Consider the following 71,251-nt stretch of genomic DNA (forward strand, 5'->3'; position numbering starts at 1 on the left):
TCATAGCCCTAATTCTTAGCCTAACCCAAATCCTAACCCTATTACTAGTTCTAACCCTAGCCCTTATTCTAGTTATAACCATAACCAAAACCTAACCTTAACCCTGACCATTATTGTGACCCTAATCCTAAACCAAACCCTAACCTAGTCCTACCCATAACCCTATACATAAACCTAACCCTAATACTTGTCCTAGACATAAATCTAATCCTAAACCTAGCCATATCTGTAAATCAGGACCTAAATAAATCCTAGCCCTAGCCCTAATGATTATCCTTAACCTAACCCAAACAAAAAATGTACCTCTAGACCTAACCTAGACTTAATTCTGGGTCTAACCCGAACCCTAACCGTAACTCAAAAACTGACCACGACACTAACAATAACCCTAGATTTATAACTTACCTAACCTGAAACCTAAACATCACACTGAACCTAGCTATAACCCTAACCCTTACATTACCATAGCACTAACACTAGCCCTAAACCTAACACAAAACCTAGCCCTAATCCTAGGCCTAAACCTAGCCCTAAGCATACCCCTAACCTAACCCTCGACATAACGCTAACCCTAAGCCTCGCCTCCAACTTATCCCTAGCTAAAACTCTAACACTAATCCTCGCCTTACACCTAACGCTAGCTAAAACCCTAACCCTAACCCTCAACATAATCCAAGCCCTATCCCCAACCCTAACTCTAACCCTAGCCCTAATCATAACATTTACACTAGCCCTAATACTATCTCTAAAATTACCCATTACCCTAACCCTAAACCTAACCCTAATGATAACCCTAGCTCCAACCCTAACCGTAAATCTAATCCTAGACCTAACCTTAAACTTAACCCCCATCACAGCCCTAACTATAGATCAAACCCTAAACCTTACTCTAACCCTAACCCTAGTCCAAACTCTAACCCTAACCTTAGCCCCAATCCAAGACCAAACCCTAGATTTAACCCTAAACCTAACCCTAACACTAGCCCTAACCTAACCCTAACACTAAACTTAGCCCTAACCCTAGCTCTAACCCTATCGCTTACCCTAAGCTAACCCTAAAACTAGTGCTAACTCTGGCCCTAACCCTAATCTTTAGCCTAACCCAAACCCTAACCCTATTACTACCCTAAACCTAACCCTCATTCTAGCTCCAACCGTAACCTAAACCTAATTCTAACCTTGACACTTATTCTGACCCTAACATTAACCATAGGTATAAACCTGACCCTAATGCTAAATCGAACCCTAACACTAGCACTAGCACTAAACCTATACATAAACCTAACCCTAACACTAAACCTAACCTTAATTTTAAATCTAACCCTAGACATAACACTAAACCTAACCCTCATTCTAGCACTAACCCTAGCTCAAATTCTAACCCATACAGTAAACCTAACCCAAACCTTAACCCTAGCCCTAGCCCTAACCATAAACATAACACTAGCCCTAATCCTAACCAAAACCATAGCCCTAACACTAGCTCTAACACTATCCTTTACCCTAAACATAACCCTAACCCAAATGCTAAACCTAGGCCTAACCCTAACCCTATCACTATCCCTAATACCAACCATTACCCTAATCTGAACCCAAATGTTAAACCTAACCCTAACCCTAACTCTAACCCTAATGCTAATTGGAGCCCTAACCCTAAACCTTATCTTAATCCAAACCCAAAGCCTGACCCTGACCCTAAAAATACATGTAACTCTAATCTTGACCCTTACCCTAAACCTAACCCTTACACTAGACCTAGCTATGAACCTAACCCTACAAGTATCCTTATAAGTAACCCTAAACCTGACATTATCCCTAGCCTTAAAACTTGCCCTAACCCTAAAACAAACCCTAGCCCTCATCCTAGCCCTAAACATATCCTTAATCCTAACCCAAACCTAACCGTAGCCCTAAACCTAATTCTAATCATTGCCCTAGCCCTAACCCTAAACAGCCCTAATCCTGGTCCTAAGCCTAACACTAAGCCTAGACGTATTCCTAGCCCTAATTTAGCCCTAACCCTAACCCTAACACTAGCTCTAAGACTAACTCTAACTCTTGTTCTAGCCCTGTTCCTAGTTCTAACACTATCCCTTACCATAACCCAAACACTAGCCCTAACCATAGCCCTAACCCTATCCATAGTCCTAACTCTAGAATTAACCATAACTGTAAATCTACCCCTAAGCCTAAACTCACCCTAACACTAGCAACGACACTAATGCTAATCATAAAACTACCCTTAACTTTAGCATTAGCCCTAAAACAAAACCGAGCCATAGCACTAACCCTAACCCTTACCCTAAACCAAACCCTAGCCCTATATCTAGCCCTAAGACTACCCCTAATTTTAATCCTATCCCTAACCCTAAATCTAAAGCTGACCTTGACACTGACCCTAACACTAACCCTAGCTCAAAACTTTACACTATACTTAAACCTAACCCTAAATCTAGACTTAGCCCTAACCCTAAAACTAGCCCTAACCATAACCCTAGTTCATATATTAGCCATATCTCTAAAACTAGCCCTAATGTAACCCAAAACCTAGCCCTAATTCAAGACACAACCCTAGCTTTAACCCTAATTCTATCCCTAAACTCAGACCTAACCCTTACCCTAAATATAACCCTAACTTTAATCCTTGCACTAACCCTAAACTAACCTTAAACCTAGCCAAAAACCTAACCATAACCCTAGCCCTAACCCTAGGTCTAACCTTATCCATTACCTTAACCCTAGCCCTAACCCTAGGCCTAACCCCAAAACTAACCCTAATCCTAACCTATCCATCACCCTAAACATAACCTGGATCCTAAACCTAACCATATCCATTACCCTAACTCTAACCCTAAACCTAATGCTAATTCAAAACCTAACTCTAAACCTTAACCTAAACCAAACCCTAAACCTGACCTTGAATCTAATACTGAACCTAATCCTCATTCTAAACCGTACACTATACCTAGCCATAACATTTTCTCTAAAACTATTCCTAAACAAAACCCTAGACCAGACATTAGACCTAGTTCTAATGCTAGCCCTAAACCTAACACAAACCCTAGCCCTAATCCTAGGCCTAACACTAGCCTTAATTCTAACCCTAAACGTATCCCTAGCCCTAACAATAATTTTATCTCTGTCCCTAGCCCTAAACCTAGCGGTAACATCATACCTTACTTTAACATTAACCCTATACCTAATCCTAGACCTAAACTTAGGCCTAACTCTAAAACTAAATCTAGCCCTAATCCTAGCACTAATTTAGCCCTACCCTTAACTGTAACACTAACTCTAGCCCTGAGAATAACTTTAACTCTTACCCTAGCCCTGTTAATTATTCTAAAACTATCCATTACCACAAGGCAAAACCTAGCCCTAAACCTAGCCCAAACCAGATCTGTAAACTTTGCACTAGCCCTAACCCAAGATCTAAATGTAACTCTAAATCTAACCCTAACCCTAAGCCTAAACCTCACCCTAACACTAGCCATAACACTAACGCTAGTCCTAAAACTAGCCATTACCCTAACCCTCGCACTAAAACAAAACCAAACCATAGCCCTAAAGGTAACCCTTAACCTAAACCAAACCCTAATTCTACACCTAACCCTAACCCTAGCCCATCAACTAACTCTGATCCGATCTCAGATCCTAAGACTAGTCCTAGCTCTAAACATAACCCTAACCCTAACCTTAACCCTAAACCTAACCCTACACCTAAACATAACACTAGACCTAGACATAACACTAACCCTAAAACTAGCCCTAATTGTAACCCTAGTTCTTACATTAGCCTTAGCCCTAAGGGTAACACAAAACCTAGCCCTAATCTGAGACCTAACCCTATCTTTAACCCTAACCCTAACCCTAAGCCTAGCCCTAACCCTAGTGCTAATCCTATCCCTTACCCTAAGCCAAACTCTAACTCTAAACCTACACTAGTCCTAAACCTAATCCTTAGCCTTTTCCAAACCCTACATCTATTACTGGTTTTAATCCTAGCCCTCATTCTTGCTCTAAACCAAACTCAAACCCTAACCATAACCCTGACCTGTATTCTGAACCTAACAATAACCATAAGTCTAAACCTGACACTTACCCTAAACCAAAAGCTAACACTAGTGCTACTTGTAACCCTATACCTAAATCTAACCCTAACACTAGACCTAGACCTAAACCTAATAATTAATCTAGCTATAACTCTAGCCATAGCCATATAAAAACCTAGCCCTAGCCCTAATCATAACCCTTAACCTAACCAAAAACACTAACCATACACCTAGACCTATCACTAGTCCTAATCCTGGCCCTAACCATAAACATAACCCTAACCCAAGCACTAAACCTTACCCTAACACAAACCGTTCTTTAAACCTTATCCTAACCAAAAACCTAACCCTAACACTGGGCCAAGCCATAACCCTAACCCTAAAACTAGACATAACCATAGGCCAATCCCTAGCTCTAACTCTATCTATTATGCTAACCCTACCCTAACCCTAATGCTAATCCTAACCCTAAGCCTAACCCTGCTCTAACCTTAAAGCTCACCCTAATTCAAACACTACCTTAAAATTAACCTAACACTAACATAACCGTTGGCCTAAACCAAACCCTAACAATAATTGTAGCCCTAATACTAACCTTAACCCTAGCTGTAACACTAGTTCTAACCCTACTCATTACCCTATCTCAAAATCTATACTTAACCCTAATGATAACCCTAGCCCTAACCCTAAATCTACCCTAACCCTAGACATAACTGTAAACCTAACCCTTGCCATTCCAACCCTAGATCAATCTTAACCATTACCCTAAATCTAACACTAAACCTAATTTTAACCCTAAACATAACTCTAAACCTAAACTTAACACTAACCCTAGCCCTAACCCTAACACTAACTCAACATCTAACCCTATCCAATACCCTAAGCCTAATGATTACCCTAGGCCTAACCCTAACACTAATACTGACACTCACCGTAACTCTAACCTAGACCTAACACTCGCCCTAGTGTTAACCCTAGCTCAAACCCGAAACTGTACCCTAAACCTAACCCTAATCCTATTGCCTAGGCCTAACCCTAAACTTAACCCTAATTCTAGCTTTAATACTAACCATAACCCTAGCCCTAACCCTAAGCACAACCATAACCCTAATGCTAACCCCAGGCCAAACCCTAACCCTATTGCTTACTCTAACCCTATCAATTACCCTAAACCTAACCTGATCCCTAAATCTAACCCTATCATTACCCTATCTCTAAACCTAAAGCTAATTTTAGCCCTAACCCTAAACCTTAACCTTAACCTAAAACAAACCCCAAACCTGACCCTAACCCTAATAATACCCCTAGGTCTAAATCTGACCCTTACCCTAAACCTAACCCTTAGACTAGACCTAGCCATAAACCTAACCCTAAATCTATCCCTAACCATAACCCTAGAACAGACACTAGCCCTAGCCCTTATTCTTGCCATAAACCCTCAAACTAACCCTACCCATAAACCTAGCCATATTACTAACTCAAACCATAACCCTAGTCCTAACCATAATTTTAACCTTAGAATTAGCCCTAAAACTAGCTATAACCCTATTCCTACCCCTAAAACTAACCCTATTCCTAAACTTAAACCTAAGCCTAACACTATGCCTAATTCTAACGCAAACCCTAGACCTAATCCTTGCTGTAATTTAGCACTAAGCCTAACCTAACCCTAGCCATAAGAATAACTATAACCCTCGACCTTGCCCTATTCCTAGTTCTAACCATATCCCTTACCATAACCCTAACACTTGCCCTAACTTTAGCCCTAACCCTAGCCCTAGTCCTAATCCTACATCTAAATCAAATCTAAGTCTAACGCAAACCCTAAACCTCTCATTAACAGAAGCCATAACACTAAGGCTAATCCTTAAACTAACCCAAACCTAGCCCTAGCCCTAAAACAAAATCAAGCCATAACTCTAACCATAAACTTTAGCCTAAACCAAACCCTAACCCTACACCTAGCCCTAAACCTAGCTCTAATTTGAGGCCTAACCCTAACCCTAAATCTAACCCTGAACCTGACTCTGACCCTAACACTAACCCTAGCTCTAAACATACCTGAAACTTAAACCTAACCCTAACACTAGAACTAACCCTAACCCTAGGCCTAAAACTAGCCCTAATCATAACCCTAGTTCTCACATTAGCTTTAGCCTTAACCCTAGCCCTAACCTAACCCCAAAGCCAGCCTTAATCAGAGCCCTAACACTAGATTTAACCCTAAACATAACCCTAATCCTAGCCCTAACTCTTACCCTAAACTTAACCCTGACTCTAACCCTTGCCATAACAGAAAACCTAACTATAACCGTAGCCTTAATCCTAACCATAACCCTAGAACTAACCCTAGCTATAACCCTATCCATTACCCTAACCCTAAGCCTAAACCTGACGCTAACCCTAGGATAACCATAACCCTATTCATATCCCAAACCCTAACTCTACTCTATTACTATTCCAAACCATAGCCCTCATTCTAGCTCTAAATTTAACCCCAAACCTAACCCTAACCCTGACCCTTATTCTGACCCTAACACTAACCCTAGATTTAATGCTGACCCTAACCCTAAACCAAAACCTAACACTAGCCCTACTGGTAACCTTATACCTAAACCTAACACTAACACTAGCACAAGACATAAACCTAATCCTAAATATAGTCATAACCCTAGCCCTAGCCCTAACAATAACCCTTAACCTAAACTAAACACTAAACCTACCCCTTGACATAACTCTAGTCCTAATTTTGGCTCTAACCCTAAACCTAACCCTAACTTGAAACCTAACCCTTACCCTAACACATACACTAAATCTAAGCCTTGTTCTAACCCCAAAGGTAACCCTAACACTAGACTAACCCTAAAACTAGCCATAACCATAACCCTAGTTTTATATTACCCATACACCTAACACTAGCCATAAAACTCACACAAAACCTAGCCCTAATCCTAGCCCTAAACCTAACCCTCTCCTTAGCCCTAACACTAGCTCAACTCAAAGCGTAAACCTTACCTTAAGCGTAAACCTAGCACAACCCTAAACCTCACCCTAAACCTAGCCCTAATTCAAACTGTAACCATAGCACAAAACTTAGCTCTAACTCTATCTATTACTATAACCATAACCCTAAACCTAATGCTAACCCTAGCCCTAAACCTAATCCTAACCCTACAATAGCCTTAATTCTAACCTTAACACTTGCCCTAGTTTATCCTTGGCTCAATCCCTAACCCTTATCATTAACCTAACCCTAACACTAACCCAAAGCCTAACCCTAACCCTTACCTAAACCCTAGCCCTAATCCTAACCATAACTCTATCCCTAACCTTAGCTAAAACTGTATCCATTACCCTAACAATAACCCTTACCCTAATTCTAACCCTAGGTCTAAACCTAACTCAAGACCTAATCCTAAACACAACTCTAGCCCTAAACTTAACTCTAAATGTATCCATTACTCTAAACATAAACCTTTCCCTGAGGCTAACCCTAGGCCTAACCCTAACCTTATTTCTAACCCCAACCCTATCAATTACCCTTAACCTAACATGAACCATAAACTTAACCCTATCATTACCCTAACCCTAACCCTAACTCTAATGCTAATTCACTCCCTAACCATATACTCAAACCTAAACCAAATCTTAACCCTGACCCTTACCCTAATAATTCCCCTACCTCTAAACCTGACTCTTACCCTAAACCTAAAACTTACACTAGACCTAGCCAAAAACCTAACCCTAATACTCTCCCTTACCATAACCCTAGACATGTGATAAGCCTAGCCATAATCTTAGCTTAATCCTAACACAAACCCTAACTCTTATTTAGCCCAAAACATAGCCTTAATCATAACCCTAACCCTAGGCCTACCCTAACACTAACCCTAGTCCTAATTTAGCCCTATCCCTTATCCAAACCCTAATATAGCCCTATGACTAAGTCTAAATCTCACCCTAGCCCTAAACCTAGTTCTAAACCTATCCCTAACTAGAACTGTAATCCTAGCCCTAACAATAGGCCTAGCCCTTTCCTTAGTCCTAGCCCTAATCCTAGATCTAACCCTAACCCTAACCCTAACACTAGGCCTAAGCCTAGCCCTTTCCTTAATCCTAGCCCTAACCCTAACCCTAACCCTAAAACTAAACCTAAAACTAGCCCTAACCCTAACCCTAACTCTACAACTAAATCTAGCCCTAGACCCAAAACTGAGCCTTAGGCCTAACCCTTAACCTTAACCTAAACCAAAACCTAACCCTATATTTAGCCCTAAACCTAGCCCTAATTCGAGGTTAAGCCAAACCCTAAAACAATCCCTGAACCTAACTCTGACCATAATACTAAACCTAGCTTTAAACATCACAATAACCCTAAACCTAAACCTAACAGTAGACATAGCCCTAACCCTATCCCTAAAACTAGCCCTAATTGTAACCCTAGTACTTACTTCAGATATAAGCCCAACCGTAGCCCTAACTTAGCCCAAAACCTAGCCCTAATCCAAGTCCTAACCCGAGAATTACCCTAACCCAAACCTTAACCCTAACATTAGCACTAATAATAACCATAACCCTAGCCCTAACCCTAGCTCTAACCCTATCCATTACCCTAAACATTAATCTGAAACATAAATCTAACCCTATAATTACCCTAACACTAACTATCCCTAACTTAACTTTACACACTTAATCAGGTCTCATAATGCATTGTATTGTTTCTTTCTTGTTGAAGTAGCCCCAAGATGAAGCATGCAAAAACAAATTTTTCCAAGAGAACAATATTAAAAAAACAATAAATACACATTTACTGAAATATCTAACCAAATTAATTAGTCAGATATCTTTGATACTGCACAGAATTCATCTGTTTGCTGTCCCCACTATGCTGCACAATTTTGGTACTCCTAGGATCAATTGTTCTCTAAATAGTTTAGGGATAAGGTTAGGTTTAGTGTTTGGGTTAGAGTTAGGGTTAGAGTTAGTTTTGGGCCAATTTCTTTGATAGTGGGCATGATTCATCTTTTACGTAGCCTAACTATGCTCCCCAAGTTTGGAACTTATAAGTACAAGTGTTCACTATAGGGATAGTTTGTATTTTCAGGTATCACTGCATTTTGACATATATGGGTGAATGGAAATCTAGGTGAAAATCAAATAGAGTTTTTGCTAGAAACTTCACACACTCAATCATTTCTCCATGAGCATTGTCTGGTTTATTTCTTGTAGAAGAATCCCCAAACTGAAGCACAAGAAAACAAGTTGATCAAAGAGCACTCTATAAGTAAACAGGGAAATACCCAGTTACTGAAATTCCTCACCCAATTGTTTGGTAAGATTTTTTTTTTGATAAAACACAGGAAATCATCTGTTTGTTAGCCCACTAGGCTCCCCACGTTTTGGACTCCAAGTACCAATGGCTCTCTAAGCAGGTTAGTGTAAGGGTTAGAGTTTGTTTCTCAGTTTTAGGGTTAGGGTTACGGTTAGAATTAGTGTTAAGGTTAGACTAAGTGGTACAGTTAGGGTAAGGGTTAGGTTAGTGATAGGATAGGTTTAGGGTTAGGTTTAGGGTAAGAGTTAGGGTTAGTGTTATAGTTAGGGTAAGAGGTAGGGTTGGGTTAGGGTTAGTGTTACCATTAGGGTTAGGGTTAGGGTTAGCGTTAGGGTTAGTGTTAGGGTTAATGTTAGGGTTAGGTTTAGGGTTAGTGTTACCATTACGGTTAGGGTTAGGGTTAGCATTAGGGTTAGTGTTAGGCTCAGAGTTAGGGTTAGGGTTAGGGTTAGTGTTAGGTTTAGGGATAGAGTTAGAGTTGGGGTTAGTGTTAGGATTAGGATTAGTGTTATGGTTAATGTTAGGGTAAGGGTTAGGTTTAGTGATAGGGATAGAGTTAGGGATGGTGTTAGGGTTAGTATTACTCTTAGGGTTATGTTTAGTGTTAGGGTTAGGGTTATGGTTAGGGTAGGGTTAGTTTTGGGGTAAGTGTTAGGGTTAGGGTTAGTGTTAGGGTTAGGGTTAGTGGTAGGGTTAGGATTGGGGATAGGTTTAAAGTACGTGTTAGGGTTAGTGATAGGGTAAGGGTTAGTGTTAGTGTTAGGGTTACAAATAGGTTTAGCGTTAGGGTAAGGTTAGAGTTAGGCTTAGGGTTAGGGTTAGTGTTAGAATTAGGGTTAGGGTTAAGTTTGGGGTTAGATTTAGCATTAGTGTTAGGGTTAGGGTTACGTTTAAAAGTAGTGATAGTGTTAGGGTTACATTAGGGTTAGCCTTAGAATTTGTGTTAGGGTTAGGGTTAGTGTTAGTGTTAGTGTTAGGGTTAGGGTAAGGTTTATGGTTACGGTTAGTGTTGGGGTTAGGGTTAAGTTTAGGGTTTGGGTTAATGTTATTTTTATGGTTAGTGTTATGGTTAGGATTATGGTTAGGGCTAGGGTTAGTGTTAGTTTAGGATTAGGGTTAGGGTTAGGGTTAGGCTTGGTGTTATTGTTAGCATTAGGGTTTGGGTTAAAGTTAGGGTTAGTGTTAGGTTTAAGTATAGAGTAAGGTTTAGGGGTAGAGATAGTTTTAGGGTTAGGGTTAGAATTAGTTTTAGGGTTAGGGTTAATGTTAGGTTTAGAGTTAGGGTTAGTATTTGGGTTAGGTTCATGGTTAGGGTTAGTTTGGGGGTTAGGTTTAAGTTTAGGGTTAGGGTTAGGTTTAGTGTTAGGATTAGGGTTAGGTTTAGTGTTAGTTTTAGGGTTAGGATTAAGCTTGGGGTTATTGTTAGCATTAGAATTTGGGTTAAGTTTAGGGTTAGTGTTAGGGTTAAGTTTACGGTTAGATTTAGGGGTAGAGATAGTGTTACGGTTAGGGTTATAATCAGTGTTAGGTTTAGGATTAGTGTTAGGGTTAGGGTTAGTGTTAGGTTTTGGGTTAGGGTTAGGGTTAGGTTTATGGTTAGGGTTTGTGTTGGGGTTTGGGTTAAAGTTATGGTTAGCGTTAGGGTCAGTTTTAGGGTTAGGTTTAGGGTTAGTGTTAGGTTTAGAGTTAGGGTTAGGTTGAGAGTAAGTGTTTGGGTTAAGTTTAGGGTTTATATTAGGGTTAGGGTTAGGGTTAGATTTGTTGTTAGGGGAAGTGTTAGGGTCAGGGTTAGTATTAGGGTGAGGGTTAGAATTAGGCTTAGTGTTAGGGTTAGTGTTAGTGTTAGAGTTAGTGCTAAGGTTAGGGTTAGGTTAGTGTTATATATTTTGTTAGAGTTAGGTTTGGGGTTAGGTTTGTGGATAAAATTTTGTTTAGGGTTAGCCTAAGGGTTAGAGTTAGGATTAGTGTTTGTGTTAGGGTTAGGGATAGGGTTAGGTTTAGGTTTAGGTTTAGGGTTAGGATTTGGTTTACAGTTAGGGTTAGATTTAGGGTTAGGTTTTAGGTTACTGTTTGGGTTAATGTTAGGGTAAGTGTTAGGTTAGTGTTAGGGTGAGGGTTAGGTTTAGTGTTAGGTTTAGGGTTTGTGTTAGGGTTAGTGTTATATTTAGGATATGTTTTAGAGTTAGGGTTATGTTTACAGTTAGTGTTAGGGTTAGGGTTAAAGTTCGAGTTAGTTTTTAGGTTAGTATTAGGGTTAGGGTTAATGTTAGTTTTAGAATTCGGGTGTGGGTTACTGTTAGGGTTAGGGTTAGGTTTAGGGTTAGTTTTAGGGTTAGTGTTAGGGTGTTAGGATTAGGATTAGGGTTAGTGTTAGTCTTCAGGATATAGGGTTAGGGTTAGTGTTAGATTTTGGGTTATTTCATGGTTAGGGTTAGGGTTAGAGTTAGGTTTAGGGTTAGGATTAGGATTAGTATCAGGGTTAGGGTTAGGATTAGGGTTTATGTTACAGTTAGGTTTAGGATTAGGTTTAGGGTTAGAATTTGTGTTAGGAGGAGTGTTAGGGTCAGGGTTAATATTAGGGTTAGTGTTAGGATTAGGTTTAGTCTTAGGGTTAAAGTTAGTGTTAGGGTTAAGGTTAAGTTTAAAATTAGTGCTAGGGTTAGTGTTAGTGTTAGGTTTAGGTTTTTTGGTTAGGGTTAGGTTAGGCTTAGGGTTTTTGTTAGGGTTAGATTTAGGGTTAGGGTTGCGGATAGGATTAGGTATAGGCTTAGTCTTACGGTTAGGGATAGGTTTAGGGTTAGTGTTAGTGTTATATTTAGGTATAGGTTTAGGCTTAGATTTTGGGTTAGTGTTAGGGTTAGGGTAAGGGTTAGTGTTAGGTTTATGTTAGGGTTAGGGTTAGGTTAGGTTTAGTGTTTGTGTTATGGTTAGTGTTAGGATTAGTTTTAGGGTTAGGATTAAGGTTAGGGTTAGATTTAGGGTTCCGTTTCATGTTAAGGTTAGGGTTAGGGTTATGTTTAGGGTTTGTGTTAGTATTAGGTTTAGGTTTAGGGTTAGATTTAGGGTAAGTGTTAGTTTTAGTGTCAGGTTATGGTTAGGTTTAGTGTTAGGGTTAAGGTTTTGGTTATGTTTATGGATAGGGTTAGTTTTAATGTTAGGGTTAGGGTTAGGGTTTGGGTTAGTGTTAGTGTTAGGGTTAGGGTTAATGTTAAGTTTACTGTTAGTCAATGGTTGGGTTAGGGTTATGGTTAAGGTTAGGTTTAGGTATAGGGTTAGTTTTAAGTTTAGTGTTAGTGTTAGGGTTAGGGTTAGTGTTGGATTAGGTTTAGGGTTTATGTTCGGGTTAGGAATAAGCTTGTGTAAATTTTAGGGTTAGGGTTAGGGTTGGTTTAGTTTTATGGTTAGGGTTAGGGTTAGAGTTCAGGATTGGGTCAGTGTTAGGGTTCAGGGTAGGTTTAGGGTTAGTGTTAGTGTTAGGGTTAGGGTTAGGTTAAGTGTTAGCATTAGGGTTAGGTTTAGGATTGGGTTAGTGTTAGCGTTAGGCTAAAAATAGGGTTAGGGTTAGGGTTAGGGTTAGTGTTAAGGTTAGTTATAGGGTTAAAGTTAGCTTTATGGTTAGGTTTAGTGTTAGGTTTCGGTTTATGGTTAGGGTAGGGTGAGTGTTAGAGTTAAAGTTATTATTAGTGTTAGGGTAAGTGTTTGTTTTAGGGTCAGGGTTAGGTTTAATGTTAGTGTTATAGATGGTTTTAGGGTTAGGGTTAGAGATTGGGTTAGTTTTAGGGTTAGACTTAGGGTTAGGGTTAGTGTTAGGGTTAAGGTCAATGTTTAGTTTTAGGTTTAGGATTATGGTTACAGTTATTATTAATGTTAGGGTTTGAATAAAGTTTATGTTTCAGGTTGGGGTTGGTGTTAGTGTTAGGGTTAGTGTTAGTATTTGAATTAGGGTAATTGGATGGTTAGGGTTGCGGTTAGTGTTAGGGTTATTGTTAGAGTTAGGTTTAGTTTTAGGGTTAGTTTGAGAGTTAGTGTTAACTATGCGGTTTGTGTTAGGGTTAGGGATAGGTTGAGGGTTTATATTAGGTTTAGGTTTATGGTTAGGTTTAAGCTTAGGGTTAGTGTTAGTTTTAGGGTTAGGGTTAGAATGAGGGTTAGGGTAGTTTTTGGATTAGGGTTAGGGTTATCTTTAGTGTTGCGGTTAGGATGGGTTATAGTTAGGTCAGGGATAGTGTTAAGATTAGGGTTAGGTTTAGAGTTTATGTTACGGTAAGGGTTAGGTTCAGGTTAGTATTTGGGTTAGATATAGGGTAAGTGTTAGGTTTAGAGTTAGGCTTAGTGATAGTGTTAAGATTAGGGTTAGAGTTAGGTTTACTTTTAGGGTTTGTGTTAGGGTTTTAGTTTATATTAGGGTTAGGTTAGTGTTAGGATATATGTTAGGGTTTTGGTTAGGTTTGCGGATAGCATTAGGGTTAGGGGTAGGATTAGTTTACAGTTAGCTTAGGGTTAGAAATAGGGTTAGTCTTATGGTTAGGGTTAGGGTTAGGTTTACTGTCAGTATGAGGGTTAGTGTTAGGTTTAGGATTAGGGTTAGTGTAATGGTTAGTTTAGGGTTAGGGTTAATGATAGTGTTACGGTTAAGGTTATGGTTACACTTATGGTTAGGTTTAGTGTTAATGTTATGTTTAGGTTTATGGTTTGGTTTAATGTTAGGATTAGGGTTAGGATTAGTGTTATGGTTACAGTTAGTGATAGGTTTAGGGTTAGGGTTACGTTTAGGATTAGTGTTAGGTTTAGAGTTAGGATTAGGGTTAGGGTTGTGGATAGGATTACGTGTATGATTAGGCTTACGGTTAGTGTTTTGTTTAGGCATAGAGTTAGTATTAGGGTTAGTCATAATTTTAGTGTTGGTTAGTGTTGGGGTTAGGGTTACGTTTAGGTATAGGGTTAGTTTTAAGTTTAGTGTTAGTGTTAGGTTAGGGTTAGTGTTGGATTAGGTTTAGGGTTTATGTTCGGGTTAGGAATAAGCTTCATTTTCAGGATATGATTAGGGTTAGAGTTAGGCTTAGGGTTAGAGTTAGGTTTAGGGTTAGGGTTAGGGTTAGTGTTAAAGTTAGTCTTAGGGATAAGGATAAGATTATGGTTAGGGTTAGGTTTAGTGTTAGTGTTACGGTTAGGTTGGGGGTTACTTTTAGTGTAAGGGTTAGTTTTAGGGTACTGTTAGGGTTAGGTTTAGTGTTTTGGTTAAGGTTATGATTATAGTTAGGGTTAGGGTTAGTGTTAAACTTAGTGTTAGTGTTCAGGTTTGTTTATTTGTTAAGAGTGTGGTTAGGGTTAGGGTTAGGGTTAGGGTTATGGTTATGGATAGATTTAGGGTTAGAGTTATGGTTAATTTTAGGGTTAGGTTTACGGTTAGGGTTTGTGTTATTGTTAGTGTTAGGGTTATTTTTAGGTTTAGGGTTATGGTGAGGGTTACAGAAAGGGTTATCGTTAAGTTTAGGGTTAAGTTTAAGTTTTGTGTCCTCGTTAGGGTTAGGGTTAGGGTTGCAGAGAGTATTAGGGTTATGGTTAGGCTTGGGTTTAGGGTTAGGGTTAGGGTTAGGGTTAGAATTAGGGTTAGTGTTATGGGTAGGGTTAGGATAAAGGTAAGAGTTATGTTTAGGTTTAGGGTTATGGTTAGGTTTACAGTTAGGTTTAATGTTAGGGATAGGCTTAGTATAGGGTTAGGATTAGGTTTAGGTTAGTGTTAGGATAATGGTTTGATATAGCGTTAGGTTTATGGTTAGGGTTAACGTTAGTGTTAATGTTAGGGTTAGCATCAGGGTTTAGGTTAGTGTTATGTTTAGGTTCAATGTTAGGGTTAGTGTGAGCATTAGCGTAAGCATTAGGGTCAGGGTTAGGGTTAGGATTAGTGTTAGTGTTATGTTTATAGTTAGGATTAGTGTTTGGTTTAGGTTTAGATTTAGGTTCAGGGTTAGTGTTAGTTTTAGGGTTAGTGTTCGGATTCCGGTAAGGGTTAGTTTTAGGCTTAAGGTAGTGTTATGGTTATTTTAAGGGTTAAGGTTATCATTCAGTTTAGGGTTAGGGTTAGGGTTTGTGTTAAACTTAGTGTTAGGTTTAGGATATGGGTTAGTGTTAAAGATAGGGTTAGGGTTAGGTTTAAGTTTACGTTTAGGGACAGGTTTAGGATTAGGGTTAAGATTAGGTTTAGTGTTAGGTTTAGGGTTAGTTTTCTGGATAGTGTTTGGTTTAGGGTTAGGGTTAGGGTTAGGGTTATGGTTATGGTTAGAGTTTGGGTTAGGTTTAATTTTAGTGAAAGTGTTAGGATTAGGGTTAGTGTTAGGGTTATGTTTAGCATTAGGCTTAGTGTTAGGTTTAGCTTTAATATTAGAGATATGGTTAGGGTTAGCATTATGGTTAGTGTTAGTGTTAAGGTTAGCTTTAAGGTAGTGTTAGGTTTAGTGTTAGTGTTGGTGTTAGGATTAGGTTAGTGTTAGTGTTTGTGTTAGGGTTATGGTTAGGGTTAGGGTTGCAAATAGAATTAGGTTTAGTGTTAGAATTAGGTTTAGGGTTAGGCTTAGCTTTAGGGTTAGGGTTATTGTTACTGTTAGGGTTAGGGATATTGTTAGGGTTAGGTTTAGGCCTAGTGGTAGTTTTATTGTTAGGTTTAGTGTTAAGGTTAGTGTTAGTGTTAGGGTTAGGGTTAGCATTAGTGTTTGTTTTAGTGTTATTGTTAGGTTTAGGGTTAGGTTTAGGATTAGGTTTAGGGAAAATTTTAGTTTTAGGGTTGGGTTCATGTTAGGTTTAGTGTTAGGCTCAAGGTTATGGTTATTGTTAGGGATAGGGTTAGTGCTAAAATTAGGGTTAGACTTAGGGTTTGGGTTAGTATTAGTGTTAGGGTTATGGTAAGTATTAATGTTACAGTTAATGATAGGATTAGTGTTAGGGCTATGGTTAGATTTAGTGGTAGGTTAAGGGTTAGGGTTAGGGTTAGGTTTAGTGTTAGGGTGAGGGTTACGTTGAGGGTTATGGTAAGGGTTAGTTTTACTATTAGGGTTACCATTAGGGTTAGTGTTAGTGTTAGGGTTAGGGTTATGATTAAGGTTAGTGTTAGGATTACGGTTAGGGATTGTGTTAGTGTTAGGGTTAGGTATAGGGTTAGGGTTAGTGTTAAGTTTAGGATTAGGTATAGGGATTTGGTCAGGATTAGGGTTAGGTTTAGTGTTAGTGTTTCGGTTAGGTTAAGGTTTAGGGTGAGATTCAGTGTAATGGTTTGTTTTAGGGTAGGGTTATCTTTAAGTTTAATGTTAGGGTTAAGGTTATGGTTATGGTTAGAAATAGGTTTTGTGTTAAATTTAGGCTTAGGGTTAGGTTTTGGGTTAGTGTTAGTGTTGGGGTTAGGGTTAGGATTATTGTTAAGGTTACAGTATGCATAGAGTTAGGGTTAGCCTTATGGTTAGGTTTAGTGTTAGATTAAGGGTTAGGGTTTGGGTTAGGGTAAGTGTTAATTTTAAGTTTAGGGTGAGGTTTAGAGTGTGTTTTAAGTTTAGAGGTAGGTTTGCAGATAGGATTAGGGTCAGGGTTATGCTTGGGTTTAGTGTTAGGGTTAATTATTTGGTTTGGGTTAGGGTTAATGTTAAGGGTAGGGTTAGGGTAAAGGTAAGGGTTAGGGTTAGGCTTAGGGTAATGGTTAGGTTTAGGGTTCTGATTAATTTATGGGTTGAATTTAGGGTAGGGTTACAATTAGGATCAGGGTTTGGGATAGGGTTAGGGTAAGTGTTAGGGTTAGATTTAGGGTTATGGTTATGGTTAGTGTTAAGATTACGGTTAGTATTAAAGTTAGGGTTAGGACTTGGGTCAGTGTTAAGTTTAGGGTTAATGTAAGAGTTAGTGTGAGAGTTAGCATAACTTTTATGGTTAGGGTTAGGGTTATGTTTAGTGTTAGGGTAGGGTTAGGATTTGGGTAAGGGTTAGTTTTAGGGTTAGGATTAGGATTAGGGTTAGTTGTAGGGTTATGGTTATGGTTATGGTTAGAATTAGGGTTAGTGTTAAATTTAGATTTAGGATGAGGGTTTGGGTTAGTGTTAGGGTTAGGGTTAATGTTGCAGTTAGTGTGAGCGTAAGATTTAGTGTTAGTGTTAGGGTTAGTTTTAGAGTTAGGGTTAGATTTAGTGTTAGGTTTAGGGTTAGATTCAGGGTTAGGGTTAGGTTTAGGGTAGGGTTTGTTTTAGGGTTAGGGTTGGGGTCTCATTTAGGATTAGAATTAGGTTTAGAGTTAGTGTTAGGTTTACAGTTAGGGTTAGTGTTAGCGTTAGGGTTAGGTTTAGTGTTAGGTTGAGGATTAGGGTTAGGGTTAAGGTTAGGGTTAGTGTTAGTTTTAAAGTTAGGGTTAGGTTTTGGGTTAGGCTTAGTGTTAGCGTTAGCGTTAGGTTTAGGGTTAGGTTTAGGGTTAGTGTTAGTATTAGAATTAGGGTTAGGATGAGGATTAGGTTTAGGGTTAAGGTTAGGGTTAATGTTAGAGTTAGGTTTAGTGTTAGTGTTAAGATTATTGTTCGGGTTAGGGTTAGGGTTAGGGTTAGGGTTAAGGTTAGGGATAGTGTTAGGTTTAGTGTTTGGGTTAAAAATAGTTTTAGGGTAAATGTTAGGATTAAGGTTTGCACTAGGGTTAGTGGATTAGGTTTAGTGTTAGGGTTAGGGTTAGTGTTAGGGTAAGGGTTAGACTTTGTGTTAGGTTAAGGGATAGGGTCAGATTTAATTTTTGGGTTTGGTATAGACTTAGTGTTAGTGTTAGGGTTAGTGCTCGAATTAGGATTAGGGTTAGCATTAGGTTTAGGGTTAGTGTTAGAGTTATTGTTAGGGTAAGTTTTAGGGTTATGTTTAGGTTAGGGTTAGGGTTTTTGTTAGGATTAGGTTTAGGGCTAGGCTTAGGTTTCAGGTTAGGGTTCAGGTTAGTTTTAGTGTTAGCATTAGGGTTAGGGTTAGAGTTATGTTTAGCGTTTTGTTTGGGTTAGGTTTATTGTAGTGTAAGGGTTAGGGTTAATGTTAGGCTTAGACTTAAGGTTATGTTTAGGTTAGGGTTAGGTATTGTGTTAGAGTTAGGATTAGGGTTAGGATTGCATATAGGATTAGGGTTAGGGTTAAGGTTAAATGTTAGGTTTTGGGTTAGGGTTAGTGTTAGTGTTAGTGTTAGGGTTAGACATAGGGTGAGGGTTAGGTTTAGGGTTAGTATGAGGGTTAGGGTTAGGGTAGTGTAAAGGTTAGGATTAGGGTTAGGGTTAGGGTTTGAGTTAGGGTAGTGTAAGGATTAGGTTTAGGGTTAGGGTTAGGGTTATTGTTAGGTTTAGTGTTAAAATTAGGTTTAGGGTTAGGGTTAAGTTTAGGGTTCGTGTTAGGGTTTGTGTTAGTGTTTGGGATAGGGTTAGATTTAGAGTAAGGGTAGGGTTAAGTTTTGTGTTAGCGTTAGGGTTAGTGTTAGGGTTGCATATAGGATTAGTTAGGATTAGGCTTAGGCTTAGAGTTAGTGTTATCTATAGGAATATGGTTAGGTTTATGGTAGGGTTACTGTTAGGTTCATGGTTAGGGTTAGTGTTATTATTAGTGTTAGTGTAAGAGTTAGGGTTAGGGTAGGTTAGGTTTTGGTTTAGGGTTAGGGTTAGGTTGGGGTTAGGGTTTTTGTTAGGGTTAGGTTTAATATTAGGGTTGCGTATAGGATTAGAGTTAGCGATAGGCTTAGGGTTATGTTTAGGGTTAGATTTAGTGTTAAGGTTTGGGTTATAGTTAGGGTTAGGATTATGGTTACAGTTACGGTTAGTGTTAGGGTTAGGGTTAGAGTTAGGGTTATGTTTGGTTTAAAGGTAGGTTTAGCATTAGGTTTAGTGTTAGTGTTAGGGTGAGCGTTACACTTAGGTTTAGTGTTAGTATTAGTGTTATGTTTATGGTTATATTTAGTGTTAGGTTTAGGCTTTTGGTTAGGGTAAAGGTTAGCGTTAGGATTAGGTTTAGGTTTAGGTTAAGATTAGCATTAGTTTAGGTATAGGGTTAGAGTTATTTTTAGGGTTATGCTTAGTTTTATTGTTATGTTTATGGTTAAGTTAGGGTTAGAATTCAGGTAACAATTACGGTAATCTTTAGGGTAAGGTTTAGGTTTAGGGTTAGGGTTAGTGTTAGGGTGTGGCTTAGTGATAGTGTTAGTTAGAATTAGGGCTAGTTTTAGTATTACGGTCAGCATTAGTGTTTTGGTTTTTGGTACGGTTAGTGTTAGGGTCAGGGTTAGGGTTAGATTTTGTTTTAAGTTTAGAATTAGGGTTAGGGTTAGTGTGAGAGTTAAGATTACATTTAGGGTTAGGGTTATGTTTAGGGTTAGTGTTAGGTTTATGCTTAGGGTTAGGGTTATTGTTAGGGTCAAATTTAGAATTAGTGTTATGGTTAGGGTTAGGATTTAGTTCAGTGTTAGGTTAGGATTAGGATTAGTGTTAGGTTTAGGGTTATGTTTAGGGTTAGTGATAGGGTTAGGGTTTGGGTTAGGGTTAGGTTTAGTGTTTGGGTTAGGTTTTAGTTTAGGGTTAGGTTTTGTTTTAGGGTTAAAATTAGGGTTATGTTTGGGGTTAAGTTAAAGTTAGGGTTTCCATTAGAGTTAGGTTTATGTTTAGAGTTATGGATAGGATTGGGCTTTCGGTTAATTATATGTATAGTATTAGGTTTAGGCCTGTATTTAATATTAGAGTTAGGGTTAATGTGAGTGTTAGTGTCTTAGGGTTAGAGTTAGGATTAGGGTTATGGTTAATGTTAGTGTTAGTGTTAGGGTTATTGTTAGCGTTACGTTTAGGATTAGAGTTATTTTTCGTGTTAGGTTTATTTTAAGTTTAGAATTAAGTATAGAGTTCGTGTTATCTGTAGTGTTAGGGTTAGATTTAGGGTAAGGGTTATTGTAAATTTAGGGTAAGGTTTAGGGTTAGTGTTATGTTTAGGGTTAAGAATATGGTTGCTGTTATACTTAGTTTTAGGTTTAGGTTTTGGGTTAGTGGTAGGTTTAAGGTAAGTGTTAGAAATAATGTTACAGTTAGGATTAGAATTACGTTCAGTATTAGGTTAGGATTAGAGTAGGTTTAGGTATAGGGTTAGTGTTAGGATTTGGTTAGGGTTAGGTTTAGGGTTAGAGTTAGTGTTAGGGTTAGGGTTAATGTTAGGGTTAGGGTTAGTGTTAATGTTAGTTCTGTGTTTTAATTAGGTTAGAGTTAGGGTTTATGTTAGGGTTATGGTTAGATTTACGGTTCTAGACCCCTACAACTGGGGTGTCAGAGGGAGCTCTCAATGCACCAAGGGTAGAAAAGACTCCCCCCTCAAGGGGTGAAATCCTTCCAACCAGGGTGTCTTGAGGAGCCCTAAATGCAATCTGGGTGGAGGGAACTCCCCACCCGAGGGGCGAGACTCCTGCAACCTGGGTGTTTGGGGAGCCCCCAACACTACCTGCGTCGAGTGGAACCCCCTTGAGGGGTGAGACCCGTCCAACTAGTGTGTTGGGGGAACACCCACCACACACCGGGTAGAGGGGACTCCGCTGAGAGGGGTGCAACTCCTCTAACCAAGGTGTCTGGAGGAGCTCCCACCAAACCCCGGGTAGAGGGTCCACCCGCTCCAGGGTCAAGAACCCTCCAATCAGAGTGTGGGGGGAGCTTCCACTGCACCCTGGGTCGAGGGGACACACCCTGAGGGGTGAGACATCTCCAACTGGGGTGTCAGGAGGAGCTCACACCACACCGCACCCCGGGTTGAGAGTACTCCATGCCTGAGTGGGGAGAGCTATCCAAACAGGGTGTCAGGAGAGCTCCCAAAGCACCCTGAGTCATGGGGACTCCCCCCTAGGGGGGAGAGCCCTCCAACTGGGATGTTGGGGGGAGCACCTAACACACCCCAGGTCAAGGGTACCCCCCCACTGAGGGCCGAGACACCTTCTACAGGGGTGTCTGGGGGAGTTCCCACCACAACACCGTTCGAGGGGACTCCCCCACTGAGGGGTGAGAAAACTCCCAATGGGGTGTCGGTGGGAGCTCCCACAGCACCCCGTGTCCAGTGGACTTTCCCCATGAGAGGTGAGAGTCCTCTAACTGGGCTTTCGGGGGAAGCACCCACTGCATCCAGGGTCGAGGGAACTCCTTGCCTGAGTGGGGAGAGCTATACAAATGGGATGTAGGGGGAGCACCTACTGTACCCCAAGTTAGGGACTCCCCACCCAAGGAGCATGACCCCTCCAAAGGGGTGTCAGGGGGAGTTCCCACTGCACCCCGCGTAGAGGGGACATGCCTCCAATGGGCGAGAGCCCTCCAACTGGTGTGTTGGGGGTAGTTCCAATAGCACCTCTCATTGAGGGTATTCTTCCCCTGATTGGCGAGAGCCCTCCAGGTCGGGTGTCAGCAGGAGCTCCCGACTCTCACTGAGTTGAGGAGACTCCCCCACGAGGTGCGAGACACCTCCATCGGGGTGTTGGGGGGAACTCCCATTGCACACCGGGTCGAGGGGAATCCCCCCTGAGGGGCAAGAGCCCTCCAACAGGGGTGTCGAGGGGAGCACCCACCACACCCCGGTTCAAGGTGAATCCACCCATTAGGGGCAAGAACCCTCTAATGGGGGTTTCGGGGGGAGCACCCATCCACCCCGGGTCTAGGGTATTCCCCAACCGAGTGGGGAGAGCTATCCAAACGGGATGTTGAGGAAGTTCGCAACACACCCTGAGTCATGGGGACTCCCCCCGTAGGGGTTAGAGCCCTCAAACAGGGATGTTGGAGGGAGCTCCCACCACACCAGGTCGAAGGTTTTCCCCCCACATTTGGGGAGAGCCAACCCGGTGTTGGGGGAGCACCCAACGCACCATGGGTGAGGGGACTTCCCATTCAAGGGGGGAGACCCCTCCAACCAGGGTGTTGGGGGGAGCTTCCACCACACACCGGGATGAGGTGACCCCCCCCATCAAGAGGGGAGAGCCCTCCAACTGGGGTGTTGAATGGAGCAACCAATGCATCTCGGGTCAAGGGGACTCTCCCCTTGAGCGGTGAGACATCTCCAACCAGGGTGTCGAGAGGACCTCTCAATGCACCCTAGGTATAGGGGACACCTCGTTGAGGGGAGAGACCCTGCAACTGGTGTGTCATGGGGGCTCCCAACACACCCCAGATAGAGGGGACACCACCCCAAGGGGCAAGAGCACTCCATTCAGGGTGTCAGCGGAGCCTCCAATGCACACCGGGTCTAGGGAACTACCCCCTCAAGGTGCGAGTCCCCTCTAACCGGGGTGCCCCAGGGAGCTCCTACCCCACCCCGGTTTGAAGGGACTCCATCCCTGAGGGGCGAGAGCCCTCAAACCAGGGTGTCGGGGGGAGCATCCATAGCCCCCTGGGTCAAGGGGACACCCTCCCTGAGGGGTGAGACCCCTCCAACTGGGGTGTCGGTGGGAGCTCCACCACACCCCAGATAGAGGTGACACCCACCCAAGAGGCAAAAGCCCTCCAACTGGAGTGTTGGGGGAGTTCCCATTGCACCCCGGGTGGAGGGGACTCCCAACCTGAGGGGCAAGACACCTCCAACCAGGGTGTCGGACGGAGATCCCATCACATCCCGGGTCGAGGGACTCCCCCCAGGAAGGAGGAGAGCCCTCCAACCTCGATGATCTGGGGAGCTCCCACTGCACTCCATGTGAGGGGACTTGCAGTCAGAGGAGGGCTACCCCTCCAACCTGGGTGTCGTTTGGAGCTCCAACCACTCAATGGGACAAAGGGACCCCCCATCCAGGGGGGAGAGCCCTCTAACTGGGGTGTCTTGGGGAGCTCCCACGGCATCCTGGGTCAAGGGGACTCCCCCCTGGAGGAGGGAAATCCCTCCAACCAGGGTGTCCGATGGAGCACCCAATGCACCCGGGTCGAGGAGACTCCCCCCTTGTGGAGCAAGACCCCTTTTAACTGGGGTGCCGGAGGAAGCTCCCACCACACCCTGCATCTTGGGGACTCCCCCCACGAGTGGCAAAAACCCTTTTACTAGGGTTTTTGGGGAGCACCCACTGCACTCCTGGTCAATGGGACTCCTCACCTGAGTGGGGAGAGCTATCCAAACGGGGTGTGTGGGGAGCTCCCAAAACACCTCGGGTCATGGGTTTTCCCCAACCTAGGGGCGAGAGCCCTCCAACTGGGGTGTGGGAGGGGGAGCTCACAATACACTGCTGGTCGAGGGGACTTCCCCCTGGAGGGGTGAGACCCCCTCCAACCAGGTTGTCGGTGGGAGCTCCCAACGCAACCAGGTCGAGAAGACTCTCCCCTAGAGGGGTGAGACGCCTCCAACCAGGGTGTCAGGAGGAGCTCTCAATGCACCCTGTGTCAAGGGGACACCTCCATTGAGGGGCAAGACCCCTAGAACCGGGATGATGGGGGGAGTTCAGAACGCACCTCAGGTTGAGGGTTCTCCTCACCTGAGGGGTGAGACCTCTCCAACCGGGGTGTCAAAAGGAGCTCCCACTGCACTCTGTGTAGAGGGGACACCCCATCGAGGAGTGAGATCCCACCAACCCGGGTGTGGGGGGAGCTCCAATTGCACAGCAGGTCTATGGAACTCCCCTCTTGAGGTGCAAGTCCCCTTCAACTGGAGTGTCAGGGGGAGCTCCCACCAACCCTGGGTAGAGGGGACACCCTTCCCAAAGGGTGAGAGCCCTCCAACTGAGATGTCAGGGGGATCTCCCACTTCACCCTGTTCATGGGTATCCGCCCCCCGAGTGGGGAGAACCCTCCCACTGGGGTGTCGGGGAGCACCCACCACACCCAGGGTCGAGGGGACTACTCCCTCAAGCAGGGAGAGCTCTCCCACCAGGGTGTCTTGGGGAGCTTCCAATGCACCTTGGGTCGAGGGGGCTCCCCCTTTGAGGGGCAAGAACCCTCCAACCAGGGTGTCAGGGGGAGCTCCTAATGCACCCCAGGATGAGGGGAATCCCCTCAAGGGGCAAGACTACTCCAACTGGGGTGTCGGGGGGAGCTCCCACTGCACCCCGTGTAGAGAGGACACCCCCTCGAGGGGCAAGATCCCTCCAACCGAGGTTTCAGGGGGAGGACCCACCGCACTCTGGGTGGAGGGGTCTCCCCCTGAGAGGGAGGAGAGCCCTCCAACTGGGGTGTCGGGAGGAGCTCCCAAGGCATCCTGGGTGAGGGTTGTTGCCATTTGAGGTGAGACTCCTCCAACCAGGATGTCAGGGGGAGCTCACACCACACTCTGGGATGAGGGGACCCCTCATCAAGGGGGGACAGCCCTCCAACAAGGGTGTCGTGGGGATCTCCCAATGCATCCTGGGTCTAGAGGACTCCCCCCTGGAGGGGGGAGAGCCCTCCAACTGGAGTGACAGAAGCAGCAACCAATGCACCCCGGGTCAAGGGGAGTCCCCCCTCAAGGGTCGAGTCCTCTCCAAGTGGGCTGTCACTGTAGCTCCCAATGCACCCTGGTTTGAGGGAACTCCCACTCGAGGGACGAGACCCTTCCAACTGGGCTGTCAGAGGGAGCTCTCACCGCACCCCGGGTCGAGAGGACTCCTCCCTCGAGGGAGGAGAGCCCTCCAATTGAGATGTCGGGGGAAGCTCCCAACACACTCCCGGGTAAGGGGACTTGCGTTCGAGGGTGTAGACCCCTCCAACCGGATGTCAGAGGGAGCTCCCACCAAACATCAGGACAAGGGGACCCCTCATCAAGGGGGGAGAACCCTCCAACTGGATGCCATGGGGAGCTCCCACCATCCTGGGTCGAGGGGATTCCCCCTTGAGGGGGGAGAGTCCTCCAACAGGGGTGTCAGAAGAAGCACCCAAATTACCCTGGGTCTAGGGGATGCCCCCCCGAGGTTCGAGACCCCTCCAACTGGTTTTTCGGGGGGAGCTCCCACCATACCCCGGGTTGAAGGCTCCCCAGTGGTGGGGCAAAACCCCTCCAAATGGTGTTTTTTGTGGAACTCCAACCGCACCCCGGGGCAAGGGAATTCTCCCAAGAGGGGCAAGAGTCCTCTAACTGTGGGCTTGGGGGGAGCACCCACTGCACCCCAGTTCGAGGGACTCCCCACCCAAGTGGGGAGAGCTATCCAAACGGGGAGTTGGGGGAGCTTCCAACGCATCCCTGGTCATGGGGACTCCCCTACCTAGGGGGGAGAGACCTCCAACTAGGAGGTCAGGGGAGCTCCCACCACACCTGGGTCGATTGGACTCTCCCCCCACCATTGGGGAGAGCCCTTTACCAGGGTGTAGGGGAAAGCTCCCACTGCATCCCGGGTTGAGGGGACACCCCCTTTGAGGGACAAGACCCCTAAAAGTGGGGTTTCTGAGGGAGCTCCCAACACACCCTGAGGTGAGGGGACTTCCCCACAAAAGGCAACAGCCCTCCAACCAGGGTGTCAGTGGGAGCTCATACTGCACCCCGGGTTGAGGGGCGAGAGCCCTCTAACAGGAATGTAGGGTGGAGCACCCACCGCAACCCGGGTGGATAGGTTTCCCTACTCAAAGGGTGAGATCCCTCCAACAGGGGTGTGGGGGAGCTCCCAAAGCACAATGGGTCTAGTGGACTCCCCTTCAAGGGGCAAGTCCCCTCCACCTGTGGTATCGGGGAAGGCCCCAATGCACCCAGCTCAAGGGGCGAGACCCTTTCAACCGGGGTGTCGGAGGGAGATCCCACCACACCCACGGTAGAGGGGACTCCCCCCTGAGCAGAGAGCCATCCAACTGGGATGCTGGGGGGAGCTCCCATTGCACCCCAGGTGAGGGGACTTGCTGTTTGATGGGGGAGACCCCTCCAATCAGAGTGTCAGAGGGAGCTCTCACCACACACCGGAACGAGGGGAGCCCCCATGGAGGGGGGAGAGCTCTCCAACCAGGATGTATGTGGGAGCTTCAAACGCAACCAGGGTCGAAAAGACTCCACCCACGAGGGGTCAGACACCTCCAACCTGGGGTGTCAGGAGGAGCTCTCAACGCAAGCCAGGTCAAGGGGACACCCCCTTGAGGGCAAGACCCCTCTAAAGGGGTAATGGGGGGAGATCACAATGCACCCTGGATTGAGAATACTCCCCACCAGAGGGGCGAGACCACTCCACCCGTGTCCTGGGGAGCTCCCAATGCACCCCGTGTAGAGGGGACACCCCCTCAAGGGGTGAGATCCCTCCAACCAGGATGTGGGGGGAGCTCCCATCACACACTGGATCTATGGGACTCCCCTCTCGAGGGTCGAGTCCCTTCAACCGTGCTGTAGTGGAGAGCTCCCAGCGCACTCCAGGTCAAGGGGACTCCCCCCTCGAGGGGCGGGACCCCTCCAACTGGGGTGTCTGAGGGAGCTCCCACTACACCACGGGTCGGGGGGGGACTCCCTCCCTGAGGGAGGAGAGCCCTCCAATCAGAGTGTCTGGGGGAGCTTCTAACACACCCCGGGTGAGGGGACTTGCTTCTCAAGAGGAGAGATCCTTCCAACTGGGGTGTCGGGGGGAGCTCCCACCACACACAGGGATGAGGGGACCCCTGATCAAGGGGGGAGAGCCCTCCTTCCGGGGTGTCTTAGGGTGCTCCCACTGCATCCTATGCGAGGGGACTCCCCCCTCAATGGGGGAGAGCCGTCCAACTGAGGTTTCGGAAGGAGCACCCAATGCACCCCGGATAGAGGGGACTCCCCCCTCAACGGGCAAGACTCCTCCAACTGGGGTGTCAGGGGGAGCGCCACCACACCCCGTGTCAAAGGGGGAGAACACACCTGACAAGCACTACAGATCGAGGGGACTCCCCACCCATGTTGGGAGAGCTATCCAAACGGGGTGTCAGGGGAGCTCCCAACACACCCCGGGTCATGGGGACTCCCAACCTAGGGGGGAGAGACCTGCAACCGAGGTTTCAGGGGGAGCTCCCACCACACACCAGAACAATTGGACTCCCCAGCCAATTGGGGAGAGCCCTCAACCCGGGGTGTCAGGGAAACCTCTCACCACACCCCGGGGTCAAGGTGACACCCCCGTCGAGAGTCAAGACCCTTAAAACCGGGGTGTCTGAGGGAGCTCCCAATGCACCCTGGATTGAGAGGACTCCCCTCCTGAGGGGCGAGAACCCTCCGTCTGGGTTTCAGGGGGAGCTCACAGTCCACCCCTGGTCGAGGGGAGACCCCCTTCGGTGGCAAGACCACTTCAGCTGGGGATTCAGGGGGAGCTCCCAATGCACCAAGGGTAGAGAAGACTCCCTCCTCGAGAAGTGAGACCCCACCAATGGGGTGTTGGGGGGAACTCCCAACGCAACCCAGGTCAGTGGTACTCCCGACCCGAGGGGCAAGACCCCTCCAACTGGGGTGTCGTGGAAAGCTCCCAATGCAACCTGGGTTGAGGGGACTCCCATTTGTGGGGCGAGACCACTCCAACTGGGGTGTCAGGGGAAGCTCCCACTGCACCCCAGGTTGAGGGGACTCCCCCACCAAGTGGTGAGACACTTCCAATGAGGTGCCCGGGGGATTTCCCTCCAAAGCCAGGGTTGAAGGGACTCCCCCCATGAGGGGCAAGAGCCCTTAAACCAGGGTATCAGGGAGAGCTCACACCACACCCTGGGTCGAGAGGACTCTCCCAACATGGGGCGAGAGCCATCTAACAGGGGTGTCAGGGGGAGCACACACCGAACCGCGGGTCGAGGGATCTCCCACCTCGAGGGGCAAGATCCCTTCAACCGGGGTGTTGGGGGGAGCTCCCACTACACACCAGGATGAAAGGACCCCTCATCGAGGGGGATAGCACTCCAACTGGGGTGTTGTGGGGTGCTCCCACTGCATCCTGGGTCAAGGGGACCCCAACCCCTGGAAGGGGGAGAGCTGTACAACCAAGGTGTTGAAAGGAGCACCCAATACACCCCGTGTTGAGGGGACTCCCCCATCTATGGGTGAGACTCCTTTAACTGGTGTGTTGGGGGCAGTGCTCACTGCACCCTGCATTGAGGGGACTCCCCACACAAGGAGCAAGAGCCCTCTAACCAGGGTTCGGTGGGAACACCCACAGAACTCTGGGTCAAGGTTACTCCCCGCCTGAGTGGGGAGAGCTATCCAAATGGGGTATCGGGGAAACCTCCCACCACAACCCAGGTCGAGGTGACACCCCCATCGAGAGTCAAGACCCCTAAAACCGGGTGTCTGGGGGAGCTCCCAATGCACCCCAGATCGAGGGGACTCTCCCCACCGAGGGGCAAGAACCCTCCAACAGGGGTTTTGGGGGGAGCTCCCAATGCACCAAGGGTCGAGAAGACTCCCCCTTGAGGGACAAAATTCCACAAACCGGGGTGTCAGGGGAGCTCCCAAAGCAGCCTGGGTCGGTGATACTCCCCACCCGAGGGGCAAGACCCCTTCAACTCGGGTGTCGTAGATACCTCCCAATGCACCCCGGGTCGAGGGAACTCCCTTTTGTGGGGAAATCCACTCCAACTGGGGTGTCGTGGGAGTTCCCACCACACCTGGGGTAGAGGGAACTCCACCCCAAGCGAGGAGACACTTCTAAAGGGGTGTCGGGGACAGTTACCTCCACACCCCAGGTTGAGAGGACTCCCCCTGTGAGGGGCAAGAGCCCTTTAATCAGGGTATTGGGGAGAGCTCACACTGCATCCAGGGTCGAAGGGATTCCCGTAATGTGGGGTGAGAACCTTCTAACAGGGGTGTGGGGGGGAGCACACACCAAACCGCGGGTTGAGGGGTCTCTCGCCTAGAGGGGTGAGAACCCTCCAACCGGGATGTGGGGGGAGCTCTATTCGCACACCGGGTCTAGGGTACTTCACCCTCAAAGGAAGAGCCCTCTCCAACCAGGGTGTCAGGGGAGCTCCCAATGAACCCTGGTTAAGGGGACTCCCCCCAGAGGGGCAAGACCCCTCCAACCGGGATGTTGGAGGGAGCTCCCACTGCACACCAGGTTGAGGGGACTACCCTCCAAGGGAGGAGAGCCCTCCAAGCAGGATGTCGGAGGGAGCTCCCAACGCAACCCGGGTCAGGTGACTTGCCATTCAAGGGGGTAGACCCCTCTAACTGGGGTGTCAGGGGAAGCTCCCACCACACACCGGGATGAGGGGACCCCCCCATCGAGAGAGGAGAGCCCTCCATCCGGAGTGTCAGTGGGAGCTTGAACCACATCCCGGGTCAAGGGTACTCCCCCCTTGAGGGGGAAGAGCCATCCAACTGGGGTGTCGGAAGAAGCACTCAATGCACCCCGAGTCAAGGGGACTCCCCTGTCGAGGGGTGTGACCTCTCCAACAGGGGTGTCGGGGGGTCCTCCACAACACACAGGGTAGAGAAGATTTTTCCTCTAGGGGCAAGACCCTTCCAACCGAGGTGTCGGGGAAGCTCCCACCACACCCTGGGTAGAGGGGACACCCTTCCCGAGGGGTGAAAGCCCTCCAACCAAGGTGTAGGGGGAAGCTCCCACTGCACCCGGTTCGTGGAGACTCCCCCTGCATAGTTGGGAGAACCCTCCAAAAGGGGTGTTGGGGGAGCTCCCAACACACCGCAGCGGGTCAAGGGGACTCCCCCCCAAGGGGCGAGAGCCCTCGCACTGGGGTGTGGTGGGGAGCACACACCGCACCCCGGGTCAAAGGAACTCCCTTCCCCGAATGGGGAGAGAACTCCAACCGGGGTGTGTGTGTGTGGGGGGGGGAGTTTCCAACACACCTCAGGTCAAAGGCATTCCTCCTTTGAGGGCCAAGACACCTTCAACCGGATTTACATGGGTGCTGTCAATGCACCCAATTCAAGGGGACTCCCCTCCTGAAGGGGCGTGACCCCTCAAACCGGGGTGTTGGGGGTAGCTCCCACCATACCCCAGGTCGAGGTGACTCCCCCCAAGGGGGTAGAGTCCTCCAACCAGGGTGTCCAGGAGAGCTCCCAATGCACCCGGGAGGAGGGGATGACCCCCTTGAGGGGCGAGACTGTTCCAACTGTGGTGGTGGGGAGAGCTCCCATGCACCGTAGGTTGAGGGGTTCTGCCCTCGAGGGTAGAGAGCCTTCCAACCGGGGTGTAGGGGGGAGTTCCCACCACACCACGGGTCCTGGGGACTCCCCATTTGATGGCGGAGAGACCTCCAAACAGGGTGTCAGGGGGAGCTGCCACCACACCCCAGGTCGAGTGGACTCCCCCTATGAGATGGAGAGCCCTCCAACCAGGATGCGGGTGAAGCTTCAAACAAGGTGTTGTGGGGAGCTACTACCGCACCCCGGGTCAAGTGGACTCGCCCCTTGAAAGGAGAGGCCCAGTCAACAGGGGTGTGGGGGGAGTTCCACTTCACCCCAGGTGAGGGGACTTCGAGGGATGAGACCATCGAGGGATGAGATCCCTCCAACTGGATTATTGGGTGGCGCTCCCACCATACAACAGGAGGAAGGGACACCCCATCAAGGGGGGAGAGCCCTCCAAGCGGGGTGTCATGGGGAGCTAACACCACACCCTGGGTTGAGGGAACTCACCCCTCAAGGGGCAGGACCCCTACAATGGGGTGTCGAGGGGAGCTCCCATGGCACACCAGGTCGATAGGACTACCCCACCGAGGGGCAAGACCCCTCCAACCTGGGTGTTGTGGGAGCCAGCAACTTACTCTGGGTCGAGGGTACTCCTCATTCTAGGAGTAAGACCCCTTTAATCAGGGTGTCAGGGGGAGCCCACCATGCACCCCTGGTTGAGGAAACTCCCCCCTCGAGGGTCAAGACCCCTCCAAATGGGGTGTCCCAATGCTTTTCCCAGGGTCGAGAAGACTCCCCCCTTGAGGGGTGAGACCCCTCCAACTGGGGTGTCAGGGGGAGCTCCCACTGAACCCAGGTCAACGGGACTCCCCCCATCATGGGCGAGACACTTCCAACTGGGTTGTGGGGGGGGGGAGTACCCACTGCACCCAGGTCGAGGGGACTACTCCCCTAATAGTGAGTCCACTTCAACCGGGTTGCCAGGGGGAGCTCCCGATGCACCCCAGGTAGAGGGACCCCCCGCCAGGGGTGAGACCCCTCAAACCAGGGTGTCAGGGGGAGCATCCACTGCACTCAAGGTAGAGGGGACTCCCCCATGAGTGGCGAGACACCTTAAACTGGAGTGTTGGTTGGAGCACCCACTGCAACCCGGTCAAGGAAACTACCCCCTGAAGAGCGAGGCCTCTCCAACCGGGGTGTCAGGAGAACCTCCCACCACACCCTGGGTAGAAGGAACTCCAGCCCTGAGGTGTGAGACCCCTCCAACCGGGGTATCGGGGTGAGCATCCACAGCACCTCAGGTCGAAGGGACTTCCCCCCCAGGGGCAAGACACTTCTAACTGAGGTGTCAGTGGAGCTCTCACCACACCCAGGGCCATGGGAACTCCCACCTTGAGGGTCTAGAGCCCTCTAACAGGGGTGTTGGGTGGAGCTCCCACACACCCCGGGTCGAGGCAACTCCCCACTATAGGGGTGACACCACTTCAACTGGGGTGTTTGGGGGAGATCCCAACACAACCTGAGTCAAGGAGACCCCCTCAAGACGTGAGACCCCTCCTACCAGGGTGTCCTGGGGAGCTGCAATGCACCCGGGATTGTGGGGACACCCCCAAAGGGACAAGACCCCTCCAAAGGGGTGTTGGGGGGAGCTCCCATTGCACACAGGGTCTAGGGAACTCCCCCTTCGAGGGGCAATTCCCCTCCAACCAAAGTGTCAGGGGAGCTCCCACCACACACCTGAACGAGGGGACACCCCATGGAAGGGGGAAAACCCTCCAACTGGGGAGTGCGGAGGAACTCCCACCACATCCCGGGTTGAGTGGACTTCCTCCTCAAAGGGATAGACTTTCCAACTGGGGTGTCGTGGGGAGCTCCCACCACAACCCTGGTCAAGAAGACTCCCTGCCAAGGCGTGAGAGCCCTCCATCCAGGAGTTTCGAGAGGAAATCCCACCACACCCTGGGTGTAGAGAACTCCTCCCTCTAGGGGTGAGAACCCTCCAACTGGGTTGTCAGGGGGTGCTCCCACCGCACCACGGGTTGAGGTGACTCCCTCCCCAGGGGGAAGAGCCCTCCAAACGGGGTGTCTGGGAAAGCTCACAATGCACCCAGGGTCCAGGGTACTCGCTCCCTGAGGTAGGAGAGCCCTTCCAGCAAAGTATTGGAAGGAGCACCCAAAGCACTCCGGGTCCATGGGTTTCCCCCGCCAGGTTGGGGGAAACGCACCAGGGTGTCTGAAGGAGCACCCAACACACCCCCCTCGAGGGGCGAAACCCCTCCAACCGTGTTATCAAGGGAGCTGGCAACGCACCCAGATTCAGGGGACTCCCCCTTATAGGGGTGAGACCCCTCCAATCCGGGTGTCGGGGGGCTCACAATGCACCCTGGGACGAGGGTACTCCCCCCTTGAGTGGCGAGAACCCTCTAACCAGGATGTTGGGGGAGCTCCCACTGCACCCCTGGTCTAGGGGGCTCCCCCACCAAGGCACGAGAGCCTTACATCGGGGTGTTGGCGTGAGTTCCAACTGCACCTCGGGTCGAGGGTCACCCCCCCAGGAAGGGAGAGCCCTCCACCTGGGATATCAGGGGGTGTACCCAATGCATCCCTGGTGGAGGGGACTCACCCCTAGAGGGGCGAGACCTCCCCAACCGCGGTGTTGGGGGAGAATGCCAATGCCACCCAGTTGAGGGGACTCCCCCTGGAGGGGTGAGACACCTCCAACCGGGGTGTCGGAGGGAGCTGTCAATGCACCCCTGGTTGAGGGAACTCCATCCCCGAGGTGCGAGAGCCCTCTAACCCGGGTGTCAGGGGAAGCTCCCACCCCGCTTCGAGGAACAAGACCCCTCCAACCGGAGTGTCGGGAGGAGTTCTCAATGCACTCCAGTTCGAGGGTACACTCCCCTTGAACAGCGAGACCCCTCAAACTGGGGTGTTGGGGTAGCTCCCAACACAACCTGGGTCAAGAGATCTCCCCTCCCCGAGGGGGGAGAGCACTACAACCGGGGTGTGGGGGGAGCTCCCGAATCACACCACATCCAGTCGACTCCCCTCTAGAGTGGCGAGTCCCATCCAAATGGGATGTCGTTGGGAGCTCCTAACGCACTTAGGGTAGAGGGAATCCCCCTCCAAGGGGTGAGACCCATCCAACTAGGGTGTCGGGGGGAGATCCCTATGCACCGCGGGTCCAGGAAATCTCCCCCGAGGGGAGAGACCCATCCATCCGTGGTGTCCGAGGGAGCTCCCACAGCACCCTGGGCTGAGGATACACCCAGCCCGAGTGAGGAGACCCCTCTAACCGGGGTGTCAGGGAGAATTCCCTCCTCACCCTGGGTCAAGTGGACTCCCCCGCAAGGGGCCAGAGCCCTCCAACCATGGTGGTGTAGGGGGGAGCATTCACCACATCCCAGGTCCAGGGGACTCCCTCCCCAGAGGCGAGATCGCTCCAACCAAGGTGTCCGGGGTAGCACCCACCACACCCCTGGTCAATGGGACTCCCCCCACGAAGGGCAAGACCCCTCCAACCAGGTTGTCGGCGGGAGCACCTATCACACCCCGAGTCGAGGGAAAACCCTGGGAGGGGTGAGACCCCTCCAACCGGGGTGTCGAGGAGAGCTTCCTCCACACCCCAGGTCAAGAGGACTCCTTCCCTGAGGCACGAGAGTCCTCCAACTGTGGTGTGGGATGAGGTATCAACACCCCTCCCCGTTTGAGGGAACTCCCCCCAGGGGCGAGTTCCCTCCAACCCTGGTGACGGGAGGAGCATCCACCACACCCCGGGTCAAGTGGACTCCCCCACTAGGGGTGAGACCGCTCCAACCGGAGTGTCTAAGGGAGCACCCACCGCACCCCTGGTCAATGGGACCCCCCAGGGGCAAGACCCCTCCAACTGGCATGTCTGGGGGAGCTCCCAATGCACTGCTCCCACTCCAGGGGCTAGAGCCCTCCAACAGGGTGTCAGTGGATGCTCCAACTGCACCGGCGGTCGAGGGGACTCCCCCCTCTAGGGGCGAGATCCCCCTACTTGGGTTTTGGAGGGAGCTACCAATGCACCCCAGGTCAAGGGGACTCACCCTCAAACCATGACAACCCTCCAATGGGGGTATTGGGAGGAGCTCCTAATGCACCCTGGGTCAATTGTATTCCCCCGCTTTAGGAGTGGGAACCCTCCAATAGGGTGTCGGGGGGAGCTCCGACTGCACGCAGCGTGAGGGGACTCCCGGGGTGTGGGGGGAGCTCATATACTATAGCACCCCGTGTCAAGGGGACTTCCCAATAGAGGGTGGAGAGCTGTACTTCTGGGGTGTCGAGGGGAGCTCCCACCTCAACCAGGGTTGAGGGACTCCCCCCTAGAGGGCTGAGAGATCTCCAAATCGGGTGTCGGGGGGAGTTCCCCCTGCACCCACTGTTGAAGTGACACCCCCCTCGAGGTGCAAGACCTCTTCAACCCAGATGTTGGGGAAGCTCCCAATGCAACCAGCATCGAGGGTACTTGCTCCTGAGGGGGGAGTGCCCTCCAACTTTGGTGTCGGGGAGAGCTCCCAATGCACCCTGGGATGAGGGGGCTCCCTCCCCAAATGGGGAGAGCCCTCCAACCAGGGTGTCGGAGGTAGCTCCAAATGCACCCCGTGTTAACGGGACTCGCCACCCGAGGGGGGAGAGCCCTCTGACAGGGGTGTCGGGATGAGCTCCCAATGCATCCTGGGTCTAGGGTACTCCCCCCTCAAGGGGTGAGACCACAAACTGAGGTGTGGGGGGAGCTTCCAATGCACCCCAGGTAGAGGGGACTCCTCCTTGGAGGGACTAGACCCTCCAACGGGTTGTCTAGGGGAGCTCATACTGCACCTTGGGTCGAAGGAACTCCCAGCCTGAGGGGCGAGACCCCTCCAACCAGGGTATTATGGGGAGCTCCCACCGCACCCCTGGCCAAGGGGACTCCCACCTGAGGGGCGAGAACCCTCCAACCGGGGTGTCTATGGAAGCTCCCACCTCACCCCAGGTCTAAGGGGCTCTCCCCCCATGCAAGAGAGCCCTCCAACCGGGTTGTCGGGTGGAGCTCCAACCGCACCCCAGGTGGAAGGGATTCCCCCTCGAGGGGGAAGAGCCCTCTGATGGGGTGTCGGGGGTCTCCCAATGCACCCCAGGTCGAGGGTACTCCCCCCCAAGGGGCGAGACCCCTCCAACCGGGGTATCGGTTAGAGCTCCTACCTCAACCCCGTGTCGAGGGGATTCTCCCATTGAGGGGGGAGAACCCTCCAACTTGGATATCGTAGGGAGTTCGTATAACATGGAACCACTGGTAGAGGGTACTCTCTTCTTGAGGTTTGAGAGCCTTCCAACTGGGGTGTTGGGGGGAGCTCCCAAAGCACCCTGGAACTAGGGGACTCCATTTTGAAGGGGGAGACCCCTCCTACCCATGTGTTGGGGGGAGCTCCCACTGCAACCCGGGTCGAGGGGACTCCCAGACCCAGTGATATGACCCTTTAACTGGGGTATGGGGGGAATTGCACCGGACCCCATGTCAAGGTGACTGCTGCCCAAGAGGCGAGACCCCTCCAACCTTTGTGTTCGGGGTATCTTACACTGCACCCCGGGTGGGAGGCACTCCTCCCGAGGTGCAAGAGCCCTCCAACAGGGGTGTCGGTAGGAGCTCCCAATGCACCCCAGGTCGAAAGGACTCCACTCTTGAGGGGCGAGACCCCTCCTACTTGTGTGTTGGGTGGAGCTCCCAATGCAACTCAGGTCGAGGGGTCTCCCCACTTGAGGCACTAGACCCTTCCAACCAGGGTTTCTGGGTGAGCTCCCAACGCCCTTCAGGTCAGAGACTCCCCACTCGAGGGGCAAGACCCCTCCAACCTGGGTTCCTGGGGGAGCTCCCAACACACCACGGGTCGAGGGGACTCCCTAACCCGAGGGGCACGACTCATCCAACCAAGGTGTTGGAAGGAGCATCCACCGCACCCCGGGTGGAGGTGACTCTTCCACCGATGGGCTATAGCCCTCCATCCAGGGTTGCAGAGGAGCTCACATCACACCACAGGTCGAGGGGACTCTTCACCAAGGGGGGAGAGCCCTCCAAACGGGGTGTTGGTGGGAGCTCCCAGGGCAACCTAGGTCGAGGAGACTCCCCCCTGGAGGGGGGAAAGCCCTCCAATGGGGGTGTTGGTGGGAGCTCACACCTCATCCCGAGTCCAGGAGACACCCCTTGAGGGGGGATACCCCACTAAATGGGGTGTTGGCAGAAGTTCCCACCGCACCCTGGGTTAAGGGGATTTGCCCCTTGAGGGTGGAGAGCCCTCCAACGGGGTGTCAGGAGGAGCTCTATACTATAGCACTCAGGGTCAAGGGGACTCCTCACTTGAGGGTGGAGAGCTGTCCATCCAGGGTGTCAGGGGATGCTCCCACCACACCCCTGGTCGAGGGGACTCCCGCCCAAGGGATGAGACCCCTCCAACCTTGGTGTCGGGGTGAGTTCCCACCTCACCCAAGGTCGGGGGGACTCCCCTCCTGAAGGGTGAGAGCCAGCCAACAAGGGGTCAGAGGGAGCTCCCAATGCACCCCAGGTCAAGAGTACTCCACCCTGGAGGGTTGAGACCCCTCCAATGGGGGTGTTGGGAGGAGCTGCCAATGCAACCCGGATTGAGTTGACTCCCCACTCGAAGGGCGAGACAACTCCAACCAGGGTGTCAGGGGGAGCTGCCAATGCACCCCCGGGTGGGGCGATTCCCCCTTGAGTGATGAGACCCCTGCAACCGGAGTGAAGGAGGGAGCTCCCAAGCACCCGTATTGAGGGGACTACCCCCTCGAGGGGCAAGACCCCTCCAACTGGGGTGTCAGGGGAGCTCCCAACGCACCCTGTCTAGGGGACTTCCCATTCAAGGCAATGAGACCCCTCCAACCAGGGTGTTGTTGGGAGCTTCCACCGCACCTCTGGTCAAGTAGACTTCCCCCAAAGGCCAAGAGCCCTCCAACCGGGGTGTCAGGGGGAGCTCCCACTGCACCCCTCTTCCAGAGGACTCCCCTTGAGAGGTGAGACCCCTGCAACTGACGTATCCTTTTGAGATCCCACCACACCTCTGATCTTGGGGATTCCCCCCTGTGGGGTGAGAGCCTTCCAACGGGGTGTCTGTGGGAGCTCCCACCGCACCCCTGGTCTAGCGGGCTCCCCTCCCAAGGCATGAGAGCCCTCCAACTGAGGTGCTGTAGGAAGCTCCAACTGCACGTCGGGTCGAGTGGACTCCTTACCCGAGAAAAAAGAGCCCTCAAACCAGGGTGTCGGGGCGAGATTCCAACAGACCAGGGGTCTAGGGGACTCCCCCCCCAAGGGAGGAGACCCCTCCAACCGGGTGTCAGGGACAGCACCCAACACACCCCAGGTCGAGGGACTCTTCCCTTGAGGGGTGAGACCACATCAACCGGAGTGTCGGCCGGGGGGGGAGATCCCAATGCACCCCAGGTCGAGGGGACACCCCCCTTGAGGGGAGAGACCCCTCCAATTAGGTGGTGGGGAGCTCAAAACACTCCACAGGTCGAGAGTACTCCCCTGTCGAGTGGTGAGACCCCTCCTCCCAGGTGTTGGGAAGAGCACCCACCACACCCCGGGTGGAGGGGACTCCCCACAAAGTGCAAGGGCCTTCCTACAGGGGAGTAGGGGAGAGCTCCCAATGCACCCCTGGTCGAGGTGACTCCCCAACGAGAGTAGAGAGCCCTCCAACAGGGATGTAGGGGGGAGCCCCAACTGCAACACTGGTTGAGGGGACTCACCCCACTGAGGAGCAAGAGGACTCCAACCAGGGTGTCAAGGGGAGCTTTCATTGTAACCCGGACTAGGGGGCTCCCCTCCAGGGCATGAGAGCCCTTCAACTGGGGTGTCATGGGGAGCTATAACTGCACTCTGGGTTGAGGGGACTCCCCCCTGAAAAGGGAGAGACCTCCAACTGGGTTGTTGGAGTTAGTTACCGATGCACCCTGGGTTGAGGGGACTACCCCCCAAGCGGGATGTCAGGGGGAGCTCCCACTGTACCCCGGTTCTAGGGGGCTGCCCCAAGGCATGAGATCCCTCCAACCAGGGTGAAACAGGTAGCTCCAACCACACCCCAGGTCGAGAGGACTCCCCGCCTGAAAAGGGAGAGACCTTCAAGAGGAGTGTCGGAGTTAGTTACCACTGCACCCTGGGTCGAGGGGACTACCCCCCCCCAAGGAGGAGAGTTCTCCAACTGTGGTGTCGAGGGGAGCTCCCAATGCACCCGGGGTCGAGGGGATGCCCCCTTGAGGGGCGAGACCCCTCCAACCGGGTTGTGGGGGGAAATGGTAGTGCACCATGGGTCAAGGGGACTACACCTTCTAGGGGTGAAACCCATCCAATCGGAGTGTTGTGGGGAGCTCGCAATGCACCCTGGTTGAGGGGACTCCTCCCTAGAGGGGTGAGACCCCTCCAACCAGGGTGTCAGGGGAGTCCCCAATGCATCAAGGGTGGAGAAGACACCGCGCTCAAGGGGCAAGACCCCTCCAACCAGGGTGCTGGGAGGAGCTTCCAATGCACCCAGGTTAGAGGGGACATCTGCCTGAGTGTTAAGTTTCCCCCAACTATGATGTGAGGGAGTTCCCAATGCACCCCGCGTTGAGGGGATTCCCCACATGAGGGGCAAGATCCCTCCATCCAGGGTGTTGGGGGGAGCTCCCAATTCACCTTGGGTGGAGGAGACTCCACCCCCGAGGGGCGAGACCCCTCCAAGTTGAGTGTTAGGGGGAGCACTCACCGGAAACTGGGTTGAGGGGACTCCCTCCCCAGGGGTGAGACCTCCAAACTAGTGTTGGAGGGAGCTCCCACTGCACCCCAGGTCGAGGATGCTCCCCTCCCGAGGGGCTAGAGCTCTCCAACCGGGGTGTCATGTGGAGCTCCCACTGCATCCAGAACCAAGGGGACTCCCCCCTGGAAGAACGAGACCCCTCCAACAGGGGTGTTGGTGGGAGCTCCCAATGCACCACGGGTCGAGGTGACTCCCCCATCGAGTGGCAAGACCCCTCAAACTAGGGTGTTCAGGGGAGCTACCAGTGCACACCAGGTGGAGAAGACTTCCTCATAGAGGTGCGAGAGCCCTCCAACTGGGGCATCGGAGGGAGCTGCAAATGCACCCCTATTCAAGGGGACCCCCTCAGAGGGGGAGACCCTTTCAATCGGGGTGTCATGGGAGCTCCCACCACACCCTGGATCGAGGGGACTCCCAGCCAGAGTGGCGAGACCCCTCCAACAAGAGTGTCAGGGGGAGCTCCCACTGCACGCTGGTTCGAGGTCACCCCCCCTTGAGGGGCAAGCTGCCTCCAACTGGGGTGTCAGGGGGAGCTCCAACCACACCCCAGGTAAAGGGGACACCCACCCAAGGGATGAGAGCCCTCCAACCGGGGTGTCTGGGGGAGCTCCCGCTGCACCACGGGGTGGAGGGGACTCCCCCACTGAGGGGGTAGAGCCCTCCACAGGGGTTTTGGGGGGAGCTCACATCGCACCCAGGGTCAAGGGGACTCCCCACTCGATGGGGGAGAACCCTGCTACAGGGATGTAGGGGAAGGTCCCCCCGCACCCCAGGTCGAGGTTACTCACCCCTCGAGGGGGGAGAACCCTCCAACTGGGGTGTTGGGGGGAGCTCCCACCACAACCCAGGTCAAAGGGACTCCATTCTTGAGGTGGGAGACCGCTCCAACTGGGGTGTTGGGGGGAGCTCCCAAAGTACCCCGGGTTGAGGGGAGACTCCCATCAAGGGGCGAGACCCCTCTATCCTGAGTGTCTGGGGGAGCTCCAATGCACCCTCCGTTGAGGGGACTCCCCCATTGAGAGACGAGACCCCTTAAATCGGGGTGTCAAGGGGATCTCACAAAGCATTCTTGTCGAGGGGACTCCCCTCATGAAGACCCCTCCAACCAGTGTATCAGAGGGAGCTCCCACCTCACACTGGGTCGTGGGGTCCCCCCCAAAGGAGGAGAGCCCCCCAACTGGGGGGTCGGGGGTAGCTTGCACTGCTTCCCAGGTCAAGGGGACTCCCCCTTCGTTGGGGGATAGCCCTTTAACCAGGGTGTCAGGAGCACACAAAGCAATCCGGGTCAGGGGACTCCTTCCTCGAGGTGTTGGGAGGAGCTCTCAATGCACCATGGGTCGAAGGGATTCACCCACCTAGAAGGGAGAGTGCTACAACTGGGATGTCTGGGGGAGCTCCCACCACACCCCAGGTCTAGGGCCTCCCCCCACCAGGGACGAGAGCCCTCTATCCAGGGTGTCTGTGGGAGCACCCACTGCACCCCAGGTCGAGGACACTCCCTACCCGAGGGGCCGAGACCTCCAACCTGGGTGTCGGGGAAAGCTCCCATTGCACCCCTCTCGAGGGGACTCCCCCCACTAGGGGCGAGAGCCCTCCAACCGGGGTGTGTGGGAGCTCCCAAAGCCCACAGGTCTATTAAACTCCCCCCTCGAGGAGGGAGACCCCTCCAACCAGGATGTCGGGCAGAACTCGTATACCATTGCACCGCGGATCGAGGAGACTCCCCCCTCTAGGTTGGAGAGCAGTACAACCGGGTGTCAGGAGTGGTCCCACCACACCCCGTGTCGAGGGGAGTCTCCCGAGGAGGGTGGAGAGCCCTCCAAATGAGGTGTCGGGGGAGCTCCCAATGCACCTTGGGTTGAGGGGACTTCTCCATTGAGGGGCAGGACCCTTCGAACCAGAGTGTCAGGGGGGGCTCCCACCACACTTGGGTTAGAGGACTTGCTCTTTGAGGGGTGAGACACCTCCTTTGGTGTATTGAGGGGAGCTCTCACTGCACCCCAGGTCGAGGGGACTCCCTTCTTGAGGGGCAGAACCCCCCAACCAGGGTGTCGGGGGATGCTCCCACCACACCCCAGGTGGAGGGTACTCCCCCCTCAAGAAGGGAAACCTATCCAAGAGAGGTGTTGGGGGGGCTCCCACCACACCCCGGGTCAAGTGGACTCCACCCTCATAAGGGGAGACCCCTCATTCCCAGGTGTTGGGGGGAGCTCCCACTACACCCCAGGTCGAGAGGACTCGCCCCTCGAGTGGGGAGACCCCTCCAAAAGGGCTGTTGAGGGAAGCTCATATACCACTGTACCCCGTGTTGAGTGGACTCCCCCCTCCAGGGTGGAGAGCCCTACAACTGGGATGTTGGGGGGAGTTCCAACCACATCTCATGTTGATGGGACTCCCCCCTCGTGGGTGGAGAGCCCTCCAACTGTCAGAGAAAGCTCATATACCATTGCACTCTGGGTCGAGGGGACTCCCTCCTCCAGGGTGGAGAGCCCTCCAACCGGGGTATGTGGGGGACTCCCACTGCATCCCAGATTGAGAGGACTCGCCCCTCAAGAGGGGAGACCCCTGCTACCAGTGGGGTTTCAGGGGGAGCTCCCACAGCACACCAGGTCTAGGGGACTCGCCCCTTGAGGGAGGAGTCTTCTTCAACCAGGTTGTTGCTGGAGACTCCCAACACTCCCAAGGTCGAGGGGACTCCCCATTCGGGGGTGAGACCCCTGCATCCGGGGTGTCAGGAAGAGTTCCCACTGCACCGGGATTGAGGGGACTCGCAACTCGAGGGTGGAGACCTCTCCAACAGAAGTGTTGGGGGGAGCTCCCACCACTCCCCGAGTTGAGGAGACTCCCGACTCTAGGGGGGAGACCACTCCAACCGGAGTGTCCTAGGTAGATCCTGCAAATACACTGGGTCAAGGGGATTCACACCTTGAGGTGGAGACCCCTCCAACTGGGGTATTGGAGGAGGTCCCACCGCATCCAGGGTCGAGGGGACTTTCCTCTCAAGGAGGGAGTTACCTCCAACAGGGTTTTCGGGGAAAGCTCCCACTGCACCCGGGGTAGATGGGACTCCTTACTAGAGGGGGGAGACCCCTCCAACTGGGGTGTCATGGGGAGCTCCCACCATACACCGGGTGGAGAGCACTCCCAGCTTGAAGGGGGAGACCCTTCCAACCTTGATTTTGGTGGGAGTTCCCTCCACACCACTGAGTGAGGGGTCTCCCCGGCGAGGGGCGAGACCCCTTCAACTTGGGTGTTGGAGGGAGCTCCCACCGCACCCCAGGTCGATGGAACTCCCATTTAGAGGGCTAGAACCTTCAGCCGGGGTATCAAAGGGGTGCTCACACCACACCCAGGGTAGAGGGGACTCCCCCCTCGACACAGAAAGCCCTCCCAACAGGGTGGTGGGAGGAGCTCACACGGCAACCCTGCTTGAGGGAATTTCCCCTTTTAGGGGAGAGACCCCTGCAACCAGAGTGTCCGGGGGGAGCTCCCACCTCACCTTGGGTCAAGGGGAATCGCCCCCAAGGGCGAGACCCCTCCAACCGGAGTGTTGGGGGAAGCTCCCTTCACACGCTGGTTAGAGGGGACTCCACCCTTGAAGTGAGAGAATACTCCAACCTCAGTGTCGGGAGGATCTCTTATAACATTTGCATCATTTTTCGAGGGCACTCTCCCTCAAGGGTGGAGAGCCTTCCAACCGGGGTGTCAAGGGGAGCTCCACTGCACCCCGGGTGGAGGGAACTCCCCCCTGGAGAGGGGAGAGCCCTCCAACCCGGGTGTCTGGATGAGCTCCTACCACACCATGGGTCGAGGGACCGCCCCCTTCAAGGAGGGAGAGCCCTCCAATCGGGATGTCAGGGAAAGCTCCCACGGCACCCCACCCCAGGTCGAGGGAACTCCCCCACCTTGAGGGTGGAGAGCCCTCCAAAAGGGTTGTCGGGAGAAGCTCCCACCACACCCTGGGTCAAGGGGACCCCCCCTCTAGGGGAAAGAGCCCTCCAACAGGGGTGTAGTGGGGAGCTCCCACTGCACGCAGGGTCAAGGGGATTCCCTCCACTCCACGAGGGCATTCTCCCTGGAGGGAGGGGAGAGCCCTCCAAACGGGGTATTGGGGGGATCTTGTATACCATGGCAACCTGGGTCAAGGGGATTACCTCCTCAACGGTGGAGAGCCATTTAACTGGGCTGTCAGGAATAGCTCCCACCATACCGCGGGTTGAGGGTACTCCCCCTTCAATGGGAAGACCCATCAAACCAGGGTGTCGGGGAAAGCTCCCATCTCACCCCAGGTCGAGGAGTCTCCCCCTTTAATGGGGGAGACCCCTCCATTTGGGATGTTGGAGGGAGCTCCCTCTGCACCATAAATCGGGGGAACTAACCCCTCTATGAGGGAGACCCCTCCAACTGGGGTGTTGGGGGGAGCTCCCACTGCACCCAAGTGGAGGGGACTTGCCCCTCCAGCGGGGAGACCCCTCCAATCAAGGTGTCATAGGGGCTCCCACCGCACCCCAGATGAAGGCGACTACCCGCTCGAGTGGGGAGACCCCTCCAACTGGGGTGATGGGAGGAGGTCCCACCACAACCTGGGTGAGGGGACTTCGCCCTCGAGGGGGGAGATCCCTCCAACAGGGGCTTCAGGGGGACGTCTCACAGCACCCTGGGTTGAGGAGACTCCCCTCTCGAAGGGTAAACACTTCCAACTGGGGTGTCGGGGAAAATCCCTCTGCAGCCCGGGTCAAGGGGACTCATCCCTCTACGGGGGAGACCCTTCCAAATTATGTGTCCGTTGGAGCTCCCTCCCCATCCCCGTCGAAGTGACTCCCCTTTCTATGGGGAGACCCCCCAACCAGGGTGTCAGGGGGAGGTCCAACTGCACCTCAAGTTGAGGAGACACTCCCCTCTTTGGGGTAGAACCCTCCAACTGGGGTGTCAGAGGTAGCTACCACCTCACACCAGGTTGAGGGGACTTGCACCTAGAGGGGGGAGACCCCTCCAACAGAAGTGTCAAGGGGAGCTCCCACCACACCCTGGGTTGAGGTGACTCCCCCTTCGAGGTGGGAGAACACTCCAACCAGGGTATCTGGGGCAGCTCCCACAAAAACCCCGAGTCAAGGGGACTCACCCCTCGAATGTGGAGACCCCTCCAACCTGGGTGTCAGGGAAATCTCCCACTGCACCCTGGGTAGAGGGGAATCCCCTCTCGAGGGGAGAGACAACTCCAACTGGAGTGTCATGGGGAGCTCCCACCTCACCACATGTTGAGGGAAATCCTTCCTCGAGTGGGGAGACCCCTCCAACTGGGGTGTCACGGGGAGCTCCCACTGTACACCGGGTCGAGGACACTCCCCCATCGATTGGGGGAGACTTCTCCAACCTGGGTGTCGGAGAGAGCTCCCACTGCACCCAGGTCCATGGGACTCTCATTTGAGGGGGGAGAACCTATAAACCGTGGTATCAGGGATGCTCCCACCACACCTCGGGTCAAGGGGACTCCCCCCTCGAGGGGGAGAGCCCTCAAAATGGGGTGTTGGGAGGAGCTCCCCCCATACCCGGGGTCCAGGGAATTCCCCTCCTGAGGGGAGAGACGCCTGCAACCAGGGTGTCGGGGGAGCTCCCACCGCACCTTGGGTCCAGGGTAATCCCCCAGAAGGCAAGACCCCTCTAATTGGGGTGTCGGGGGGAGCTCCCTCCACACACAATTTAGATGGGACTCCCCCCTCGAGGGAAGAGACCCCTTCAACCAGGGTGTCGCAAGGACTTCCCACTGCACCCTGTGTCAAGGGGACTTTCCTCTCTAGGGGGGAGACCTCTGTAACCGGGGTGTCAGAAGAAGGTCCCACTGCATTCCAGGTCGAAGGGACTCCCCCCTCGAGGGGGGAGACCCCTCCAACAGGGTTTTGGGGGGCACTCCTAGCGCACCCCAGATCGAGTTTACTTCCCCCCCAGGTGTGAGACTCCTCCAACCGGTGTGTCATGGGAGACTCCCACCACACCCCGGGTGGAGGGGCTCCCCCCAAAGAGGGAGAACCACCAACCATGGTGTCAGTGGGACATCCCATTGCACCCCGAGACCAGGGGACTCGCCCATCGAGGGTGGAGAGCCCTCCAACCAGGGTGTGGAGGGGAGCTCCCATCCCAGGGTCTAAGGGTCTCCCCACTTGAGGGGGGAGAGACCTCCATACATTGTGCCAGGGGAAGTTCCCATAGCACTCCAGGTCGAGGATACCCGCCCTTTGAGGGGGAAGACCTCTCTAACATGTTGTCGGGGGGAGCTCCCACTGCACCCCAGTCGAGGGGTCTCGCCCCTTGAGGGGGGGAGACCCATCCAATCTGGGTGTGGGGAGAGCTCCACTGCACACCAGGAGGAGGGGACTCCCCACTAGAGAGGACAGACCCCTCCAACTGGAGTTTGGGGGGGGAGCTCCCACCTCACCAGCAGATGAGTTCACTCCCCCCTTGAGGTGAGAGACCCTTTCAACTGGGGTGTCAAGGGGAGCTCATATACCATTGCACCCAGGGTCGAGTGGTCTCCTAATTTGAGGGTGGAAAGCTCTCCAAACGGGGTGTCAGGGGGAGCTTCCACCATACCAGGGATTAAGGGGACATCCCCCTTGAGGGGGGGGGAGAACCCTTCAACCACGGTGTCAGGGGAAGCTCTTATACCATTGCAACCTGGGTCAAGGGGACTCCCACCTCAAAGGTGGAGAGCCCGCAAACTGGTGTGTCAGGGGAAGCTCCCACCGCACTCCGGGTCATGGGGATTCCTCCATCGAGGGTGGAGAGCCCTCCAGCCGGAGTGTCGGGGAGAGCTCCCACCACACCCTAGGGTGAGGGGTCTTCCCCCTTGAAAGGGGAGAACCCTTCAACCTGAGTGTCAGAGGGAGCTTCCACAGCACACCGGGACAAGGGGTCTCCCCACTCAAGGGGGGAGTCCCCTCCAACCGGGGTTTCAGAGGGTGCTGACACCACACCAGGGATGTGACTCCCTCTTTGAGAGGGAGACTCCTCAAACCGGTTTGAGGGGAGACCCCTGAAACCAGGGTGTCAGGGGGAGCTCGTATGCCATTGCTCCCCGGGTCGAAGGGACTGCCCACTCAAGGGTGGAGAGCACTCCAACCGGGATGTCAGGGGGAGCTCCCACCACGCCTGGGTCAAGGGAAATCTCCCATAGAGGGGGAGGGAGACCCCTTCAACTGGGATGTTGGGGGGAGCCCCACTGCAACCTGGGTAAAGGGGTTTCCCCTCATTAGTGGGGAGACTCCTCCATCCTGGGTGTAGGGGGGAGCTCGTATACCATGGCAACCAGGTTGAGGGACTCCCTCCTCGAGAGTGGAAAGCCGTCCAACCAGGGAGTCGGGGGAACTCCCACCGCACCCTGGGTTGAGGGGAATCCCCTTTCGAGGGAAGAGACCTATGAAACTGAGGTGTTGGGGGGACCTCCTACCGGACTCCTGGTAGAGGAGACTCCCCTCTCGAGGGAAGAGACCCTTCCAACTAGGGTGTCAGGGATAGCTCCCACCACACCCCCAGTCAAGGGGACTCGCCCTCAAGGGGGGAGACCACTCCAGGTAGATGTGAGGGGGCACAATAACTGCACTCTGGATTGAGGGGACTTCCCTCTCGAAGGGGGAGACCCCTCCCACTGGCATGTCTTGGGGAGCTCCCACAGCACCCCGAGTCAAGGGGACTCACTTCTTGAGGGGGGTGACACCTCCAACAGGGTGTTGGGGGGAGCTCTCACCACATCCTGAGTTAAGGAGACTCACCCATCAACGGGGGAGACCCCTCCAACTGGGGTGTCGGTGGTATCTCCCACCACCGGGACAAGGGTACCCCCTCAAGTAGGAGACATTTCCAACCAAGGTTTCGGGGGAAGTTTCCACTGCACCAGGGATCGAGGGGACTACCCCCTCGAGTGGGGAGACCCCTCCAACCGGGGTGTCAGTGGGAGCTCATATACCATTATACTCCTGGTGGAGGGGACTCCCCACTCCAGGGTAGAGAGCTCTCCAACCAGGGTGTTTGAGCGAGTTCCCACCGTGCTCTGGGTGGAGGGGATATGCCCCTTGACAGGGGAGACCCGTCCTACATGGGTGTCGTGGGGAGCTCCACTGCACCTCGTGTTGAGGGGACTCTCCCCTCGAGGGTGGAGAATCCTCCAACCAGAGTGTCGAGAGGAGCTCCCACTGCACCCCAGGTTGAGGGGACTACCCCTTGGCCATAAGAGATTCATCCAACTGTGGTGTTCTGGGGAAGTACCACCACATGCTGGTTCGAGGGGCCTCCACCCTCGAAGGGAGAGAACCCTCCAACCTGAGTTTCGGTGGGATCTCTTACACCATTGTTACCTAGGTCAAGGGGACTCCCCCCTCGAGGGGGGAGAGCTCTCCAACCAGGTGCCAGGGGGAGCTCCCACCGCACCGGGGTTGAGGCTACTTCCCCCTTGATGGGAGAGAGCCCTCCAACTGGGGTGTCTGGGAGGACTCCCACCGCACCCGGGTTGAGGGGACTCCCCCCTCAAGGGAGAAGAGTATCCAACCAGGGTGTGGGGTGGAGATCCCACCACACCCCAGGCTTGAGTAGACTCCCCCCTGGAGCAGGAGGAGAGCCCTCCAATCGGGGCATCATGGGGAGCTCATATACCATGGCAACCCAGGTGGAGGGGACTCCCTCCTTGATAGTGGATAGCCATTTAAGCGGGGTGTGGGTGGGAGCTCCCAACTCACCCTGGGTGGAGGGGACTCTCCTTTTAAGGGGAGAGACCCCTCCAACCAATGTGTCCGGAGGAGCTCCTATTGCACCCCAGGTCTAGGAGACTCCACCCTGGAGGGAAGAGACCCCTCCAACTGGTGTGTTGGAGGGAGCTCCCACCACACCCCAGATGGAGGGGACTTTCCCTCTAAGGGGGAGACCCCTGCAACAAGTGTGTCAGAAGAAGCTCCCAAAGCATTCCTGGGTCGAGGGGACACCCCCCTTGAGGGAGGAGACACCTGCAAATGGGGTGTCAGGGGGAGCTCCCACCACACCCCAGGTCAAGGGGACTCCCACTAGAGGGAAAGACCCCTATAACAGGAGTGTTGGGGGGAGCTCCCACTGCACACCAGTATGAGGGGACTACACCCTCGAGTGGGGAGTCCCCCCAACCATGGTTTCGTAGGTAGCTCCCACTGCACCTGTGGTCAAGGGACTCCCCCTCGAGGAGGGAGAACCCTCCAACCAGGTTGTTGGAGGGAGGTCCCACCGAACCCCGGGTCCATGGGGCTCCCCTCTCAAGGGATGAGACTCCTCCAACTGGGGTGTTGAGAGGAGCTCCCAACACACCCCAGTTCGAGGGGACTTCCTCCTCGAAGAGGGAAAATCCTCCAACCTGGGTGTCAGGGGGAGCTGTTATACCATTGCTCTCTGTTCTAGGTGACTTCCCCCGAGGAGGGAGACCCCTTCAACCAGGGTGTCAGAGGGAGGTACCCAGAGTCAAGGGTCTCCCCCACTGAGGGAGTAGAACCCTCCAATAGTGGTGTCGGGGGGAGCTACCAACGCACCCGAGGTGAGGTGACGTGCCTTTCTAGGAGGAAGACCTCTCCAACCGGGGTGTCGGAGGGAGCTCCCACCACACACAGGGATGAGGGGACACCCCATCGAGGGTGGAGAGCCCTCCAACCGGGGTGTCGGGGGGAGATCCCACTATATCCCATGTCAAGAGAACTCCCCACTCGAGAAGGGAGAGTCCTCCAACAGGAGTTTGGGGGGAGCTCCTACCATACCTGCGGTCGAAAGGACTCCCTCCTTGAGAGGCAAGACCTCTCAAATGGGGTGTCATGGGAGATCACACAGCACCCCAGGTCAAGCGGACTCACACCTCGAGGGTGGTAGCCCTCAATAAGGTTGTCAGGGGTGCTCCCACTGCACTCCTGGTGAGGGGACTTGCTCACCTAGTGAGGAGACCTCTTGAACTGGGATGTTGGGGTGATTTCCCACCACAACCAGAAAGAGGAGACACCCCCTAGAGGGGGAAGAACCCTCAAACCAGGGTTTTGGGTGGAGCTCCTACTGCACCCTGGGTCAAGGGGACTCCCCTCTCAATGGGGGAGACCCCTCCAACTGGGGTGTCAGGGGAGCTCATATTCCATTGCACCCCAGTTCGATGGGACTCCCCTCTCAAGGGTGGGGAGCCCTCCAACAGGGCTGTCAATGGGAGCTCCAATCATACCAGGTTAAGGGAACACCCCCCTTTAGGGGGGAGAACCCTCAATCTAGTGTGTCAGAAGGAGAAGCCAACGCACACCGGGTCGAAGGGACTCCCCCCGTAAGGGGTGAGACCCCTCCAACTGGGGTGTCAGGAGGATCTCCCAATGCTCCCCACATCAAGGGGACTCCCCTGTCAAGGGGTGAGACCCCTCCTTCCTGGTGACAGGGGAGCTCCCAATGAACGCTGGGTCAAGGTGACTCCTCCTCGAGGTACGAGAACCCTAAAACCAGGGTGTCAGTGAGAGCTCCAACAACACACCCGGTTGAGGGGCTCTTGCTCTGAGGGGCGAGAGTCCTCTAACTGGGGTGTCGAGGGGAGCAACCACCACCCCCCTGGTCGAGGGTACTCCCCCTCAAGGAGGAAGAGTCTTCCTCCCGAGAAGTTGGGGGGAACTCCCAATGCACCCCGTGTCGGGAGAATCCCCCCTTGAGGGATAAGACACCTCCAACCAGGGTGTCGGGAGGGGCTCTCAAAGCACCCCTGGTCATGGGGACACCCCTCGAGGGGCAAGACACCTCCAACCAGGGAATCGGAAGGAGCTCTCAACGCACCGTGGGGAGAGGGAACTTCCCCCTAGTGGGGGGAACACTCTCCAACCGGGGTGTCATGGGGAGCTCCCTCAGCATGCCACTCTCCCCCCGCAAGGGTGGAGACTCCTCAAAACGGGGTGTTGGGGTGTCCCCAATGCCCTCAGGGTTGAGAAGACTCCCCCTTCAAGGGGTGAGACCACTCCAACCATGGTGTCAGGAGGAGTTCTCAACACACCCCAGGTCGAGGGAACACCCAACCTGAGGGTTTAGACCCCTCCAACGGGGTGTTGGGGGAAGCACCCACCACACACCAGGTCAAGAGCACTCTCCCCCAAGGGGTGCCACCCCTTCTAACCAAGGTGTCTGGGGAAGTTCCCACCACATCCCAGGTAGAGGGGACACCCCCTCAAGGGGCGAGAGCCCCACAACCAGGGTGTCGGGGGAAGCTCCCACTGCACCCCAGGTCAAGGGTACTCCACTGCACAAGTGGGGAGAGCCATTCAAATGGGGTGTCAGGGGAAATCATGATGCACCCTTAGCGGGGGAGAGCCCTCCAACCGTGGTGTTGGGGGCAGCACACTCTGCACCAAGGTCAAAGGGACTTCCCACCCAAGGGGCGAGATACCTCCAATTGGGGTGTCGGAGGGGAGCTCCTACCACACCCCGGTCGAGGGGAATCCCCGCCCGAGTGGGAAGAGCTATTCAAACCGGGTGTCAGGGGAGCTCCCTATGCTCCCCGGGTTGTGGGGACTCCCCCCTAGAAGGGAGAGCCCTCAAACTGGGTGTGGGGGGAACTCCCACCACACCTGGGTCGAGGGTACTGCCCTCCAGATTGGGGAGAGCCCTCCAACTGGGGTGTCGTGGGGAGCTCCCAACACGAAACAATTCAAGGAGGAAGACACCTCAAACCGGGGTGTCGAGCTTAGCTCCCACTGCACCCCGGATAGAGGGGACTACCCCCCTGGGAGAAAGTGCCCTCCAACTGGGGTGTCGGGGGGAGCTCCTACCACACCCTGGATCGAGGGGACTCCCCCCATGAGGGGCGAGAATCCTCTAACCACCGTTTCGGGGGAGCACCCACTGCACCCAAGTCGAAGGGACCTCCCACTCAAGTGAGGAGAGCTATCCAAACAGGGTGTCAGGGGAGTTCCCAACGAACCCCTGGTCGAGGGGACTCCCCCATTGATTGGGTAGAGCCCTTCAACCGGTGTGTAGAGGGGAGCTTCCACCGCACACCAGGTTGAGGGTACACACCTCTCCAGGGGTGAGACCCCTAAAACTGGGGTGTGAGGGGGAACTCCCAAAGCACCCGGGTCGATGGGACTCCCCCAAAGAGGTGAGAACCCTCCAAACGGGGTATTGGGGGAGCTAACAATGCACCCCTGATGGAAGGGACTCCCCTCTCGAGGGCAACCCCTCCAATCGGGGTGTCATGGGAAGCTCCCAATGAAACCCGGGTGGAGGGTACTCCCCATCCAAGGGCCGAGACCGCTCCAAACCCGGTGGTGTTCTGGGGAGCGCCCAACACACCCAGGATCGAGAGGACTCCCCTCCAGAGGGGCAAGACCACTCCAACCAGGGTGTCGGTGGGAGCTCCCACTGCACCCCAATAGAGGGGACACACCCCTGTGGGGTGAGACCCCTCCAACCGGGATCGTGGGGAGCTCCCAACGCAACCAAGATTGAGAAGACTCCACCCACATTGGCGAGCCCCCTCCAACCGGGGTGTCGGTGGGAGCTCCCACCACACTCCGGATAGAGGGGACACCCCTTGAGGGAGGAGAGCCCTCTAACTGGGGTGTTGGGGGGAGATCCCAACGCACCCCATGTGAGGGGATTTGCGGTTTGAGAAGTGAGACACCTCCAACTGCAGTGTTGGGGGGAGCTCCCACCACACACCAGGTCTAGGGCACACCCCATATACGGGGGAGAGCCCTCCAACCAAGGTGTCAGTGGGAGCTCCCACCGCATCCCATGTTGAGGGGATTCCCCCTTCGAATGGGGAGAGCCCACCAACCGGGGTGTGGAAGGAGCACCCAACGCACTATGTGTCAAGGGGATTCCCAGCCCGGGTGACGAGACCCCTCCAACCGAGGTGTCAGGGAAACTCCCAACGCTCCCCGGGTCAAGGGGACTCCCCAAGAGAGGTGAGACCACTCCAACTGGGGTGTATGTGGGGGGTATCACCACACCTCGGGTAGAATGGACACACCCCGGAGGGGTGCGAGCCCTCCGACCAGGGTGTCGGAGGAGTTCACACCACACCCTGGGTCGAGAGGACTCCCCCGACGAGGGTCGAGAGCCCTTTAACAGGGGTGTTGGGGAGATCACACACAGCACCAAGGGTCAAGGGTTCTCGCGCCTCGAAAGGCAAGATCCCTCCAACTGGGGTGAGGGGGCAGCTCCCATCACACATCGGGTTTAGGGGACTCTTCCCTCAAGTGGTGAGTCCCCTCCAACAGGGCTGTCGGGGGAGCTCCCAATGCACCCCCATTCCAGAGGATTCTCCCCCTCTAGGGGCTAGACCCCTTCAACCGGGCTGTCGGAGGGAGCTGCCAATGCACCCAGGTCTGAGGACTTCCCCCTATAGGGGTGAGACCCCTCCAATCGGGGTGACGGGGGAGCTCAAAACGAACCCTGGTTGGGGGGACTCATCCACCAAGGGGTGAAACCCTTTTCCAACCAGGGTATCCGGGGAGCACCCACCGCACCCAGGGGTGAGCGGACTCCCCCCAAAAAAAGCGAGAGCCCTAGAACCAGGGTTTTGGGGGGAGCTCACACCGCACCCCAGGTAAAGGGGACTCACACCCCCGAGGGGTGAGTGCCCTCCAACTGGGGTGTTGGTGGGAGCTCCCTTGCACCTGAGGTCTAAGGGTTCCCCTCCCAAGGCAGGAGAGCCCTAAAATGGGGGTGTCAGGGCAAGCTCCAATTGCACCCTGGGTCGTAGGGACTCCCCCCCAAGGGGAGAGACCACCAACTGGGGTGTCGGGATTAGTTCCCAATGCACCCTGGGTCGAGGGGACTCTCCCCCTCAGGGAGGAGAGCCCTCAAACAGGGGTGTTGGGGGGAGCTCCCAACAAACGCCTAGTCGAGGGCACTTCCCCCTCGAGGGGTGAGACATCTTCAACCTTGGTGTGGGGGGGAGCTCCCTACGCATCCCGGGTTGAGGGGACATCCCCCTCGTGGGGCAACACACCTCCAACCAGTGTGTGGGAGGGAGCTCCCACTGCTCCCCGAGTCGAGGGTACTCCCAGCCCAAGTGGCAAGAACTCTCCAGTGGGGCTTTTGGGGGAGCTCCCACCACACCCGTGTCAAGGGGACACCCCCTTGAGGGGCAAGACCCATCCAACAGAGGGCCAGGGAGCTTGCAAGGCACCCCGTGTCCAGGGGCTCCCCCCTCCAGTGGTGAGACCCATCCAACCGGGGTGTTGGATGGAGCTCCCAAACCCCCCAAGGTAGAGGGGACTCCCCCTCGAAAAATGAGACCACTCCACCTGAGGTGTCGGGGAGCTCCCTACGCACCCCAGGTTGAGGTTACTATTCTCCCAGGGGCGAGACTTCTCCAACCGGGGTTATGGGGTGGGAGCACACACTTCACCCGGGGTCGAGGGGAATCCCCCCACGAGGAGCGAGACACTTCCAAACGGGGTGTTGGGAGTAACTCCCAACACACCTAGGGTTGAAAAGACCCCCCCCAAGGGGTGAGTCCCCTCCAACCGGGGTGTCGGGAGGAGCTCCCAACACAACCAGGTAGAGTGGACTCCCCCACTGAGGGGCAAGACCCCTGTAATAGGGATGTCGTGGGGAGCTCCCAACGCATCCAGGGTCGAGGGGACACTCCCCAAAAGTGGAGAGACCCCTGAAACCAGGGTGTCAGGGGAGCTCCAGACACAACCAGGGTCGAAGGGACTCTCCCACCAAGGGGGGAGAGCCCTCCAACCCTGCTATCATGGGGAGCTCCCAACACACCCCAGGTTGAGGGGACTTCCTCCTAGAGGGGCGAGAACCGCCAATCCAGGTGGTGAGGGGAGCGCAAAATGCACCTCAGGTCGAGGGGATTCTCCCCCATGGGCGAGACCACTCCATCCGGGGTGTCGGGTGGAGCTCCCACTGCACACCGGGTCTTGGGGGCTTCCCCCCCCGAAGGCATGAGAGCCCTCCAACTGGGGTGTCAGGGGACCTTTAACTGCACCCCAGGTCTAGGGGACTCGCCCCTCATAGGGGGAGAAACCTCCAACCAGGGTGTCTGGGTTAATTCCCAACACACCCTGGGTCGAGGGGACACCCTCCTGAGGGAATAGAGCCCTCCAACCTGGGTTCAGGGGGAATTCCCAATGCACCCAAGGTCGAGAAGACTTCCTCCTCTCAGGGCTAGACCCCTTCAAATCAGGGTGACGGGAGGTGCTCCCAACACAAATGGTTCGAGGGGACACCCCCTTCAGGGGCGAGACCCCTCCAACTGTTGTGCTGGGAAGAGCTCCCAACACACCCTGGGTTGAGGGGACTCCCCATTCTAGGAGTGAGATCCCTCCAACTGGGGTGTCGGGGGAGCTCAAATGTACCCCTGGTTGAGGTGACACCCCTCCCCCATGGACGAGACCTCTACAACCGGTGTTTCGAGAGGAGCATCCAACGCACCCCGGGTCAAGGAGACTCCCCCCCTGAGGGGCAAGACCCTTCCAACTGGGCTGTCATCAGGAGTACCCATCTCACCCCTAGTCAAGTGGACTACCCTCCCTGAGGGGCGAGTGCACTCCAATTGGGGTGGCAGTGGGAGCTCAAAATGTACCCCAGGTCGAGGGGACTCCCCCACCAAGGGGCAAGACTCCTTCAACAGTGGTGTCTGGGGGAGCACTCACTGCATCCCGCATCAAGGAAACTCCCCCCACAAAGGGCGAGGTCCCTTGAACCAAGATGTCAGGAAGAGCTCCCACTGCACCCTGGGTGGGGGGAATCCCTCCCTGAGGGGGTAGAGCCCTCCAACCGGGGGTGTCGGGGGGAGCTCCCACTGCACCTTGGGTCTTGGAGGCTCCCTCTCCAATGCATGAGAGCCCTCCAACCGGGGTGTCAGTGGAGCTCCAACCACACTCCAGGTCAAGGGAATCCCCCGCAAGGAGGGAGAGACCTCCAACCAAGGTATCAGGGTTAGTTCCCCATGCACCCTGGATTGAGAGGACTTCCTCCCCAAGGAAGGAGAGCCCTCCAACTGGTTTGTTAGGGGGAGATCCCATCGCCTCCCAGTCGAGGGGACACCCCCTCGAGGGGAGAAACTCCTAGAACCAGGTGTCAGTGGGAGCTCCCAACACACCCTGAGTCGAGGGGACTCCCCCATCGAGGGGTGATACCCCTTTAACTAGGGTGTTGGGTGGAGCTGGCAATGCACCCCAGGTCAAGGGGACTGCCCCTTCTAAAAGTGAGACCCCTCCAATTGGGGTGTCAGAAGGAGCTCCCAATGCACCCAGGGTCGAGAAAACTCCCCACTCTAGGGCCAAGATCCCTCAAACCAGGGTGTTGGGAAGAGCTCTCAATGCACCTTGGGTCGAGGGGACACTCCCCTCCAGTGGAGAGACCCCTCCAACCTAGGTATCAGTGGAGCTCCCAACAACCTGGGTTGAGGGGCCTCCCACTGGGGTAATACCCCTCCAACTTGGGTGTCGTGGGGAGCTTCCACTGCACCCCTAGTCAAGAAGACTCCCCCACAGAGGGGTGAGAGCCCTCAAACCCGGGTGTGGGGAATTGCCAATTCCCCCCTGGTCAAGGTGACCCCCCTCCTGAGGGGCACGACCCCTCCAACCAGGGTGTAAGGGGGGAGCACCCACCACACCCATGGTCGAGGGGACTCCCTGCCGAGGGGCGAGACCCCTCCAACTGGGCTGTTGTCTGGGGCACCCACTGCACCCTGAGTCCAGTGGACTTTCCCCCTGAGGGGTAAGCGCCCTCCAATTGGGGTGGCTGGGGGAGCTCAAAACACACCCCAGGTCGAGGGGACTCCCCCCTCGAGAGGCAGGTCCCCTCCAACCACAGTGTCAGGGGAAGCATGCACTGCAACCTGGGTCAAGGGGACCCCCCCAAAAAAAAGCAAGGGGCCTTGAACCTGGGTGTCGGGAAGAGCTCCCACTGCACGCTGGGTTGAGGGGACTCTCTTTCCGAGAAGGGAGAGCCTTCAAATCAGGGTTTCAGGGGGAGCTCCCAATGTACCACGGGTCAAGGAGGCTTGTCCCCTGAGGGGGGAGAGCCCTCCGACAGGGGTGTCAGGGGGAGTTCCCACCGCACCGCTGGTAGAGGGGACTCCACCCCCCTAGGGGGTGAGAGCACTCCAACTGACCTATCTTGGGTAGCTCCCACTGCACCCAGGGTCTTGGGGGCTCCCCCACCAAGGCATTAGAGCCCTCAAAACGGGGTGTCAGGTGGAGCTCCCACTGCACCCCTGGTCAAGAAGATTTCCTCTTGAGGGGTGAGAGCCCTTCAACTGGGGTTTTGGGGGAGGTGCCAAAGCCTCCCCGGTCGCGGGTACTCTCAACCTGAGAGGAGTGACCCCTCCAAACGAGGTGTTGGGGGAATATCCACCGCACCACGGGTCAAGGGGACTCCCAGCCTGAAGGGGCAAAACCCCTCAAACCGGGGTTTTGTGGGGAGCACCCACCGCACCTCAAGTTGAGGAGATTCCCCACCTGAAGGGTGAGAACCCTCAAACCGGGGTGTGGGGATGAGCTCCCAATGCACCCCAGGTCCAGGGGACTCCCCCTCCGAGGGGTAAGACCCCTCCAACCATGTTGTCAGGGGGGAGCTCCCAATGCACCCCTGGTCAAGAGGAATCCCACCCTGAGGAACAAGATCCCTCCCCCCAGAGTGTGGAGGGGAGCTCCCACAGAACCACTGGTCAAGGGGACTCCCACCACGAGAGGCAAGAACCCTCCAACTGGGGTGTCGTGGAGAGCTCCAACTGCACACCTGTTCGAGGAGACTCCCCTCTCCCCCGAGTGGGAGAGACCTCCAACCATGGTGTTGGGGTTAGTTCCCAACGCACCCTGGGTGGAGGGGACTCCCCGACACGAGGAAGGAGAGCCCTCCAACCAGATTGTAGGGAGGAGCTTCCTACGCACCCCAGTGGGGGGACTCCCCACTCAAGGGTCGAGACCCCTAGAACCGGGGTGACATTGGGACTTGCTCATCAAGAGGTGAGACCCCTTTAACAATTTCCTCCAAGGGGAACTGGCAATGCACCTCGGGTCGAGGGACTCCTCCTTCTAGGGGTAAGACCCCTCCAATCTGGTGTCAAGGGGAGATTACAATGCACCTCTCATTGAGGACATTCCCCATTCGAGGGGCGAGACCCCTCTAACCAGGGAGATGGGGGAGCTCCAAACGTTTCCAGGGTGAAGAAGACTCCTCATTCGAGGGGAAAGGGGAAAGACCCCTCCAACTAGGGTGTGGGGAGGAGATCCCAACACACCCCAGGTCCAGTGGACACACTCCTTGTGGGGCGAGACCCCTTCAACTGGTGTGTGGGGGGAGCTCACAATGCACCCTGGGTTGAGGGGACACACCCTTTGAGGGGTGAGACCCCTCCAATCGGGGTGTCAGGGGGAGCTCCCAAAGCACCCTGGGTTGAGGGGACTCCCCCAACGATAGGTGAGACCCCACCATCCCAGGTGTGGGAGGAGCACCCACCACACCAGAGGTCAAGGGGACTCCCCCCTGAGGGTAAACCCCCTCCAAGTGGGGTGTCGTGGGGAGCTCCGACTGCACCCCTGGTCAAGAAGACTCCCCCCCAAGGGGCGAGACACCCCAACTTGGGAGTTGGAGGGATCTCCTACCGCACCCCGGTTGTAGGGAACTCCCTCCTCAAGGTGCGAGAGCCCTCCAACTAGGGTGTCAGGGGAGCTCCCAATGCTCCCCTGGTCGAGGGGACTCCCCCTTGAGGGGCAAGGCCCTCAACCGGGGTGTCAGGGGGAGCTTCCATCGCACCCCGGGTCGAGGGGACTCTAGCCCGAGTGGCAAGACTCCTCCAATTGGGGTGTAGCTGGGACTTCCAACTGTACCCGGGGTCAAGAGGACACCCCCTTCAAGGGGTGAGACACCTCCACCCGTGTTGTCGGGGAGCTCCCAACCTCCCCCTTATGGAGGGGACTCCTCCCTCAAGGGATGAAACCCATCCATCCAGGGTGTCTGGGGGAGCTCTCGACGCATCCTGGTTCGAAGGGACTCCCCCATGCAAGGGGAGAGACCTCCAACTGGGATGTGGGTTAGTTCCCAATGCACCCTGGATCAAGAGGACTCCCCTCCCAGGAAGGAGAGCCCTCTGACCAGGGTGTCAAGGGGAACTCCCAAAGCACACCCCCTTGAGGGGTGAGTCCCCTAGAACCAGTGTGTCGTGGGGAGCTCCCCACGCACCTCGTATCAAGGGGACTCCCCACTCGAGAGGCCAGACCCATTTAACCAGGGTGTCAGTGGGAGCTGGCAATGCACCCTCGGTCGACGGGACTCCCCCTTCTAGGGGTGAGTCCCCTCTAATCTGGTGTCGGTGGAAGCTCGCAAAGCACCCCTCATCAAGGGCACCCCCCTCCATGAGGAGTGAGATCCCTCCAACCAGGGTGTCTGGGGAAGCTCCCAACGCACACTTGATCGAGGGGACTCCCTTCCCGAGAGTGAGACCCCTCCAATCAGGGTGTGGGGGAAGCTCCCGCAGCACCCCAGGTCGAGAGGATTCCCAGCCCAAGTGGCGCGACCCCTCCAACGGTGCTGCATGGTGATCCCCCACCACACCCCCGTTCGAGTGGACTTTCAGCCTGAGTGGCTAGACCCCTCAAATGGGGGTGTTGGGGGGAGCTCCCACCACACGTCAGATTGAGGGGACTCCCATCCAAGAGGCGAGACCCTTCCAACGGGGGTGTCATGGGGAACTTCCACCACAACAGGGATCGAGGGGAATTCCAGCCAGAGTGGCCAAACCCCTCCAACTGCTGTGTCAGGGGGAGCTTCCACCACACCCCGGGTCAAGGGGACACACCCCTCGAGGGAGAAGACCCCTCCAACTGGGGTGTCTGGAGCTCCCAACGTACCCTGTGATGAGGGGACTCCTCCCTCTATAGGCGAGACCCATCTAACTGGTGTGTCGTGGGGAGCTCCCAATACCCAGGGTCGTGGGGACTCTCCCCCGTGAAACTAGACTGCTCCAACCGGGGTGTCGGGGGACCTCCCGACACACCCCGGGTCAAGGCGACTCCCCCCCCACGGTCAAGACCCCTCCAAACAGGATGTCGGAGGGAGCATCCACCACACCCCAGGTCGAGTAGACTCCACCCCCAGGGGCGAGAGCCCTCCAACTGGGGTGTCGGGGGAAGCTGCCAATGTCCAGTCAGTCAAGGGAACTCCCCGACTGAGTGGTGTGACCCCTCCAACTGGGTTACTGGGGGAAGCTCCTGAAGCACCCCAAGTTGAGGTGACTCCCCGTTGAGGGGCGAGTACCCTCTAATCGGGGTGTCGCGGGGAGCACCCACCGCACCCCGGGTAAAAGGGACTCCTCTCCTGGAGGGCAAGAGCCCTCCAAACGGGGGTCGGGGGAAGCTCCCAATGCAACCCAGGTCGAGGGGACTCGCCCCTGTGGGGGGAGAGCCCTCCAACCAGGGTGTAGCGGGGAGCTACCACCGTATGCCTGGTAGAGGGGACTCCCCCACAGGGGCAAGAGCCCTCCAACCAGGATATCAGGGGGAGCTTTAACCTCACCCCAGGTCAAGGGGACTCTGCTCCTGAGGGGGGAGAGACCTCCAACCGGGGTGTCAGGGTTACTATCAGGCACACCCTGGGTCGAGGTGACTCACCCGCCAAGGGAGGTGAACCCTCCAATCGGGGTGTCAGGGGGAGATCAAATGCACCCCTGGTTGAGGGGACTCTCCCCTCAAAGGGCAAAACCCCACCAACTGGGGTTTTGGAGGAGTTCCCAATGCACCCAGGATTGAGAAGACTCCAAGGTTGAAGGATGAGACCCCTCCAACCGGGGTGTCTGGAGGAGCTCCCAATGCATCCTGGGTCGAGGGGACTCCCCCTTCAAGTGGCAAGACCCTCCAATCGGGGTTTCGGAGGGAGCTCCCAACGCACCCAGGGTTGAGGGGAAACCCCCCTCGAGTGGCAAGACCACTCCAACGGGGGTGTCGGCTGAGTGCCCTTCGCATCCTGGGTTGAGTGGACTCCCCCCCCAGGAGCAAGACCCCTCCAGCTGGGGTGTGGGGGAGAGCATCAACCACACCCAGTTTCCAGGTAACTCTCCCCTAAGTGGCAAGACTGTTCCAACTGGGGTTTCAGAGGGAGCTCCCAATGCACCCCAGGGTTGAAGGGACTCCCCTCCCAAGAGGCAAGACCCCTCCAACCGTGCTGTAGTGGGGAGCATCCACTGCACCTCAGGTCGAGTGGAATCCCCCCCTGCTGGGCGAGAGCCCTCCAAATGGGTGTCGGGGGAGGTGCCAATGCCTCCCTGGTTGGGGAGACTCCCACTCCAACAGGGGTGTCATGGGGAGCTCCCACCACACCCCTGATCTAAGGGCTCCCCCCAGGGGTGAGAGCCTTCCAACCGGGATTTTGGGGTGAGCTCCCACCACACCACGGATCTAGGGGGCTCCCCCCCCAGGCACGAGAGCCCTCCAACCGGGGTGTAGGTGGGAGCTCCAACCACAATCCGTCCGGGTCGAGGGGACCCCCTCCCGAGAAGGGAGAATCCTCAACCGGGGTGGCAGGGAGAGTTCCCAACACACCCCAGGTCGAGGGGACTCCCCAGAGGGAGGAGAGCCTTCCAACCGGGGTGTCGGTGGGGACTCCCAATGAACCCTGGGACGAGGTACTCCCCTTTGAAGGGCAAAACCGTCCAACCGGGGTGTTGGGAGGAGATCCCAACACACCCCTGGTTGAGGGACTCCATCCTAGAAAAGAAAGACCTCTCCAATCCGGGTTGCAGGGGAGCTCAAAACACACCCAAGGTGGAGGGTACTCCCCCCCCCAGGGGCGGGACCCATCCACCCGCGTGTTGGGGGGATCTGGCAAAGCACCCTGGGTCGAGGGGATTCCCCCCTCGAGGGGAAAGACATTTCCAACAGGGTGTCGGGGGGAGCTCCCAACGCACCCCAGGTCAATGGGACTCCCCCCTCGATGGGCGAGACCCCTCCAAACGGGCTGTCAGGGGGAGCTCCCACCATACTCTGGGTCAAGTGGAATCCCCTTCAGAGGAAGGAGAGGCCTCCAACCAGGGTGTCTGGGGCAGATCCCAATGCACCCTGTCATGGGTACTCCCCCCTCGAGGGGCAAGACCCCTAGAACCAGGGTGTTGGGGTGAGCTCCCATCGCACCTGGGTTGAGGGAACTCCCCTTTGAGAGGCGAGACCCCTCCTACAGGGATTTTAGGGGGAGCTGACAACGCACCCCAGGACAAGGGGACTCCCCCTTCTAGGGATGAGACCCCTCCAATTGGGGTGTGGGGGGATCTCCCAATGCACCCCTTCCAATGCACTCTCCCCTTGAGGGGCAAGACCCCTTCAAACGGGGTGTCAAGGGTTAGCTACCAATGCACCAGGGTCAAGAAGACTCCCCCCTCGAGGAGTGAGACCCCTCCAACCGGGGTGTAGGGGGAAGGACCCACCACACCCCGGGTTGAGGGGACTCCCCCTCCAAAGGGCAAGAGCCATCGAACCAGGGTATCAGGAGGAGATCCCACTTCACCCCGAGTCGAGGAGACTCCCCCAAGGGGGAAGAGCCCTCCAACCAGGGTTTTGGGGGAGCACCTTACGCACCCCAGATCGAGGTGACTCGCCCCCCCCAAGGGGAAGAGCCCTCTGACTGGGGTGTCGTGGGGAGCTCCCACTATACCCCTGGTCGAGAGGACTTCCCCCAAAGGCATACTAAATAATACTAAATAATAACCGGAGTGTCAGGGGGAGACCCACCGCACTCCGGGTCAAGGGGACTCCCCTCCCGAAAGGCAAGAGCCCTCCAACCGGGGGACAGGGAAGCTCCCAATGCAACCCAGGTTGACGGGACTCGACCCCATGGCGTGAGAGCCCTCCAACTGGGGTGTAAGGGTGGAGCTTCCACCATATGCCTGGTCAAGGGGACTCCCCCACAGGGGCGAGAACCCTCAAACCAGGATATCTGGGGAAGCTTTAACGGCACCCCAGATCGAAGGGACTCTCCTGAGGGGGGGAAAGAACTTCAACCGGGGTGTTGGGGTTAATTCCAGGCACACCCTGGGTCAAGGTGACTCCCCCACCAAGAGAGAGCCCTCCATTGGGGTGTCGGGGGGAACTCCCAATGCACCCAGGTCCAGGGGACTCCCCATTCGAGGGGCTAGACCCCTCCAACCAGAGTATGGGGCAGCTGGCAATGCAACTTGGGTTGAGGAGACTCACCCTTCTAGGGGTGAGACCCCTCCAAACAGGGTGTCAGGGGGAGATCAAATGCACCCCTGGTTGAGGTGACTCCCCAGTAAGGGGAAAGACCCACCAACTGGGGTTTTGGAAGAGCTCTGAATGCACCCAGGGTTGAGAAGACTCCACCCTCAAAGGGTGAGACCCTTCCAACTGGGGTATCTGGAGGAGCTCCCAACACACCCCAGGTTGAGGGGATTCTCCCTTCAAGAGGTGAACCCCTCCAATCAGGGTTTAGTAGGGAGCTCCCAAAGCCCCCAGGGTCGAGGGGAAACCCCCCTCGACTGGCAAGAACCCTCCAACCGGGGTGTCAGGGGAGCTCCCAATGCATCCTGTGTCGAGTGGACTCCCTCCCCCAGGAGCGAGACCCCTCCAACTGGGGTGTTGGGGAGAGCACCAACCACACCCCAGATAGAGGTAACTCCCTCCCCCAAGAGGCCATACTGCTCCAACCAGGATTTCGGAGGGAGCTCCCAATGCACCCAGCGTCGAAGGGACTCCCCTCCCAAGAGGCAAGACTTCTCCAACCGGGCTGTAGTGGGAAGCATCCACCGCACCCTGGGTAGAGTGAAATCCCTCCCTGCTGGGCGAGAGTCCTCAAACCAGGGTGTCGGGGGGAGGGGGAGCTGCCAATGCCTTCCTAGTGGAAGGGAATCCCACCCTAGGGGGAGACCACTCCAACAAGGGTGTTGTGGGGAGCTCCCACCACACCTATGATAGAGGAAACTCCCTACCCAGGGGTGAGAGACCTCCAACCAGGATTCTGGTGAGAGCTCCCACTCTACCACGGGTCTAGGGGGGTCCCTTCGAGGCACAAGAGCCCTCCAACCGGGATGTAGGTGGGAGCGCCAAACACAACCTGGGTGGAGGGGACTCCCCTCCCGATGAGGGAGAGCCCTCCAACCAGGGCGTTGGGGCTAGCTCCCAACACACCTCGGTCAAGCAGATTCCCCTCGAGGGAGGAGAGCCTTCCAACCAGGGTGTCGGCGGGAGCTCCCAATGCACCCCGGGTCGAGGGTACTCCCCCTTCGAAGGGCGAATCTCCCAACCAGGGTGTTGGGAGGAGCTCTCAACCCACCCCTGGTCAAGGGGACTCCCTCCAAGAAAGGTAGGACCTCTCCAATCAGAGTGGCAGGGGGAGTTCAAAACACATCCCAGGTTGAGGGGACTCCCCCCTTGAGGGGTGAGACCCATTCACAGGTGTGTCGGGGGAATCACCTTCTGCACCCCTGGTCTAGAGGACTCCCACCCACAAGGGTGAGAGTCCTTGACAGGGGTGTTTGGGGGAGCTCCTACCACACCTCGAGTCGAGGGTATTCCCCCCAGTGAGAGGGGAGAGCCCACCAACTGGGGTTTCTGGGAAAGCTCCTAACACACCCCAGGACTTGCCCCCCTAGGGGAGAGAGACCTCTGACTGGGATGTCAGGGGGAACTCCCACTACACCCCTGGTCGAGGGGACTCCCCCACAGAGGGGCTAGAGCCCTCCAACCGGAGTGTCTTGGGGAGCTCCCACCACACCTTAGGTCTTAGGGGATCCCCTTCAAGTCACGAGAGCCCTCCAATTGGAGTGTCATGGGGGAAATCCAATGCCACCCTGGGTCAAGGGGACACTCCCCCAGGGGGGAGAGACTTCCAAATGGGGTGTCAGGGGTATGTGGCAGTGCATCCTGGGTAGAGGGGATTCCCCCCTCGAGGGGAGAGACTTTTCCAACCAGGTGTCAGGGGGAGCTCCCAATGCACCTCGGGTCGAAGGGACTCCACCCTGGATGGGCAAGACCCCTCCAAATGGGGTGTCACGGGGAGCTCCCACCACACTCCGAGTCGAGGGGACTCACCCTCACAGGAAGGAGAGGCCTCCAACCAGGGTGTCCGGGGCAGATCCCAATGAACCCTGTCGAGGGGACTCCCCCCTCCAGGTGCAAGACCCCTAGAACCAAGGTGTCTGGGGGAGCTCCCATCACTCAGGTAGAGGGAATTCCCCCCTTGAGAGGCAAGACCTCTCCTACCAGGATTTTAGTGGGAGCTGGCAATGCACCCAGCTCGAGGGGAGTTCCCCTTCTAGAGGTGAGACCCCTCCAATCCGGGTATCAGGGGGATCTCCCAATGCACCCCTGGTCGAGAAAACTCCCCCCTAGAGGGGCAAGACCTCTTAACCAGTGTTTTGGAGGGAGCTACCAACGCACCCAGGGTCAAGAAGAATTTCCCCATGAGGGGCGAGACCCCTCCAACCGGGGTGTCGTCGGGAGGACCCACCGCACCCCAGGTTGAAGGGACTCCCCCTGAGGGGGAAGAGCCCTCCAACCGGGGTGTTGGGGGGAGCACCCAACGCACCCCAGGTCGAGGTGACTTGGCCCCCAAGGGGGGAGAGCCCTCCGACTGGGGTGTCAGGGGGAACTCCCACCACACCCCTGGTCGAGAGGGCTTCCCCCAAAGGCACAAGAGTCCTCCAACCAGGGTGTCGGGGGAGCTCCAACTGCACCCCAAGTCGAGGAGACTCCACCCCAAGGGGGAGAGAACTCCAACCAGGGTGTCAGGGTTAGTTCCCAATGCTCCCTGGGTCGAGAGGACTACCCTCCTTGAGGAAGGAGAGTCCTCCAACCAGGGTGTTGGGGGGAGCTCACAACACACCGCAGTCAAGAGGACTTCCCCCCCCGAGGGGCAAGACCCCTAGAACTGGAGTATAGGGGGGAGCTCCCAACGCACACCAGGTTGATGGGACTCCCCCTTCTAGGGGTGAGAACACTCCAATCAGGGTGTGATGGGGAGCTTTCTCCGAACCCCTGGTCAAAGGTACTCCACCCCCTCCAACCGGGGTGTCCGGGGAGCCTCCAATGCACCCTGGTTCGATGGGACTCCCCACACTGAGGGGCAAGACCCCTCAACCAGGGTGTCAGGGGAGCTCCCAATTCACCGCGGGTTGAGGGGACAACCCACCCGGAGTGGCAAGACCCTCCAACCAGGGTTTCAGGGGGAGCTCCCACTGCACCCCGGGTTGAGGGAACTTCCCCCTTGAGGGGTAGACACTTCTAACCAGGGTGTCGGGGCAAGCTCCCACCGCACCTCGGGAAGAGGGGACTCGCCCCTCAAGGAGATGATGCCTCACCCCTTGTCGAGGGGACTCGCCCCTTGAGGAAGGAGACCTATCCATCTGGGGTGTCCGGGGTAGCACCACCGCACCCGGGTCGAGGGGACACGCCCTGCAAGGGTGGAGACCTTTGCAACTGGGATGTGTGTGGGGGGGGTGCTCCCACCACACCTTGGGTCAAGGGGACTTTTCCCTGGCAGGTGGGAGGAAACTGCAACCGGGGTGTCTGGGAAAGCTCCCACCGCACCCCAGGTGAGAGGACTTGCCTTCCAACGGGGGAGACCCCTCCATCCGTGGTGATGGGGGGAGATCCCACCATACATCAGGACGAGGGGACACCTCATCAAGGAGGGGAGAGCCCTCTAACCGGGTTGTCGAGAAGAGCTCCCACCACATCCAGGGTCGAGGGGACTTCTCCCTAGAGGGGGGAGAGGCCATCCAACCGGGGTGTCATGGGGAGCTCCCACCTCACCCCAGGATGAGGGGACTGCCCTCTCGAGGGGCAAGCCCCCTACAACGGGGTGTCGGGGAAAGCACCCACTGCACACCCAGGGTTGAGGGGCCTCCCCCCAGAGGGGAGAGACCCCTCAAATTGGTGTGGCGGTTAGAGCTCAAAACGCACCCCGAGTCGAGGTGATTCCCCCCCGATGGCGAGACCCCTCCAACTGGGGTGTCTGGGGAAACACCCACCACAACCTGGGTCAAGGTGACTCCCCCCTGAAGGGTGAGTGCCCTGGAACCAGGGTGTCAGGGGAGCCCCCACCACACTCCGAGTCGAGGGGACTCTCCCCATGAGGGGCGAGACTCCTCCAACGTGATGTCAGGAGGAGCTCCCACTGCATCCCCGGTTAGAGTGGACTCCCCGCCTGAGGGATGAGAGCCCTCAAACCTGGGTGTTGGGGGGAGCTCCCACCACACCCCTGGTCAAGAAGACTCCCCCTGTGAGGGGTGAAAGCCCTTAAACTTGGGTGTCAGGGAGAGCTCCCACAGCACCCCGGGTCAAGGCTCTCCGCCCTCAAGGGGGAGACCCCTGCACCCGGGATATTGGACGGAGCTCCCACCACAACTTGAGTCGAGGAGACTCACCCATCCAGGGGGGAGACCCCTGAAACTGGGGTGTCGGGGGGAGATCCCACTGCGTCCCGAGTCAAGGAGTCTCACCCCTTGAGGGGATAAGCCCCTGAAACCGGGGTGTCAGGGGGAGATCTCACCAACACCCTTGAGGGGAGCGACCCCTACAACTGCGGTGTCCAGGGGAGTTCCCGCTGCACCACGGGTGGAGAAGAATTGCCCCTCGAAGGGTGAAACCTCTGCTACCGCAGTTCTGGGGGGAGGGAGCTCCCACCGCACCCTGGGTCCAGGGGACTCCCCCGTCGAGGAGGGAGATCGCTGCAACCAGCGTTTCAAGTGGAGCTCTCACTACACCCCAGGTCGAGGGGACTCGCCCAATGAAGGGGGAGTCAACTGCAACCAGGAGAGCTCCCACCACATCGGGGTTGAGGGGACTACCTCCTTGAGAAGTGAGACTACTGGAACCTGGATGTTGGGAGAGCTCTCAATGCACTCCTGGTTGAAGAAACTCCCCCCTCGAGGGGGGAGACCCCTCCTAACGGGATGTCACTGTGAGCTCCCACCACACCCAGGGTCGAGGGGAATTGCCCCTCGAATGGGAGACCCTTCCATCTGACGTGTCCGGGGGAGCTCCCTCCACACCCTGGATCAAGGGGACTCACACCTAGAAGAAGAAGACCACTCCAATAGGGGTGTCGCGGGGAGCTCTCACCACAACCGGGTTGAGGTAACTTCCCCCTTGAGGGGGGAGACACTTCCAACCAGGGTATCTGGGCAAGCTCCCACCGCACACCTGGACAAGGGGACTATTCCCTCAAGGGGGGGAGACACCTGCAATGGGGGTATTGGTGGGATACACTGCCTCACTCCACGTCGAGGGGACTTGCCCCTCGTAGGGGGAGACCCCTCCATATGGGGTGTAGGAGGGAGCTCCCACCGCACCTCGGGTCAAGGGCCTTGCCTCGAGAGGGGAAAGAAAACTGTAATGGGGTTCTCGGGGAGAGCTCACACCACGCCCCATGTCAAGGGACTCCTCCCTTGAGGGGCAAGACCCCTCCAACCGGGGCGTCAGGGAGAGTTCCCAAAGCACCCTGGGTCGAGGGGACTCCCGCATCGAGGGGCTAGACCCTCCAATGGATTGTCAAGAGGAGCTCACACTGCACCTTGGTTCAAGGGAACTCCCAGCACAAAGGGCAAGACCCCTCCAACTGGGGTGTCGTGGGGAGCACCCACCACACCCCTTATCTAGGGGGCTCCCCCCTCATGGTAGGAGAGCCCTCCAACCGGGGTGGCAGGTGGAGCTCCAACTGTACCCTGAGTCGAAGGGACTCCCACCAGACGGACGAGACCCCTCCAACCAGGGTGTCAGGGGGAGCTCCCATAGCACCCTTGGTCAAGGGGATTCCCCATTTGAGGGGGGAGAACCCTCCAACTGGAATATCTGGGGGAGCTCATATAACATGGAACCCCAGGTAGAGGGGACTCTCTTCTCAAGAACTGAGAGCCCTTCAACTGGGGTGTCTGGGGGAGCTCCCACTGAACCCCAGGAAAAGGGGACTCTGTTTTTGAAGGGGGTGACCCTACAACCAATGTGTTGTGGGGAGATCCCACCACAACCCAGGTCGAGGGGACTCCCACCTCAAGGGGCAAGACCCCGCCAACAGGGGTGTCGGGGGGGAGCTGCAAATGAACCCATGCTCTAGGGTACTCTCCCTCTGAGGTCTGAAACCCTTCCAACCAGGGTGTCACGGGGAATTCCAACCACACCCCAGGGTCGAGGGAACTCTCATCTTGAGTGGCATGAGCCCTCCAAACAGGGTGTCAGGGGGAGCTCCCGCAACACCCCGGGTCTAGGGGGACTCCCGCCTGAGTGGCGAGACCCCTCCAACCTTGGAGTTGGGGGAAAGCCCATCACACCTCGGGTCAGGCGGACTCCCCTGCCAAAGGGTGAGAGCCCTCCAACATGGGTGTCAGAGGGAGCTCCCAATGCACCTTGTGTCCAGAGGACTCCCCCCTCGAGGTGCGAGACCCCTCCAACCTGAGTGTTGGTAGGAGCTGCCAACGCACCCCAAATGGAGGGGACTCCCCCTCAAAAGGCGAGACCCCTCCAACTGGGGTCAGGGAGAGCTGCCAAGGAACCCCGGGGTGAGGGTACTCCCCCCTCAAAAGAAGAGACCCCTCCAACCAGGGTGTTGGAGGGAGCCCGCTTGGCACCCAGGGTCGAGAATACTCCACCCTCGAGGGGCGATTCCCCTCCAACCTGGGTGTCAGGAGGAGCTCCCAACACACCCCAGGGCTAGGGGACATACCCTTTGAGGGGCAAAACCCCTCCAACAGGGGTGTCGGGAGGAGCTCCAAATGCATCCCAGTTCGAGGGGACTCCCCCTTCGAGGGGTGAGACCCCTCCAATCACGGTGTCCAGAGGACTCCCCCCTCCAAAGGTGAGACACCTCCAGCTGGGGTGTCGGGGTGGGGGGGGAGCTCCCAACGCACCCAGGGTCGAGAAGACTCCCTCCTCGATGGGCAAGACCCATTGTCGGGAGGAGCTCTTAACGCACCTTGGGTCGAGGGGACACTCCCTGGAAGGGCAAGCCCCCTCCAGTCAGGGTGTCAGAGGAGCTCCCAATGCACCCATTTGAAGGGACTCCCCCCTTGAGGTGAGGGACCCCTCCAACCGGGGTGTCAGAGGGAGGTTCCATTGCACCCAGCATCGAGAAACTCCCCCCTTGAGGGACGATACCCCACCAACCAAGGTGTTGTGGGGAACTCCCACCACACCCCAGATCGAGGTGACTACACCCTCGAAGGGGGAGACTCCAGCATCCGGGGTGTTGGTGGGAGCTCTCACCACACCACGGGTCGAGGGGACTCATCCCTCAAGAGGTGAGACCATCCAATGCGTTGTCAGGAGGAGCTCACACTGAAACTTGGGTCAAGGGAACTCCCAGCCCGAAGGGCAAGACCCCTCCAACTGGGGTGTAGTGGGGAGCACCCACAGCACCCCTGGTCTAGGGTGCTCCCCCCTCATGGTAGGAAAGCACTCCAACCAGGGTGCGGGTGGAGCTCCAACTACACCCCCGAGTCGAAGGGATTTCCCACCCACCCCCAGGATGGAGATCCCTCCAACCGGGGTGTTGGGGGGGTGCTCCCAATGCACCCTGGGTAGAGTGGATTCCCACCCAAAGGGCGAGACCCCTCCAACCAGGGTGTCGTGAAGAGTTCCCATAGCACCCCGGGTCGAAAGAATTCCCCCTTTGAGGGGGGAGAACCCTCCAACTGGAATATCCGGGGGAGCTTGTATAACATGGAATCCAGGGTAGAGGGGACTCTCTTCTCGAGAATTGAGAGCCCTCCAACTGGGGTGTTAGGGGGAGCTCCCACTGCACCCCGTGATGAGGGGACTCCGTTTTTGAAGGGGGAGACACTACAACCGTTGTGTTGTGGGGAGATCCCACCACAACCCAGGTCAAGTGGCTCCCCCCTTGAAGGGCAAGACCCTTGCAACCAGGGTGTTGGGGGGAGTTCCCAATGCATCCCAGGGGAAAAGGACTTGCCCTTCGAGGGGGGATACCCCTGCAAACAGGATGTCGGGGGGATCTCACACCTCACCCTGGGTCTATGGGACTCACCCGTAGATGGGGTACAACCCTCCACCCAGGGTGTGGAGGGGAGCTCCCACTGCACCCTAGATAGAAGGGATTTGCCCCTCGAGCAGGGAGACCCCTGAAATGGGGGTGTAGAGGGGATCTCCCACCACACTCTGGGTCAAGGGGACTTCCCCCTTGAAGGGGGAAATCCTTCCAACCACGTTGTCGGGGCAAGCTACCACCTCACCCAGGGTCTAGGGGACTCGCCCCTAGAGGAAGGAGACTCTTCCAATAGGGGTGCTGGGGGGAGCTCCCAAAACACCCCAGGGTCGAGGGGACCCCCCTCGAGGGGTAAGACCCCTCCACCCCTGGTGTTGGGGGTAGCTTCCACTGCACTACAGGTTGAGGGGATTCCCACATCGAGGGGGGAGACTCCTCCATGCAGGGTGTCGGATGGAGCTCTCACTGCCCCCTGGTTGAGGGCACTCCCCCATTGAGGGGGGAGACCCCTCCAAATGGGGCTTGGGGGGAGATTCCAAAGTACCCCGGGTCAAGGGGACTTCCCTCTCAAAAGGTGAGACCCTTCCATCCTACGTGTTGGGGCAAGCTCCCACCACACACCGGGGTCGAGGGGACTTGCCCCCCTAGGAAGAGGAACCCTCCAATAGGGGTGTTGGGGGAAGATCCCACCACACCCTGGGTCAAGGGAATTTCCCCCTCAAGGGGGGGAGCCGGTTCCAACCAGAATGTCGGGGCAGCTCCTACCATACACCAGGTTGAGGGGACTTGCCCCTCAAGTGGGGAGACCCCTGCAACAGGGTTAGTGGTGGCAGCTCTCACTGCACCTTGTGTCAAGGACTTGCTCCTTGAGGGGGGACAACCCACCACGCTGGGTTTCATTGGGATCTTCCACAACACTCCAGGTTGATGGGACTCGCCCAGAGAGGGGCGAGAAAACTGCAACTGGGGTGTCGGGGAGAGCTCCCACCACAACCCAGGTAGAGGGGACTCCCCCCTCGAGGGGCAAGACCCCTCTAACCAGTGTTTTCAGGGGAGCTCCCACGGCACCCGGGTCGAGGTGTCTTTCCCATCGAGGATGGAGACCCTTCCACCCGGGGTACATGGGCAAGCTCGACCTGCACCTCGGGTAGAGGGGACTCGCCTGCAAGAAAGGAGACCCC

Source organism: Marmota monax, unplaced genomic scaffold, assembly GCF_021218885.2.
Source record: "Marmota monax isolate L192 unplaced genomic scaffold, Marmota_monax_Labrador192_F-V1.1 WCK01_AAM20220418_F8-fsc00450, whole genome shotgun sequence".
In the NCBI taxonomy this organism is placed as follows: Eukaryota; Metazoa; Chordata; class Mammalia; order Rodentia; family Sciuridae; genus Marmota; species Marmota monax.